The following is a 72,089-nucleotide window of genomic DNA, read 5'->3' as shown; positions in this document are numbered from 1 at the left end:
CGAGTTCTAATAGTGGTTAAAAATATTTAGAAATACTATAGAAATATTCTAGAGATTTTTAGAAATTTTTAGAGTATTTTTATGTAATTTTTGGAGGTCGTTTGGTATTTTTACTAAACGAAGGAAGTTTCGACAAAAAAATGTTCAAGTCGAGATTCGAACCGTGGACCTCGGACTTGAACCGAGCCTTAACCGAATTCAGCCAGCCAACTGTTCCAATGGGCGTTTCTCATTAAAGAAGGAGAAATATTCTATTTAAGCAGTAGTTAATGAATAGAGAATAAATAGGAAGAAAAATGGTTGCAGCCGAGAATCGAAACCCCGGCCTTTTGACTCGGTTAAAACCCAACTGACCAGGTGTTCAAGCCATCGGTTTTGTCTAAAAAGGGTAGCGAATTTTTTAAAGAAGTTAACAGAATATTGAGTTATAAGAGGAGAACTTAACTTAGGGCTTGATTACCCGTGACCTAATTTCTTACCTCTCCTTCTCTTCGCGCGGCGTCGACTCCTCTTCTCGGGCGAAACCACAGCGAGGAGCTAGGGCTTCTCCGGTGGCCAGCGAGGGTCCAATCCGAGTGCTTTTCGCCTCTTCACGATCCTCTCGGTGAGGTGGACGCATAGGCACAAGAAGAGGTCAGGAACTCAAGCATCTCAGCAACCCTAGAAGCCCTTTTCTCCTTCGGTAGAGAGTCTAAGAACGCGAGGTAAGTTGCTTACTCACCTGCAGAAGAGTAGTTTTGGATTTCCCGTTAGCCTTTTCTTTCTGATTTTGCAGCATGTTATTAAGAAGGTTTTCTTCCTTAAGTTGCTGCCGCGAATTGAGGATTTAAATCCTTGTATCTTCTTGATGTTTATTTTGAAACATGCTGTAAGGAATAGGTTGTAAAGGGTTAGTACACGGTTTGAGTTTCACAGAATTTGGATTTAAGCTATAAGATTTGTTTCTTAAGCTTTCTGCCGGGAGTTAAGTTCAATTCACCAAATGACTTAAGTCTTCTGCCGTGAGTTAAAAGGAAGAACAGGAAAGGATGAGTATGTGGGGAAATTTTGTTTCTTTTTGGTTTTCTGCCGTGCTACAGTTCCAGGAGGAATTTCTTACATGGCTTTCGGGTTTTAGGTTGTAGAGAATCTTGGTTGCTTATAAAAGTTTAAGCTGTGAATTTGCGTTAATGGGATCCTTAGATTTCAGAATCTGGTGCATCATTGTTTTCTTACAGCATTAGGATAGCTTGAAGTTTAAAGGGTAGCAAGTGCTTCATTGTTTTCCTTGGTTCAGATTTCTTCCTATGGTTTCCGGATCATGCTTTACATTTCCTTAGTTTAGCTTGATCTCAGATTAGTGCCAAATCCAGATTAGTTTTAGATCAGCGTTAATTCTGAGCATGAACAGCTTTAATTCAAGTGTGCAGTCCAGATTTCTTTTGTATCTCCATAAGCAAGAACCGGCCACAAATTGCATACTAGTTTTAGATCTTTTTCAGATTTAATATGAGCAGTTTTCTTGTTGTAGTAGAGCAGATTTTTGTTATGTAGCATGCAGATTTTTGTTAGTTATAGTATGCAAAATTATTTGTTTAAGTATTCACTCTTAGTGTATTCAAGTGTAAATTTCAGTTTATCTAAGCATTTCAAAGTTAGAATTTGTATGAGACATTATTTTAGAGGTATTAACAAGTATAAGAAAGATAAAGAAAAGAAAGAAAAAGGCCAAGGCCTTAAGTAGATCTCAAAGTCAAGACTTTAGGGATTTTGGCACACAAGGTGCTAAAGAAAATGCCGAGGCATTATATAGAAGTATTAAAAGATAACAAGTATTTTACTTTTATCAGTGGCACTGTGCTGGACTCTTAGTTGTCCTTGGGTTGGGCTCCCATAGTCGTCCCTAGGTTTAGATAACCTAGTAGTAACGGCACGGCCGACGGTCGACGGTCGACGGTCGACGGTCGACGGTCGACGGTCGACGGTCGACGACCCGAGGGTCGCCAAATGGGCCGCCAAATGGGTCGGGTCGTTACAAAAGTAAAAGCAAGTACAGTTGCCGGGCCCAAGAGAAGTTGATTAATTTTTTGAAGTATTATAAGTATAAGTTTTTGAACAAGTAAAGCAAGTTTTACATTAGTATAAAGTATTAAAGAATAAGTTTTAAACAAGTGAATTAAAGAGTAAGTTTAGAACAGATGAATTAAGTTTTACTTTATTTTAAAATCAGCAAGTTGAGTTTTCTTTTATGCTAGCATGTTATTTAGATTAGCTTACTGTTCTTTGCTATTTTCTGAGCATGAGTAGCTTTACATGTTTAGCATTTCAGCATGTCCTGTTCTTTAATTAGTAGATGAGCATGAGTAGTCTTCAGTAAGTAATCAGTTAGATCATGTTATAGATGTATGTAGATGCATATCGAGATTTTGTGAGTTAGATAGCGCTTACTAAGCATTTTGCTTATAGTTTGCATTTCCTCTTACTGCAGATATAGGAAAAGAAAAGTGATAGCAAAGGAAGGCGACAAGGAGGTGCGGATGGATGTGTGATGCCAGGACTATGGAGAGACCTGGGAAGTTTTGAGTTTTCATGTTTAGTGGATAGAAATAGTTGAGTTGTACCTTATGGTTTATGTCTTTTTAGATTGTATTTTCATTCCGCATTGTTAGTTTGGTTATTTTCCACTGTTGGAGTTTTATTCATTTGTTATTGCTAGAATAGTTATATTTTTTTTAATTGTTGTGTCTTATAAACTGCGTGGTTGTTTGATAAATGTTCCAGTCGCCTGTGGTTGTGTATATTATGTTATGTATTAATGATTATGGTCACCAGTACAGCGGAGACTCTGTCGAAATTTTTCGGTAGGGATTCCTCGTGGTTTTTAATTATACCGGTTAAGTAGAGTTAGTAGTTAAGTAACGGTCACTCCTATTAGAGAGTAGTAGTAGTAAGAAGAGTGGTCGTTACAAGTGGTGTATTAGATTCTTAGTTAGATTTATTAAACTTATGTTATCAATTGAAATTTATGTATTTTTGTTTTCTAACTGGTAGTCTTTTAAGGTATACATCATCGATAGCAGTTGAGATGCACATTCTCCCATGGCTATATATTTTTCTTCAGTAGTGGATAGAGCAACACAGTGTTACTTTCTGCTTGACCAGCTTACTAGGCACTGACCTAGAAATTGGCAGCTTCCACTCATACTTTTTCTCTCTAACTTACACCCAATATTGTCTGAGTCAGAGTATCCAACTAAGTTAAATGTACTAGTCCAAGGGTATCAAATTTCTATACTTAGGGTCCCCTTAATGTACCTTAGTATTCTTTTTACATTGGCTAAATATGATTCTTTTGCACAAGATTGGTATATAGCACATATACCTACTGCAAATAAAATATCATGTTGACTTACAGTTAGGTATAGTAGACTTCCTATTGCACTTCTATAATATTTTAGGTCTACTGATTTTCCTTCTAAGTCAAAGTCAATTTAAACATTAGTTGTCATTGGGATACTTATATTTTTGGAATTTTCCATTTCAAACTTTTTAATTAATTCCTTAGCATATTTGGTTTGAAAGATATGAGTTCCATCTTTTGTTTTTTTTTATTTGTAAACCTAAGAAGAAATTAAGTTCTCCTACTAGACTCATTTCAAATTCATTTTACATTAATTTGATAAACTCTTTTAAGAATTTTATATTTGTTGAACCAAAGATTATGTCATCTACGTAAATTTAAGATATAAAAATGTCATTTTCTAAGGTTTTAACAAATAGGGTTTGGTCTATTTGGCCTTGGTTAAATCCCTTAGATGTTAGATATGTTGATAGTAGTTCGCACCAAGCCCTAGGTGCTTATTTTAGTTCATATAAAGCTTTCTTTAACCTAAGAACATGGTTTGGGTGATCTAAGTCTTCAAATCTTGGGGGTTGATTTACATAAACCTCTTCTTTGATGAACCCATTCAGGAATATAGATTTTACATCTATTTGGTATAACTTAAATCCTTTATGTGCTACATAGGCTAGCAGCATCCTTATGGATTCAAGTCTGGCTACAAGTGCATAGGTTTCATCATAATCTAACCCTTCTACTTGGTTGAACCCCTTAGCTTCTAGTATAGACTTATTTCTTACTATTTCACCTTTATCATCAGTTTATTTCTGAATACCCACTTAGTGTTAATTATAGATTTATTTGTGGGTTTAGGTACTAGCTCCCAGACTTGATTTCTCTCAAATTGAGCTAACTCCCCTTCCATTGCGATTATCTAATTTAGGTCAGGTAGGGCTTCCTCTATCATTTTGGGTTCTATTTTAGAAATAAGAGCTATTTGACTTAGATTTCTATAGGATAATCTAGTTTGTACTCCTAGGATTGAGTCACCCAAAATTTGGTCAGATGGGTGGTTGGATCTTATCCTAGATGGTCTTGTGTTAAGGTCAACACTTGGTTCTTCTGATTCACTAGGTTTAGATCTAAATTGATTATCTTCTTCATCATCTATTTTTCTTATATTTTGATGATTTTCATTTATTGAATTAGGTAAGTTATTTTCTTCATCAAAAATAACGTTGGTTGTTTCTTCAATGTTTTGGGTATTTTTGTTATAGACTCTGTAGGCTCTACTAGTTGTGGAGTACCCTAAAAATATGTCAGTTGTAGATTTTGATATAAATTTACCTAAATAATCTTTAGTGTTTAATATGTGTACTTTACATCCTAACACTTTTAGATAAGATTGGATATTCTGTTATAGTATATTTCATAAGGGGGTTTATTGTAAAATTTATTAATTAATATTATGTTTTGAATATAACATGTTGTATTTATTGCTTCAACACAAAATTGGTTGCTTAGGTTATATTCATTTAATATGGTTCTAGCAGCCTCTTGTAACGTTCTATTTTTTTCGTTCTACTAGTCCATTTTATTGTGGAGTTCCAAAGCATGAAAACTCATAATTATATCCATTAATTTTATAAAATTTAGTAAATTTATGATTTTCAAATTCTCCTCCATGATCACTTCTAATTCTTTTAATTTTAGTATATTTTTCATTTTCTATTAACTTGTAAAACTTATTAAAGAATTCAAAAGTTTTATCTTTGGTTTCTAGAAATTTTACCCATGTAAATCTTGAGTAGTCATCAATTATAACTGAGTAGTATTAGTTTCTACTTAGTGACTTGGCTCTGTATGAATCAAATAGGTCTAAATATAGAATCTCAAGTATTGAGTTGGTTCGATTTAGGTTTGTTGGTTTATTAGTTGACTTAGTTTGTTTACATTGTTGGCAAGCATTATAAAAAGTTTTTTAATTTGGGTAAACCTCTAACTAAGCCATTTTGACTCATCTTTTAAATGAGCCTGATGTGAGTGTGACCTAGTCTTCTGTGCCACAACTTAGTTTTCTCTTGTTGTGTCAGTAAATACTTTAGTGAGGAGGTTGGTAAGTCAATTGTGTAAACATTATTTTTCCTAATTTCCTTAAGTGTAATTTCCGAGTATTCAACATTTCTAATTATAAACTCAGAATTGGAAAAGATAACTAAATAACCAAGTCACACAGTTGACTTATGTTAAGTAAGTTAAAGTTAAATATATCAACTAATAGGACTTTTCGAATAATAAAATCGGAACTCAGTTTGATATTATTTGTTCCAATTACCTTAAGTTTTCTGTCATTGTCGAACGCAACTGATCCTAAGTTCTTGAGTTGCCGCTTCAATTTGTCTCCAGTCATGTGTCTGGAGTAATCATTATCCAACATCCATTGATCCAAATTATTATGTTCCTACACATAAAGTATTTGATTTAGATCCAATTTTGATGGATTAAAAGATAGTTTAATTGAATTCAGCTCCTTAATTTTTCATCACCCAATCTAGATTGTCAATCATGTTATACCTATGGGTGATTATGAAATGGTTAATATTTTTTTATTTGATTTGAGTTTTTATTTAATTAAGTTTAAGTTATTTTAATTTTAATTTAAGTTTAATTTTATTTAAGTTTAAGTTAGTTTAATTTTATTAAATATAAGTTTAATTTAAGTAAGTTTAAGTTAGTTTAACTTCATTAAATATAAGTTTAAGTTAGTTTAATTTTATTAAATATAAGTAAGTTTAATTAAGTTTAATTTTATTTTAAGTTTAAGTTAGTTTAATTTAAGTAAGTTTAATTACGTTTAATTTTATTTTAAGTTTAAGTTAGTTTAATTTTATTTAAGTATAAGTAAGTTTAATTAAGTTTAATTAACTAATTTAAATTTAGATCCATCTCACCTTTTGTCTAGATTATCAGTCAGGAAACCTTATTTGTTTTGTGAGATGGTTAATTTTATCTTTACTTTAGATTAAAATCTAAGAATTGATTTACATTTGAGTTAGACTAAGGTTTAACAGTTAGTTAATTAAATATCCATTTCAATAATTGACTTCCAGGTTGTGGCGAGTCACTAGGCCTTCTTGGATATTGGATCATCCACCACTTCTAGAGAAAGCTTTTTATAAAAAATAAATATTAATTTCTTTTCTGAAAATCCTAGGTCTAACTAGTCAAGTGTGAATCAAGCTTAAATCCTTGTCTACCCTAATCTAAGCATGAATAATAGAAAGCAGTAAAACATACATCAAACAAATTTATCTAATGAATATGGTCTTTCTATTGGCTCCCCCTGGATCATAGTCTCGATAGGGTTATTAAGGTAGTGGATTTGATCCTTAGAGATCTAATATTGACCAAGTTCAACTTGATTAATCAAGTTAGACTTGGGGACCATGCTTAGACTGTTCTCCTATTTGTTTGATTAACTAGTGATAAATAAGATTTATATTTATATTTAGCCTTGTATCCAAGCTTGGATTGATTGTATACGCCTCTTTGTTTTCCAAGAATCATATCAAGATTCTTGGAACCCAAGGTGAACCATTCCAATGTATCCTTCAATTCCTTGACTTGACTTTTCAGATAGAAATTTTCTTCCTCAAGTTTTTGGACTTGATTTGAAGTTCCAGTCTGAATCGATTCTATCAAGGAGCTTGGGATAGTCACTTCCTTGAGGGCTTTAACCTCCTCTTGAAGTGACTTGACCCAGAGGTTGGACTTATCTAACTTTCTTGACAGATAAGAAATCAAGTTATGTGATCTAATTAAAGAGATACTTACAATGGTTTGGGAACCTTCTAAATCGGATATGGATCTGTGGCTTCGCTCGGACTCAGCTTCCGATTCTGTCTCGGACTCAGACACGACAACTTCCTCTCGGGCCGGAAGTACAAGGAAACTTGCTTGTTCGAGGTCTTCATTAAAGTCTTTCGATGATGATTCATCCCATGTTGCTTGTAGCGCCTTCTATCTTCGTTGCTTCTTCGCTTCCTTCTGATTTGGATAACTCGCCTTGATGTGGACCTTCTTGTTGCAGCCATAGCAGGTGACTTCAACCTTCATTTTGGAGCTTGGGCTTGGTTGTGTCGTCTTTGACTGGATTACCTTTTTGATTTCCTATTTTGTGAAGCCCTTCCTTTTCCTGTACAGTTTTCATACAAGGCTGATGAATTCAGCGGTGATGTCACGCCCCCAAAAGGAGACCGTACCGAAAAATTTCGGCAGCATCTCCCCTATACGGGTGACAATCTGAAACATACATAAATACAATATACATCAGCCACATACGGCTGGAATATATCTACACAACCACGCAGTTATATAACCAGCCCACTCGACTGGAACAGAAATAAACACAACCACGCAGTTATATAAACATATAAATCAGCCCTCACGGCTGTACTAAAAATCCACACGGCGGAAATCACAAACAACGGTCACAAAACACAAATCAACTGCGAGCCGGCTCGGCTTGACACAACAATATCAAACCAAATACAAGAGAGCACAAATACATAAACAAGTACAAAAACCCAAAATACAAATAGCGTAAGAAATACCAAAATCGTAAGGTCGTCCTCGAATGTGACGTGGAACTGGCGGACAGGATCTCCAGGCGACTCCATAAATCCTCTACCTGCTACCTGGTGAAATTACCAATACACGGGGTGGTGAGTATAAAGACTCAGCGGGTAATAGACAAATAGTGCATGAGTATGGTAAAGAACTAGAGATGCAAAGGTATACAGTCTCGTATGGTAATAGCAGATACTACAGTGATATCATAATAAGTGTCCATACCTGAAACCATATCCTAGGCTAGTAAGGGAAGGTAGATGTAGCAAAGTCCTGCTACAGTACTGCTCATAACTACATGGTATCATGTGAGGTATAAACAGGTCAATGGTAAGTAAGCCAGTGTCTAAACACATATCATGGGTATAAATCTCAACCTATGTAACCATAACAGCATAAATAAACAACAGCAGCATAATCTAGCAACAACAGCATAGATAAGCAACAACAGCATAAGTAACAATCGGTATAATAATAACAGGTATGCACGGATGGTCACTCCCCCACCCCTCAAGTCCATGACCCGGTATGGGCGAGGCGGGACAATGATGATCAGACACCACTCCAGCACTACTCGGTGGCCGAGGGCAGGTTGCATAGTAGTCGAATAGCTACGTCTGCGACGGGTCCCTGCCCGCGCGACTCCAAAACACTACCCATGGTGCGAGTGGGGGCATGACAAGCGCACGCTCCAGCTACCACTACCCATGAGTGGCCGAACGTGCGGCTCCAACCACAAGGGAGCCAAAGTCGTCGGCTATGCATGCAATGACATGATGCGAATAATGCATACATCATATATATATAACAATCAGGTATGCTACATGAATCCGCATGCTCAATCGAAGCATAAATAAGCAATAATAGCAGGTAAACATGGTATCAGGTGTCCATATATCCAATACCTACTATCTAATGTCTGGTATCTGGTATCCAATACCTAGTACTATAGTATCTGCTAAATATCATGGATAGCAACGAGAGACTGTATAGATACAGAACGAGTAGCTCAATGATTGAGTGGAAGTATCAAACGCAGGAAAAGTAAGAGTGGAGTCAAGATAGATACAGCAACTATCTGAACATAAAGCTCATGCACTAGGATCAAAATACTAAAGAGGTAAAGCAAGAAGTACCCGCCTTTATACGTAGTGCGTGTCAACCGTCTTCAACAACTCCAGATGATCACATCCAACTCGGATCCTACAAATACAGGATACGAGACAAAACTAAGGATCTATAATCAATGTATCAACCATCAACAAACCTAAACCGATTCAACCTCTTTATTCACATACTTCCATTTAATCCAGGAAAGCATAATCTACCCATCCAACTTATCTAGTCAAATTTAATTCCATCAACAACTAAACATCATGAATCGAACATGCATAATTCCTCCACATAATCCATTTCTAACTACCACAGCTAACAATCCAACCAACACAACTAATTATTCGTTAGTCAAGATACCACAGATTAAAATCTAAATTAGAAATGGATACATAACTATATCCACCCCACACCATCAACCAAGATCAACCAATCCATCACAAGACTACCAACCAATCTCCAAGCACAACTCACCTCATTCGAAGTGCTCCTTGTGAACGAAACAACCCACTGTTGAAAATCACGGGTGTGATGCTTACTGCTGCCCAGATCTCCATCACATACTAACCTAACAACCAAATCAAAGAAATCCATCAATTACCCTATAATAAAATACAAGATCAGTTCATAACCTTACCTTAATCTGATCCACAACGACTTAGTGAAAAATCCACAGGTTGCATCGATGCACATTGGATCCATACCCAAATCTACAACCACCTGATGAAGATCCCGGATGCTGTTGTGAGAAAATCAAGATCTCCTCTTGCGGGTTGCCCTCTTCTCTCAATCACGATCGGCATATGCGAAGGCCCAGCCGAGGGTGGTCGAACAACGATGACATCCGAAGAGGGGTGGCATGGCTCCAGCGTCTCGTGGGTCTAGGGATCGCAGCAGCACGAGAGGGAGAGGGAATCGGCGTGAACCGGCGATCTGGCGGTAGGCGGTGACATCCGACGTCAGGCAGTGGTGGCCGACAACAACACAAGGAGGTTGATCGGGAGAAGGCGGCGCGTGACAACTAGGCTCCGCCGATAAGGTGGAATCGAGTGTCCGGCTACCGGCGAGGCTGGGTGTCCACAGCTAGGTATGGGAAGGTGATGGCCAGATCTGCGCCGGTGACGAAGAGGAGGACTCGGCTCCGGTCGGTGCTGAGAGGCGACCCGCGAGAGTCGACGGCGATGCTAAGGAGTTGGAAGAAAACCCCGGCTGGCCGACGATCTGAGGATGCTCGGCATCAATCGGGCGGAAGAGGGGAAGGAGTCGGCGCAAGTGGGGAGAAGGGATCGGCGCTTTCATATGGTTAGGGAACAGTAACAATAAGGTTTATATACTTAGATTTGCTTAATTAAATCCTAAGTACATTCCTCAATCAACTCCCACATTTGGGTATTCTAAAGAGGCTTTCTCACAACCCATAGTTAATCCCCTTAAACTACGCCCAACGGACTTCGAAAAATTCTCAGAAAATTACCAAAAACTCCTGAAAAATCCAATAAGATTATTTGTCCAATAACCTTATTATTTAAATGTTATTTGGGTGCTGTATTTTACAGGTGATCTCATCGTCGTCCTCTGAGTCTAACTCGTCTTCAGGCTCAGGTTCAATTTGGAGCTTGACTTTTGGTTCCTTTGGTCTGTTTGTTCCTACAACAAGAGCAATACTTTTCTCGACCAAAGGTCTATTAGTTCTTCTCATGTAATTCAAATTCTGAGAACAATTCATCTAATCTAATTGAGAAAAGGTCCTTAGATACCTTGTAAGCATCTACCATTAATGCTCATAAGGTGTTCCTAGGAAATGCATTTAGTGCATTCCTGATGATGTCTCGATTCTCAACCTTCTGACCAATTGCGTAGAGGTCGTTGAGAAAGTCTTGGATGCGTGCGTGTAGTTGACTCGCTGATTTACCATCTTGTATTTTTATGTTATATAATTTATTTAAAATTAGATCTCTTTTACTTACCTTAGTATCAAAGGTCCATTCGTGCAACTCGATTAGCTTCTCTCACAAGTCATTAGCTCTTAAGAAAGGGCCTACTCGGCTTAGCTAAGCCACATTGGAGAGTCCATGTCGCTTTGGCGTCGACCTCAATTTTCTTCATCAAACTTGTGTCCTAGTTCTCACATGATATTGGTTTTCTAGTGCTGTGGAGTGGAAGCACGAGGTCGGTTTGGATGATCATTCACATCTCAACTTGTGTCTTGAGGTGGTACTACATTCGACCCTTCCAATAGCTGAAATCCTCGCCAGAGAAAAGAGACAGGTGTGCTATGTTGTAGCCTTCTTGGTGGGCCATTGAAAAAAATCTCGCACACAAGAAAATGAGAAAACTTGTTCCAAGACTTGGTCTTGGATTAGTAGCGCAGAAAGAGAGAAAATTAGAAAAAAAACTGCTCGACTGGTGTTGCACCACTTTCAAGAAGCGAAAACTCGATTGTGAAAAAAACTTGATCAGAAAGAGGCAACTACACTGATTCTGATTCAGTCCGAAAAATTTAAAACTAATACCACAAAAAGAAATTGCTTGAATGGTGGTTTCACCGATCCGAAGCAACCCTACTCTAATACTAATTATAGGATTGATGACGTGCTAGAGAGGGTGTGAATAGCACTCGTGTCCTTTTCACTCGTTTCAAAAAACATAGAATAACGCAACGGAAGATAGAAAGAAACAAGAGAACAATCGCTAACACTTTTGGTTACTTGGTTCGGAGCCTGTGGCGACTCCGACTACAAGGCCCGCAATCGTTGATCACTTTCGTTGGACAATCACTATAGATCTAAAAAGTCTTTACACAGAACAAGTACAAGTAAGAAGCTTTACAAATGTTGAAATACAACTTGTTACCGACGACTTGGTGAAATCAATCTTCTGGCTTGGTCGTCATCGGGGGTGTGCGCAAGGGCTCAACTTGTTCTCAATTGATCGTGTTAAATCTATTCTATCGAAGCTACAGGTTGACCTGTTGGAGCAATCCCAATGGTCCGCGGGACCATGTGTTTTGGTGTTTGGGCAAAGGGTTTAAGTTAGGTTCACCCTTGTTATTTGATATGTGTACTTGAGTTGTACAGGACTGCAGGATACACATGTGACTCAAGTTGACAGCTTCGGGTCCAGTGAAGGATGGAGCATCCGAGGGACCGTGGACAAGACAACAAGGACAAGAGCCGATGGAAGTGACCTCGAGGCATACGCGAAGGATGACATTGGGGAAGAGCCACGGGCTTGGATGCATCAGAGGGACGAGAGCCAAAGGAAGTAAGCTTGAAGGCAACAGGTCAAAGCTGCAAAGAAGAGTCAAGTGAGTCGTGAGGGTACGAGTGCATGAGAGATTGTATTCGGGAAAAAATCTCGTGGGGGGTACTATAGCAGGCAAACGGGTACTGTAGCAGTAGGCGGTACTGTAGCAGTCAATGTAGCAGTCGACTGATGCACTGTAGCAGTCGACTGGTGTACTATAGCGTCAACTGGTAAAGAGCCATTGGGCTGGCACCAGTCGACTAGTGCAAGGACCAGTCGACTGGTAACGGGCAAATCAGCTTACTGATTTCTTCCAAGCTCTATAAGAAGGAGCTTGGGATGGTCGGCCAAGGTGACGAAATTAGACTTGGTTAAAGCCTAATTAGTAGTCACCAAAGTGCTCAAGGTCTCTTGTGTCCAAGTGTTCTTGGTTGGTGTTGTGGTGAGGTTTCTCCGCCCACAAGGAGTTTCTTGAGTAGCCGGAGTTTGCCGGGGGCTAATCCATTGGTTTGCTTGTTCTTTTCTTTGTCATTAGCTTTTGTATTCATAATTAGTATTTGTATTTCCGCTTGCGCACTAACGAATACGTAGGAAGCGAGTATTTGGGAGTGTCGTCTATCCAACCCCCCTTCTAGCCGGCTGCAAGATCCCCTATAGACCCTCCTTTTATAGCTAAGCTAGACCTAATCCAAATCCACTGATCTCAGAATCAATCTTATACTCGAAGCTGATCTGTCGATCGAACCCTTTGAACCTGCTCAACTTCACGTTCACATGCTTCTACTCGGATAAGAGTCTTCATTTGGTTGACCGATCCCGCTGTTCAATTGACCGATCCCCAACTCATCTAGTCTGATCAACTCGACTTCGACCATGTTGATGCATATCCACTGTTCGGTAGACTGAACCCTAGGTTTGGTCAATCGATCCCTTGGTCAAACTCGATCATCTCGCTGGAAATCTGATCCTTCTATTTGAGTGTTCAATCGACTAATTTGAACGTTCGATCAACCGATCAAGTCTGAATCTAACCCTGCAAAAAGTGTTAGTCTCCTGCAAAACAGAGTTAGACAAATAGTAAATAATAGTAAAGCAATATATGACTTTTGATAGCCTTCGGATTGTTCGATTCTGACTTTCGGATTTCCTCAGGAAACCCTAGGTCGAACCGACGCCTATTGTTCCCTCTTCGGAGAGCGTGTCCTTACCTACTCCTCTTAGAAGAGTTTACCTTTTGCCAAACCGGTCCTCCAGACCAACTTGACTTTTGCTTAACTCCCGAGACTTCAAATCTTTATGCTGGACGTCCACTCCATGACCCATCCAAACATTCACCTAGTCCGCGACCACGAGGATTTTCACCTAGAGTCCCTGACTATAGGATTTCACTCAAATTGCTCGACCCACCAAGACTTTCCACCTAGGATTATCACCCCCTAGAACCTAAGGTTATCTCCCCCTAGGGTTTTCTTCCTGCCTAGTATATCGCTAAAACTTTTACCTAAGAACACTTAGGACTTTCCTGCAAACTCAATAACACTTGTTAGATAACAAGACAACTTAACTTTGAACCCTTTGCCATTATCAAAACACAAGTTTGATCATCTGATGCTTTTCGCACCAACATCATGAACTCTTATTTGGAGAGAAAACAACATTTGTTGTGCTAGCAACAACTAAAGGAAGTTTCGGCCAAGGTAAGAAGAAGGAGAAGACTAGAAAATGAATTGCTCAAAAGTCATCAAAAAAATCCTTTTGTACTCATCTAAAGAATACCTAAGGTTTTTTTTCCCTTTTAATCTTCCTTCTTCAATGCATGATTAATCCAAATTAATCACCACTATTCTTATTTAATGAATGGATTCAATTGAGTCTAACTCAATAAGTCTAATTCTAATTAGACTTAATCCAATGGTTGGATTCATTTGAATCTAACCCAATGAGTATAATTCGGATTAGACTTAATCAAATAGCTCAATGGTTCATCATATTTTAGTCAAACAAAAAATGAACCTATCTCCAAGTCAATATGTTCTTTTTGTGTAACCCATTAAGTTCTCATAATATTGTCAATGTATCTAAAATAATATTTTAGATACTTAAGCAATAAGTGACATCCAACAATGCATCATTGCTACCTAAGTGACGAGAATATCGAGATCCGACCTAACCTTTCTGTGTCTATTATATTGTATGACTTGGTCCTTCTATCTTCGATATTTAGATAATGAGGCATAGACTGTCATCCTCTTATCAATCTTTATGTCTCTTGATCTCCAAGTAGACTCACTTAACCAAATGAGCTCAATATATCATATTGACTTATTTGAGCATGGTCATGCATTTTAGTAGTACTATTTAATCAAGGGGTCCACAGATATCACTTTCGTCATATAGAAGGGATAGATCTCATCTATATCACTCACATCCCTCTGCATAACTTATTACATATCCAGTGATTGAATTTATAGTCCACCTTGTTACAAGTGACATTTGTCGATACCAAAGTAAGTAACTCCTTATATAGGGAATCGTGATGACTTCAGGTATAAGGACTATTCATACCAATAGTCACTATGAGAATGTTTATAACACTCATGTACAGATCCATGATACATTCTCATGGTACGTCAATTCAATATATATTCTCTAATATATATCCATGTATCAACTTGATATATTATATCCATGAATAATGGGACTAAGTCATCAATTGACTTACATGCTAGTCTCAACGCACTAATATTATCCTTGTATATTAATGTTTGATTAGTAATAGTTTAGAGTAGTATTCTATATATATCTACAACCTCCCAATATCAATTCAACTAATTGATATGCTATAGACTAAAACCTACTACCTTAGGACATTATTATACTTATTCATTTGGCACAGATCTGAAGTAATATAATAACAATAACCTTTTCTTTTTATTAATGAAATATGATACAATATGTCTAAAGTCAATCGACTCTTGATTGGTTCTTAGGGCTTACACTAACACATATGACCAAATTGGACTTCTCCTAACCTAACTAAACTTCCAACCAATTATCTAGCTCTCCTGACCTAACTGGACTTCCTATCAATTATCTGGTCCTCTTCATCTAACTAGACTTCAGTTTGGTGTATTCTCCCATCAATTTGGTTAATTTACACACTTGTTTAACTACATTAGAAAATATTGTAAGAAACTAGGGCGCTAAACATGCAAAAGTGCAGCGGAAAACATCTAGTTCCTCCAGAAGATCCATGCGAAAGGAAAACCATATACTAATATTTACATGAGAGGGAGTTATATCTTTGTTGTGTGCCCTTCGCAATCCCGACATCAATGTTTCTTTAAATATGGATCTTAGCATGATCAAGTGGTTGCGCCTCTATGGTATCCACATGAACAAGCCTTCTTTGTCTCACAAACTCACAAAGTGGAGAATGAAACAACCAATGGTTGTGCTGGCAACCCTTCTTGGAAGTTTCGACCAAGTGGAAGACAGGAGGAGGAAGAAGAGCAAGAACACCAAAAACTCTTGATGAAAATGAATCCAAAAACCCCCTTTTATAGATTCATGAAATTGCCTTATGCCTCAATGTCAATTTCCTTAATTGACATTAATATTTGTCTTCATCAAATGCATCCAATGCATGAGCAATTCAAATTATTCATTCTTCATCCAATGCATCCAATGCATGAGTAATTCAAGTTGTACACTCCTCTTTCTTCATGAATTCAAATTCATGAAATCACTTAATGAGTCCAACTCATTAATCATCAATCTAATTGGCTCAATAAGTCTAATTTAAATTGGACTCAATCCAATAGTTGGATCCAATTGAGTCTAACTCAATGAGTCTAATTTGAATTAGATTTAATCCAATGATCTATCATATGAATCTATCTCCATTGACTTGTTCTTTGTGTGTAACCCAATAGGTTCTCATAATGTGGGCAATGTATCTAAATCAGTATTTAGATACATAAGCAATGAGTGGCATCTAGCAAGGCATCATTGCTACCCAAGTGACAAGAATGTCGAGATCTGACTTAACCTTTTCGTGGCTATTATCTTGTATGACTCAATCCTTCATATCTAGATTGATCAATGAGGCATAGATAGTGTCACCTCTTATCAATCTTTGTGTTTCTTGATCTCTAAGTAGACACACTCAATCAAATAAGTTCAATATCGCATATTAACTCATTTAAGCATGGTCATACATTCTTGTGTCCTACTAATCAAGGGGCCCACAGATATCACTTCTGTTATATGGAAGGGATAGATTTCATCTACATCACTCACATCCCTCTACATAACTTATTACATACCCAGTTATCAACTTTATGGTCCACCCTGTTATGGGTGTCGTTTGTCGATACCAAAGTATACAACTCCTTACGTAGGGAACCGTAGTGACTTCAGGTCTAAGGACTATTCATACTAATAGTCACATGAGAATATTTATGACACTCATATAATAATCCATGAAACATTCTCATGGTGGGTCATTCAGTATATATTCTCTAATATATACTCATTTGTTAACCTGATATCTCATATCCATGACTTGTGAGATTAAATCATCCGTTGACCTGCATGCTAGTCTCAATGAATTAATATTATCCTTGTATATTAATGCTTGACTAGGAATAGTTAAGAGTAGTGTTCTATGTATATCTACAATATCTCACTATCAATTTATCCAATTGATATGTTGTAGATTAGAACCTCCTACTCTAGGACATTATTATACTTATTCATTTGGCACTGAATTGAAGTAAATATAATAATCAACTTTTCCTTTATTAATAATGAAATATGATACAAAATGAACCCTTTACAATCATCTCATAATTGGTACTAAGGCTAATACTAACAAACATATGATCTAACTTTATCCTTTGTCATACATCAAAATCTGAATTTGATTCTTAGTGCAAATTTCACTAACAATCTCCTCCTTTTGGATGTGATGATAACTTAGGTTAAAGTTAAGAAAATAAAGACCTTTCTGGCTAAGTAAAAGAGTAAGCATTAAGACCAAAAAATATGTAATATGTATTATGTTAATTAGGAATTTTTAATTTTCTTAACTTAATATGACTTGACGGATCTAGAAGACCATACACTAAGCTAAAGTCTAGATAGGATATGAGAATTAGATAATTGGTAGAAAGTCTAGTTAGGTTAGGAGGAGCAGATAATTAGCAGGAAGTCCAGTCGAGTCGACATGATCAAACGACTAACTAAAGTCCAAATAGAAATCTGGCAAGAAGTCCTAGTGAGTCAAGAGATCAAATGTCAAGGAGACAAGTTTACACACTTGTTTAACCATGTTAGAAAGCATATGATCTAACTTTAACATTTGTCATACATCAAAATATGAGTTTGATTATTATTATAAAATTACACTAACAATCCCCTCCTTTTTGATGTAATGATAGTCTAGGTTAAAGTTAGGAAAATAAAGCCCTTTCTGGCTAAGTAAAAGAGTATGAATTAAGTCCAAAAATATGCAATATGTATTATGTTGATTGGGAAGTTTTGATTTTCTTAACTTAACCCTTACTCTCCCCCTTTGTCATATATCAAAAATATTTATGTGAAGCTCAAGCATAATATGCAAAAAAGCAATAAGAGAGTTAAGTGTAATCTATAGTTTTGCAAATAAATTTAAAACTTTTTGCAAATAGTGTTGAAAATATAAATTTTGTAAATAAGTTTTCAAATAAAGTTTTTCACCATTTTTCAAATAAGTTTCAACCAAATTTTTAATGTTTTAACTTTTCAAAAAGGATTTTAGAGTTAAAAAGTTTTCATCATCTCTCGAAGGGAAACAATTTTCAAAAAATTTCTTGATTTTTTTTCAAATAATAGTCAAGGATTTTTCAAGGATATAAATCATTGTTACAATAATTTTCAAAGTTTTCAAAAATATCTTCAATACATTTTTCAAAATTTTCAAAGATATTTTCAAAGATAGTTTCAAAATATTTTTAAACACATTTTGCAATGGATTTTCAAAATAAGTAAATTAATTTAAGATTAAGTATCAGGTCTAGACAAGATTTAGATTTAAATATTTTTATAGTAAAAAAAATATTTTTAACAATTTTTAAGAATTGATAGTTCTTTAACGAATACTCTTTTCCACGGATTTAAAAAGAATTTCAAACATATTTTTCAAAGATTTCCCACATAACTAATTTTCAACCTTATTTCAAACCATAATTTTAATCCATAATTTTGAGAATCTAATAACTTTAAATATATATTCTTTCCCCTAATTTGACACCCCCCCCCGGCCCCCCAACCCTCTTATCCTGACACTAGGGTTTTGACTACCTGTTTCATGAATTTATTAAATTTTGAAGATTTTTATAGATTTTATGATATATATATATATATATATATATATATATGTTAATTTATGTGTGATAATTTTTGTAAGATACAATAATTAAATAATAAGTATTATTAGAGAAAATAACCTTACAGAATTTTTTAAATTTTTAGAAATTTTTGAGGATTTAAACGGAGACCATATAACTCGTTTTAAGGAGATTGGTCGATTGAGCTAAGAGAAAACTCATTTGGAATATCCCTTGAGTTGATTGAGGAATTAACTTAGTGTTTAATTAATTAGACCTAAGTATATATAATCTAATATTACTTTATTGTGCCCTACTCCTATTCATCCCGATTCCTTTTCTTTCTCTCTCCACCACTGATCCCCTCTCCCTCGTCTTACCATCGGCGACCCCTCTCGTTCGATCGCTTTCCAACACCCTCGGCTGAGACCAGACCGATAACGCCGATGCAATTGGCCATTACGAGAGCCATTGTTTTCCTCCTTTTGACTGTTGAATCGACGTCACCATCGCGTGTCCTGCTCACCGAGGGTTCCCGCCCAAATACCGGCTCTTGCTTGCAAGGAACCAAAGCCGGTGCTACCTCCTTTTCCCTTTGTGTTGGTCACCGGTGCCACAACTTGACCCTCATGAGACACTGTCGAAGAAGAAGTCGATGCCACCCCCTTCATGCATGATGTCGCCACCATCACTTCGCCAGCTACTGCGAATGCCACTACCGACATCGCGTGTCCTCCCCACCATGGGTTCATTTTGGGATGCCATCTCTCATCCCTTATTGATCTGCAGTCTCCCCTCTCTGACTATGTCGAGTCCTCTTTTTCCGATCCAGATGCCAGCCATGTGAGAGCCTCCCATCACTACCTCACCTCTGCTCTAGCCATCATAGTTGTGGCCACCATAGCCCTCTACTCTACTCCGGCCACCACAGTAGGCTATGGACCTTGGAGCCATGAGTTTTTTCGAGTGGCCAACTCACCTTCATTGGTCATTGCTCCAATGGCAGAATTGGCACCGCTGAATCTTCGATCGTGCCACCACCACCGGCCATCATCGGATAGGGTAAACCTTGACAAAACTTGACTTCCTTGATTCAATGAAATGCGTGATTAAAGTTAAATTTGTTAGTACCACAAGATAGTTTTGATGTGATCAACCAAGTTAGGTTAGGTCCTGTTAGTTTTTAACCCCTGTGTCTAAGTGTGCAGGAACTCAGGAGCATAGGAAGTTGAGTGAAAGACACAACTAATGAGAAGGACAACACGAGAGAGAACCGACAGGCTCGATGTGTCTATGGGATGAAATGTTGCAGAAGAGTACGCTGACGGATGAGAAGGAGGCACGCGGCGTTTTCCGAGGAATGAGAAGCCAGAGCGGAAGACTGCTCAAAGGCTAGAAAATGGGTTCGGGCAAGCTCTATTCCGGATGGTTAAAATCACCCAAGCAAGCGGAGCTAGAGCTAGAGCGGAAGACCCGGACCCAAGCGAGCAGAGCTGAAGCAAGAACCCGGACTAAACAAGTTAACATAAGGTTAACTTTGGTCCGGGCGCCTAGAGCAGGTTTTTATCTGAAACACAACATGGTACATTCCGTTGTGATGGGGATAAAAGTTATCCCCCCCCCCCCTCCCAGGCACCTGGAACCCTTCCAGGTGCCCCGACCAGAGCTATAAATACAGCTCTGGTCCCTAAATCTTAGACAGAACACCTGTAAACAATTTCCTTTGTCTAACTTTGCATATTGAGTGCTATAAGAGGGTTCTCTGCCTAAAGGAGACTTTGATAGTGAGCTTCAACTTTCTTGAATTAACAAGCTCCCCGGTTGTAACCAAGTAAATCTCATTGTGCCTCTTCTTTCTAGTTTCTTATTTAATTTATGCAAGTGCTAGTTTAATTAAGCTATAACATTCAAGGAAGGTTCGTGTTATTTTTGTAGGGCTATTCACCCGCCTCTAGTCAATCGTCAAGGGTCCTACAATTAGTATCAGAGCTGGTTCACTTCAGGAGGACTAACCGTCGAACGAAGCACATGAGATGGCTGAACTGAGTATCAACCCACTAAAGTTTGAGAGGGAATTTGCAAGCTAGAAGAAAAAGATGGAGATATTTTTTTAAAATAGATTTTGAATTATTAATAATTATGAAATATAGTTTTATAGCCCCGAAAGACAAAGAAAAATATTAGTGGATGAAGAAGGAGCGAGTCTACTTCATGGCAAACAGCAAAGTAGAGTTTCATCTGCTTAGCATTTTACCACCTCAAGAAGTCAACCATATCGGAGCCTAAGAACCAACCAAAGAGCTCTGGGAGAAATTCCTAGAACTACACAAAGTGACCTTGGAAGCAAAACTAGCGAAACGGGGCCTACTCCAAAACCATATCAGCAACCTCCAGTTAGAAGAAGGTGAAGCCGTCACACACCTCTACTCAAGAATCAAGGAACTCATCATCGGACTCACGAATCTTAGAGAAAATGTAAGCAACCGAGATTTGCTAAGGTACGCGCTTAACGTATTTCCTAGAACTACTAAATGGGTATCATTAGTAGATGCTTATTATATATCTAAGGATCTAGAATCAAGTACTTTAGAAGAAATGTTTTCAACTTTTGAAGTCCATGAACCGAGATGTGCAGATTTGAAGAATGAGCCAAAGCACAATATTGCCTTAAAGGCAAACATGGGCAAACAAGATTTTGAATCTTCTCTAGAGGATGATGAAATGACATTCATGGTCGGTAGATTTAAAAAATTATGTAAATCTAAAAGATTTAATCAAGTGCAGGGTACAAAAAGAAAAAGAAAGGTAAAGTGCTACCACTGCAATGAAGAATGTCACATGAAAGATAACTGCCCAAAATTAAAGAACAAGGACAAGGATAAGGAAAAAAATAAGAAGGCAGCCTAGAACAAGAAGCGAGCCGACTTCGTGGCAAACGACAAAGCAAAGTTTCATCTGCTTAGCATTTTACCACCTTAAGAAGTCAACCATATCGGAGCCTAAGAACCAACCAAAGAGCTCTGGGAGAAATTCCTAGAACTACACAAAGGGACCTTGGAAGCAAAACTAGCGAAACAAGACATACTCCAAACCCATATAAGCAACCTCCGGTTAGAAGAAGGTGAAGCCGTCACACACCTCCACTCAAGAATCAAGGAACTCATTACCGGACTCACGAATCTCAGAGAAAAGGTAAGCAACCGAGATTCACTAAGGTATGCGCTTAACGCATTTCCTAGAACTACTAAATGGGCATCATTAGTAGATGTTTATTATATATCTAAGGATCTAGAATCAAGTACTTTAGAAGAAATGTTTTCAACTTTTGAAGTCCATGAATCGAGATGTGCAGATTTGAAGAATGAGCCAAAGCACAATTGCCTTAAAGGCAAACATGGGCAAACAAGATTTTGAATCTTCTCTCGAGGATGATGAAATGACATTCATGGTCAGTAGATTTAAAAAATTATGTAAATCTAAAAGATTTAATCAAGTGCAGGGTACAAAAAGAAAAAGAAAGGTAAAGTGCTACCACTGTAATGAAGAATATCACATGAAAGATAACTGCCCAAAATTAAAGAACAAGGACAAGGATAAGGAAAAAAAATAAGAAGGCAGCCTAGAACAAGAAGCGAGTCGACTTCGTGGCAAACGACAAAGCAAAGTTTCATCTGCTTAGCATTTTACCACCTTAAGAAGTCAACCATATCGAAGCCTACGAACCAACCAAAGAGCTCTGGGAGAAATTCCTAGAACTACACGAAGGGACCTTGGAAAAAAAACTAGCGAAACGGGACCTACTCCAAACCCATATCAGCAACCTCCGGTTAGAAGAAGGTGAAGCCGTCACACACCTCCACTCAAGAATCAAGGATCTCATCACCGGACTCACGAATCTCATAGAAAAGGGTAAGCAACCGAGATTCGCTAAGGTATGCGCTTAACGCATTTCCTAGAACTACTAAATGGTCATCATTAGTAGATGCTTATTATATATCTAAGGATCTAGAATCAAGTACTTTAGAAAAATGTTTTCAACTTTTGAAGTCCATGAACTGAGATGTGCAGATTTGAAGAATGAGCCAAAGCACAATATTGCCTTAAAGGCAAACATGGACAAACAAGATTTTGAATCTTCTCTCGAGGATGATGAAATGGCATTCATGGTCAGTAGATTTAAAAAATTATGTAAATCTAAAAGATTTAATCAAGTGCAGGGTACAAAAAGAAAAATAAAGGTAAAGTGCTACCACTGCAATGAAGAATGGCACGTGAAAGATAACTGCCCAAAATTAAAGAACAAGAACAAGGATAAGGAAAAAAACAAGAAGGCAGCCTAAAACAAGTATAAAACTCTAAAGGTGATATGGGAGAAAATGTCGTATGGATCAGAGATCGAAGCAATCACCGGACTTGCACTAGTGGCAAGTCACCAAGAAGACGAAGACGAAGCAAACTCATCTGAAATGAACATCGAGAGCATCAATGAAGGGGGAGCGACATCGAAAGAAAGCAGCACTTTAAGGGGAGCTTTAGATTATGGGATCAACAAGGTAAGTCAGGTACAGTTCCTTCCTCCTGACAAGTCATTTCAGTTTATAAAACTATTATCAAAAAATTACTATAAATTAGAAAAAGAAAATAAAGAGTTAAAATCAACCTTAGCTATATCTTGTCGATTAAAAGATCTCGACAAGATTAAAATTGAAAATGAAAAATGACAAATTAAAAATTGAGAATACAAATTTAAAGGATCAAATAGAAAATTTAAAAAATTCTACATGTTTAAATTTGTCTACTTCAACTTTCAAGAACTATAAAGGATTAAATTGGTAATTTAGATATTACAAGGGGGAAATTAGAAAATTATCTAGAAAATATATTCCTCAGAAATTTTTAATTGACCTAGTAGGAAGGAACCTACATTAGGTTCCGAAAATATACTTAAGTTTATTATTTTTGTTTTTGGGCTTTCAGAGAGATAGTTAAATATTATATTTCTTTAAAAGACTTTTTCTAGAAAGTAGTTGTTATTTCAATATCCAAGAAGGCCTAGTGTCTCATCATAGTCTGGAAGTCAATTACTGAAATAAAATATTTAATTGACTAACTATGAAACATTTAATCGATTTAACTTATGCTTTAAATAGTTTCTCAAAATTTCTGTTAGAAAAATTTTGATCGTTAAAATTTATTAACAAAAATCATATTTGTTAGAGTTATTTTAGCAAATTTATTTTTTTAGACTTTATCCAAACAATTTGTTAGAAAATTTTCTATGAATTAGTTATCCAAATACAAAACTTTTAAAAATCTGTTTAAAATTCAACTTTTTGTGAATATTTGTGTGATTTTTTCCTTAGACTTCAAGTTTAGATCTTCCAAAGTCATTTTAAAAGTATCCTATTTAATGTGATCAAAGGGGAAGAAAGAAAGATTAAGTCTAGGAGGAGGGTAAATTTAATTTTTTGCAAATTATTGATGTAAGATACAGCAAATTCAATAATAAGTATTATTAGAGGAATAACCTTATTGAATTTTTCAAGAACTTTTAGAAATTTTTTGGAACTTAAATGGAGTCTGTATGATACATTTAAGGGGATGGATTAATTGGGTTAAAACAAAGTCTATTTTAGATATATATATATATATAGTAAGCGATTTCCTCTATCCCTAATTTCCTCACCGTCACTCCCTCTTCTCCCGACTCTGAGCCACGCAGCCTCGCCACACAACAACGGCGCAGACACCAAGCATCCGCGTGAGATCCGCTGACAACACAACAACCATTGCCGGTATGGGAGCGATGCTGTTGGCCGGTGATGTCGCCCCATCTTTCGATCGCGCCAGTTTCTTTCGACACTGAGCGTCATTCGTGCGACACCCCTCCTCGCCAGAGCAAGCTACAACCGCGACCAGTACCGCATCGCTTATCGTCCAACTCTCGACTGTGCCGGCGCTGTATGATGTTGTTGCCGCGCCATGGTGATCCTAGATCGCTCTGACTCCCCAGTCCCGGCGAAGATTGATGATGGCCATTATCAACAACTCACGAGCCTTCATCCGGTTGTGAGCCACCTTCTCTGTGGATTTTGTTTTGTGACTTCCAACTAGAACCTCCAGAGGGTATGATCACTGGAGTATCCTGTTGCCGACGATCACGTTGGAGGTAACTGCTCATTATTAGTAGATGATTGAATATAGATCTATGGTTGATGCTGATTTGGGGTATTTGGATTGGATGACAGTAGCTCCACCAGGTCACCCTTTCCGGCAATAAGGTCCACCGACAGTGAATCAACAAGGGATCATCTAAGATTCGGGTGAGTTGTTGGGATTGATTCAAGTTAGCTTAACCTAATTTGATTATGGAATACTTAATTAAGTGTAGTTGTGATTCTTTATGGATGGGTTGATTGATTGGTAATGAATTAAGTGAGTTTTGGATTGATTATGTTTGTAGTAAATCCTAATTGGAAGGTGAAATGGTTACGGGTGCTTAATCTATTTGGTTATGGATTGGAGATTCATTTATGAGTTGATTTCTCTAGTTGGATTAATTCACAAGAAGATTAGCTATGAAGGAAGTATTAGATTATTAAATGGAATTGAAACATAGTTCCTAATTGAACTAGGATTATATTTAAATATTTGGTTTATGATAAAACTTAGTTATACTGTGCATATTATGATGCAAGACTTTGATTTGAGAAGAGCGTCTCGACGTGGGAGTTATATTGGCACGATCTACATTTAAGGTGGGTATTCCTTCCTTAGCCTTTTTAGTTCTTTAAACTTAGTGCATGATTGCTTTTATTTGATGGATTAGGTTACTTTACCTTAAATCTATCCATATTGTTATCCTGGTTGATAATTATGCTTGACCTTTAAGATAATCTATTTATTTCATATACAGTCTTAAGCTTTGAATATCTATAATCTGTTATGTATTCATATGTAGAGTATGTATGGTAGGATACATCTTGTTGACTAAGTTAATATGCTGATTATGCAAATGGTGGTATGTGTACACATGTTTGGTATGTGCCATAAGAGTTATCATGTTGATCGTGCATTTATATGTTGTATGTGTACACATGTCTGGTGTTATCTATTGGAGGTTTCATGTTGATTGTATCTATGTTGTGTGTATATGTGTCTGATATGTACTATTGGATGATCATGTAGATAATACCTATGTTAGTGATTGTATGTGTTTGGTGTGATATTGGAGGTATCATGATTATACCTATGTGGCTGTGTGCATATATATCTAGTATGACTATTGGAGATTTTTATTGATTATACCTACGTGGTAGGGTGCGTACATATGTAGTGTGTACGTGTTTGGTGTGATTACTTATTGTACTTGTTATTTAGAGGACACCTGTTGGATCTACCCTTACCTATAGATATAGGTGATTGATGGATCATGTATTGGAGATACTTATGATGGATTGAGGTGTTACATTGATGATGACTATGTCTGTATCATGATTATTTACATCATGCTCATCATTGCAATGCATGCTGACAACCAAAGTCTCTCTTGTGGTGTGAGAGAGTTGTGAGTCATATTTATAGCTGCCCATTCAGCCACTATAGAAGAGTGGTAGCTAGGAGTGGAGCTAGTCCTGTCGTGCTCACTTGGCCGCTCAATGTTATACTCTGTCAACCTCGGTCACTCATGAGTAGTGGTATCTGGAGGGTACAGTGGTCAGGGAGCTAGAGATGTGAGTACTCAGGGACCCTGATGCTATGTAGTTAGATAACTACTTAGCAAACTGTCCGCCTTAGTCTCTCTATTGTGGTATCTGGAGGGTAGTACAGTTGTCACGGACCCAAGCCTCTTGGCCATACAGGAGTTGTGGTGTCTAGAGAGGTGCCGGAGGTGACTATGTGGCATGCATGCGTATTTTTTTGCATATGATGCACAGTATATCTGTGGAGATATATCTGCATACATATCTTGTAGTTACTAGCTACATGTGATTGTGATATGTTGCACTTGTTTGAGCTATGATTATTGCATATGGTTGTCATGCTGCATACATGTCATTTATTATACACGTATATACTGTCGGTTATATTACTCAAGTGTTACGAGCAGGTTTGTTGATGATCTCTGGTGAGTTTACTATTTATTATACCATGTGTAATCTACTGATTCGGGTATGTACATATATTATGTCATTTATGATCTTGACCTTATATGTTAGTTCCAGTTTGGATAGGTTTACTTACTATAATATTATGATCATGATATTATGTGTTGGATCCAGATTAGGTATGTACATTCATTATGTCAGTTATGATCATGTTCTTATTTCCCTGATGAGACGGTATACTTTGATCTCCATGTTTTATATAGACCATGCACTATCTTATCTATTACCCGCTGAATGATCCGCACTCACCACCACATTTGTGTATTGTCTTTTTCCTCAGGTAGCAGGTAGATGATTGTGGAGTCACTTGGAGTATTCTATATGTCGGTCCCACGTCACATTCGAGGATGGTTTTGGGTTTTACTTCTTACTTTACTTGCTTTACGAATTTGTGAGCTTGGCATTGTATTACTTCAATTTTATTTTAGAGTTTTGTTATGTTAGTATCTTGTATTTGTCTTGTTGTGGTTGTGTGTAAGGCCTAGCAGGCTAGTAGTTTGTTGTTCTTGATTTATGGCTTTCCTTTTGTTTTTCGTTGTGTTTTTAGTACAGTCGTGTGGGTTGTTTATGATATAATTGCGTGACTATGATCATTTTGTTCCAGTCGAGTGGGTTGTGTGTATAACTGCGTGGTTGTTATGTTCTAGCCATGTGGGTTGTTGATTATAGCTTGTGAGTAGCCGCGTGGCATTATATATATGATTCATATTGTCACAGTTATAGGGGAGATGATGTCCATTTGTCGGGCAGGGACTCCTCTAGGGCGTGACAATTGAGTTGTAAATTTATTACCTTGTTATTATTTCTTTATGTTTGTTTACCCTAACTTAACTTGAGGTGTTCACATCAAAAAGAGGGAGATCGTTAGTACCCCCAAAGTAGTTTTGATGTGATCAACCAAGTCAGGTTAAGTCCTGTTGGTTTTTAACCCCTGTGTCTAAGTGTGCAAGAACTTAGGAGCACAAGAAGTCGAACGAAAGACGCAGCTAGCGAGAAGGACGACATGGGAGAGAGTTGATGGGCTCGATGCTTCAGAGGGACAAAATACTGAAGAAAAGTACGCTGGCGGATGAGAAGAAGGCATGCGGCATTTTTCGAGGAACAAGAAGTCGGAGCGAAAGACTGCTCGAAGGCCATGGGTTTGTGTGAGCCCTATTCTGGATGGCCAAAATTACCCAAGCAAGCCAAGCCTGAGCTGGAGTGGAAGACCCAGACCCAAGCGAGAGAAGTCAGAGCAAGAACCCGGATCAAACAAGTTAACATAAGGTTAACTTTGGTCCGGGATGGTCCAAGCGCCCGGAACCCTTCCGGGTGCCCAGAGCAGATCTTTATCTGGAACACGACGTGGCGCATTTCATTGCGACAGGGATAAAAGTTTATCCCCCCAAGCACCTAGAACCCTTCCAACCACCCCAACCAAGGCTATAAATACAATTCTAGTCTCAGAAGCTTAGACAAAACACTTGTAAATAATTTTTTTTGTCTAACTTTGCATATTGAGTGTTGTAACTGTTGTACGAGTCTTCTGCGCCTAAAGGAGGCTTTGACACTAGCTTCAATTTCCTTGAATTAACAACCTCCCCGATTGTAACCAAATAAACCTTATTGTGCCTCTTCTTTCTAGTTTCTTATTTAATTTATGCATGTGCCACTTTAATTAAGCTATAACGTTCGAGGAAGGTTAGTGTTATTTTTGTAGGGTTATTCACCCCCCTCTAGCCGGCCGCCAAAGGTCCTACAAAATTTAATTACTATTTGAGAGATTATGCTATGGCTAAATCTAATCTAATCATTGAGATGGATTGATTAGGGTTAATGGTGAATTAGAGCAATTTGATAAAGACAGTGGGATCCATTGAAGTAGAGTATTAATTAAGGTTAATTAATGATCATGTTGATTAAGGTTTTCCCTAATTAATTGGGATGTAGTTTAGCTAGTTGTGATGTATGTGATTAGCTAAATTGTACATTATGTGATTGTAGGTCTTGATTCAAGACGAACATATTGATGTGAGATTAATTCAGCATGAGCTACAGATAAAGGCAGGTACTTCTTCCTTGGCTTCTATATTTCATTGAACTTACTACATGAATTATTTGATGGATTAAGTTACTTTATCTTGACTCCACTCATATTTTATCTGTGTTTGATACATACTGATCTTGAGATGATCTCTTTATTATCTATACAGTCTCACTGTTTGATATTCCTATTCTGTAGGGTATACACGTGTATAGTGTGTATGATAGGAATTTGCATTAAGATTGTTTATATGTGTTGGTACAAGTTACACCAGAATCAAACCTAAGTTTTGATATTGTCAAAGGTTCAAGTTAAGTCATGTTGTGATCTAACAAGTTAATTAAGTGTGCAGGCTGTTTACTCAATCGGGAAAGACCTAGTTGAAGGCTAGGCAGGAAAAGTCTTAGCAGATCATGGAACCCAGGTGGAAAGACCAAGTTGGTTGAGAGGACCCGACACTTGGTAGTGAGATTGAGAGGTCTAGAGGACCGAAGATCGAGAGAAAGTCCTGACGAGCCAATCAATACTAAGTGAAAAGTCCAAATAGATTTGGAGGATCAATGTTTGGCAAGTAGGTTGAGGTAAACAACTAGAGGAGCGGCAGTGAGGTCGGGTTCCTGAAGGGAACAACCTAAGGTCGCTGATCCAGCTAAAGAAACCGGGAAGGTTTCCAAGCTGAGATCAAGACAGTTCTACTGTCTAATATTACTCATGCATTATATATAACTGTGCTAATCTTTGTGTTGTAGGAATATTCTATCTAACACTGTTTTGCAGGTTCGTCCTGATCGGTCAACCGAGCCATATGATCAGTCGACCGAACCCTGATAACTCAGCACATTTCATAATGATCAGAAGCAAAAGGAAAGCATGCTAATTGGTCGACCGAACAATCATCTCATCAATGTGGCATTAAGTGCAGATCTAGGCAAATCTCGACGAATAGGGAAGGATATTGTTCGTTCGACCAAAAAGAATGATCGATCGACCGAACCCTTAATGATCAACTAATGTAGAAGATCGAATCAACATCAGATCTCAGCAAAGATGGAAGGGAGCTGGTTCGATCGACCAAACCTAGGGATTGATCGATCGAACGTCGACGATTCTTATAAAAGAGAGCTCGAGGTCCAAGGCTGAGTAACCCTGTTTGGTTCGAAATTAACCACTGTGCAAGATTCTGCTGATCGTGCTACTGCTCTATAACTCGCAAGCTACTCCATCCAAAAGTGCTAACCAAGATTTGTCTTTTATTGTTGTTGATATATTTATTTAAATCTTGCATTGTACTTAAACTATTACAAGATAGTAGGGTGTTACTATCTTGCATATTGTACGCACTACTTCTTTCCGAGGTTTTCGGAAAGAAGGGTTTTAGTGGATTGTCCATCGGTGCGGTCAAGGATCGTGGGCCTTGGAGTAGGAGTCGACCTAGGCTTCGAACCAAGTAACCGAACTGACTATTTTATTTCTGCTGCATATTCTGATTGTTTCTAAAATATGATAAGAAAACTTTTAAGTGCGATATTCACACCCCCCCCCTTCTATCGCATTATTTCGATCCAACAATTGGTATCAGAGCCTCATAGCTCTGAAAATACTTAACCATTTTTCAAAGCACTTTTAAAACTTTTTCTTTTTACTTATTTCTTTTCTTTTAAAGCCTCGTAGCTCTGATGAGTCCAAGGTAAGTAAAAGAGATCTTTTATTAAACAATTTATTTAACATTAAAATGCTCCCCGGAGAGACGATTTCGCAACTACACACTAGACTAAAAGACATCCTCAACGGCCTCCATTTGATCGGACACAACCTGGAAAATCGCGACACTATAAGGTATGCACTAAATGCTTTTTTGCGGAATGCTTTGTGGGTATCAATAGTGGATACTTACAAAGTTTCTAAGGATCTTTCAATTCATAAACTAGATGAGTTATTTTGCGAATTAGAACTACATGAACAAGCTAACTTAAGTCAAGTCGAGAAAGGAGTTGCTGTTGGGTTTTTCGGACCGCGAAAACCGCTTTTCGCGTCGCGGAAACCCCGAATCACCCAAAGTCGTAGATCCGTGCAAGGAAAAAACCGAATGAAATACAAGTACGAGTTTCAAAAACTTTAGATCTACTCCTAGATCTATGTGTTGAGAGCTTTTACCTTTGAAGCGTGCCCTCGCAAAATTCCAGCTCGTCCAAGGTACGTGTCGGATCTCCAAAGTATCAAGGTAGATACTTCTCTAGTGATATCCACACGAACAAGGAGTGCTCTCTAGCACTCAAGGATGGAGAAGAGAGCCCCAAGTGTGCTAGCACTTTCTAGAGCTCTCGGATGGGATTGGAAAGGAAGAAAAGAAGAAGATACAAAAAGGAAATCTTATACACTCACTAGTAGTATCATCCTTTGTGCTCTTCACTTTCCTTTATTCTCTTGGAACACAACTCATACATCCTCTCCTCACCATGGAAGTCACGGCAACAGCAAGAGGGAGAGGAGGAAGAAGCATGGAGGAAGAAGAATGAAGTGAATGCACCATAATACCACACAACCAAAACCTCCACCACTAATGTGTGGCCGGCCACATCTTGTAACCTCCCCATTGGCCACATTAAAGCCAAGGGGAGGGTGTAACCCCCATGAGGTGGCATGCCTCATGAGGTGGAGGTGATGTGGCAAGGATGAGTCATCCTTATGATGTGGCAATACATCAAGTCAAACTTGATGTATCAACTTCTATTTGGTCAAGTCAAAATTGACCAATTTCTTCCTTGTTGAGTTAAATCCAACCTTTGATTCAAGTCAATTTCAATTTAATGAATCTCAATTCATTAATATAAATTGACACAATGAATCAAATTTAAATTAGACTCATTCAACAATTGAATCTAATTGAGTCTAACTCAATAAGTCTAATTTGAATCCAATCTTTGGTGCATCATATGAACCTAATCCAATTGGTTCATCATATGAACCAAATCTCCATCCACTTATTCTTTGTGTGTGACCCAATAGGTTCTTGTAACGTTGGCAATGTTTCTAAACTCCTTTAGAAACATAAGCAATGAGCGACATCTAGCAATACATCATTGCTACCCAAGTTACAAGAATGTTGAGATCCAACATCACCTTGTGACAACTAATTGTGACTCCTCACAATATGTGACATTGTCCTTCTATCCTAGACATCTAGATTGATCAATATGAGGCATAGACCGTGTCATCCTCTAATCAATCTAAATCTTGAACTCCAAGTAGACTCACTCGATCAAATGAGCTCAACATCTCATGTTGACTTATTTGGGCATGGCCATACACTTAGTGGTCTCACTCTATCAAGAATATTGATGTCGCTCCCGTCATATGGGAGAGATAGATCCCATCTACATCACTCACATCCCTCTGCATAATTTGTTACATACCCGGTAATCGCCTTTATAGTCCACCCAGTTACGGGAGACGTTTGACGAAACCAAAGTACATAACTCCTTATGTAGGGATCCATGGTGACTTCAGGTCCAAGGACTAATAGTAGCCACATGAGAAAGTATATGACACTCATATAACGATCCATGATACTTTCTCATGGCGGGTCATTCAGTATACATTCTCTAATGCATACCCATGTTTCAACTTGATATCTCTATATCCATGACTTGTGAGATCAAGTCATCGAGTTGACCTACATGCTAGTCTTATTGCATTAACATTGGCCCTGAATGTTAACACTCGACTAGGAATGATTTAGAGTAGTGTTCCCTATATCATCTCACTATCGGTTCAACTGACCGATTGATATAGGTGAGAACCATCTACTTAAGGACATTATTATACTTAGTTTATTTGGCACCAATACAAGTAAGTATAATAACCAAAATCCAAATGCCTTTATTTATATAGAATATGATACAATAAGTCCAAAATACAATCATCAAATGATTGGCTCTAGGGCTCTAGCTAACAACCTCCCACTAGCACTAGTGCCAATCAGTGTAGGCTCTAAGCCCAAATGACCTAGTGTGACCATCATGCTGTCCAAAGCCTTGGTCAAGGGATCCGTGATGTTAGCCTCGGGTACTCGCAAATCTTCACATCTCCTCTCGATGATCTCTCGAATGAGATGGAAGCGTCGTAGTATGTTGGTCCTCTGGTGTGAGCGAGGTTCCTTCGCAGGCTATAGCTCCATTGTTGTCACAATAGAGCTCAATGGGGTCAATGCTAGGAACCACCCCAAGTTCGATGATGAACTTGCGGATCCAAACCGCCTCCGCCTCCGATGCGAATGTACTAGAATCACTCGTATCTGCTTGAACTCTTCCACCGACACCATTAATGCAAAATATGAACCCCGATTGCGATCTATAGTCATCTGGTCTGGAAGCTAGCATCATTGTAACCCTTTACAGCTAGCTCATCATTGCCTCCATATATCAAGAAATATTCTTTAGTCCTTCTTAAGTACTTAAGAATATTCTTGACCGCTATCCGATGACTTTCAGTATCTGCTCGTCATGCTCAAAGCATACAAGACATCAGGTTGAGTACATAGCATGGCGTACATGATCCTATGGCTGAGGCATAAGGGATCTGATCCATGCGGTCTCTCTCTCTCTAGAAGGGGACCTTGAGTCTTGAAAGACTCACGTCATGTGACATCGGCAGAAATTCTTGGAGTTACGCATGGCAAACCGAAGGAGTACCTTGTCAATATATGTACTCTGACTTAGGCCAAGCAATCTCTTAGATCTATCTCTATAGATCTGTATCCCTAGAATGCGGGATGCCTCACCTAAGTCCTTCATTGAGAAGCAACTCCCTAGCCAAGTCTTGACAGACTGAAGCATAGGGATGTCCTTCCCAATGAGTAGTATGTCATCCACATACAATATGAGGAAGACAACTGTGTTTTCTACAATCTTCTTGTAGACACAAGGCTCATCTTCGTTCTTGATGAAATCAAACTGTTTGATCGCATCATCGAATCGAAGATTCCAGCTCCAAGAAGCTTGCTTTAGTCCATAAATGGACCTATGCAGCTTGCATACTCTGCTAGTATGCTGTGGATCTACAAAACCCTCAGGTTGTGTCATGTACACATCCTAGAGTAGGTTTTCATTCAGAAACGCGGTTTTAACATCCATCTTCCATATCTCATAGTCATGGTAGGCTGCAATAGCAAGCATGATCCGAATGGACTTAAACATCGCTACTGGAGAAAAAGTCTCATCATAGTCAATACCATGAATCTGCTTGAAACCTTTAGCTACCAAGCGACCCTTATAAATAAGTCCATCCATGTCAGTCTTTCTCTTAAAGACCCACTTGCACCCTATGGGTTTTACCCCTTCAGGTGGATCAACCAAAGTCCAAACTTGGTTGGTGTACATGGATTCCATCTCGGATCTCATGGCCTCTAGCCATTTCTCGGAATCTAGTCTCATCACAGCTTCCTGATAGGTGGTAGGCTCATCCTCTATGAGCATAACGTCATCATGGTCAGACAAGAGAAATGAGTATCTCTCAGGTTGACGACGTACCCTATCAGACCTGCGAAGAGGTATGTCTACTTGAACCGGTTGTTGTTCCTCAACTCCTTGTGGAACAACATCATCCACAACACTTTGTGGTTCCAGTTCAATTTCCATCGAGGCATCAGTGCTATTGTTCGCATCTTGAACTTCTTCAAGATCGAACGCGCTCCCACTAGTCTTTCTAGAAACAAAGTCCCTTTCTAGAAAGACCATAGTCTTTGCCACAACTACCTTGTGCTGACTGGGAATGTAGAAGTAATATCCCTTAGTTTCCTTGGGATATCCAATGAAATATCACTTGTCGGATTTGGATCCTAATTTGTCTGAGACTTGACGTCGTACGTAAGCATCACAGCCCCAAATCCTCATGAAAGACACCTGGGCATCTCTCCCAGTCCATATCCTATATGGTGTCTTTATCACAGCCTTGGATGGAACTCGGTTGAGAATGAAAGCTGCCGTGTCTAGAGCATATCCCCATAGATATGTCGGAAGATCTGTGTGACTCATCATAGATCGTACCATATCTAATAAGGTACGATTCCTCCTTTCGGATACACCATTCCACTGTGGTGTTCCAGGAGGAGTGAGTTGAGATAAAATCCCACACTCAGCTAAGTAGTCACGAAACTCATGGCTTAAGTATTCACCACCTCGATCTGATCGAAGTACCTTAATACTCTGGTTCTGTACTTCATTCTTGAATTCTTTGAACTTTTCAAAGGATTCAGATTTATGTGTCATCAAATACACAACCATATCTACTGAAGTCATCAATAAATGTGATGAAGTACCTATAACCGCCTCTGACATTGAAAGGGCCACATACATCACTATGTATGAATCCTAACAAATCAGTCGCTGCGCCCACTAAAGGGAGTCTTGGTCATCTTGCCTCGAGGCATGACTCGCATATCTCATATGATTCAAAATCAAATGAGTCCAGAAAACCATGGGATAACGCTTGTCATTTATATGACCTAAGCGACAGATAGGTGTGGTTCATATCGTTCGATTTGAACCTCTTGGTACTAACGTTATAGATAGAGCTCTCAAGGTCTAGAATATAGAGTCCGTTCATCAGAGGTGCACTACAATAGAACATATCGTTTAAACAGACAGAACAACATTTGTTCTTTATTTTAAACGAGAATCCTTTCTTGTCCAAACAAGAAACTGATATAATATTCTTAGTTAATGCAGAAACATAACAACAATCATCTAACTCTAGTATAAGCCCAGAGGGCAGAGATAGAAAATAAGTCCCTACAGCAACAGCAGCAACCCGTGCTCCATTGCCTACTCGTAGGTCTATCTCGCCCTTTGTCAATGCTCTGCTATTTCTCAGTGCTTGTACATTAGTACAAATGTGCGAAGCACATCCGGTATCTAATACCCACGACGAAGAAATAGAGAGGTTGACTTCTATAACATTTATACCTAAAGTAGAAATCTTATTTCTCTTCTTGTTAAGATCTTCCAGGTATCCTGTGAAGTTCCTCTTCCAGTGCCCTGCTTGTCCTTGATATAGTTGACGAAGATGTTCAACCATATCGTAAGCACACATCAACTCATGTTGCTTCTGAAGCTCAGAGTTCATGGTTGCGAGCATAAGACAAGACACATCTAATGCGTCATCTTGATGCTTCTTGTAAGCATCTCGGTCTGCTTGCGTGGCAATGGCAGGAGGAGCCTCTGGAATGGGCTGCTCCAGAACGTAAAGTTTTTGCTCCGTTGAGCTTGTCCTTCTTAAGGACAGAACGCAGGGAGAAAGAGTTCGTATTCGACGTCATGGTTATCTACAACAGAAAATTTGCAGAAATAAATATCATATTCTTTTAAAATCATTTAGTTAGGCCTTTAATTAAATGATGCTCCCACTGAATTCTATAATTCTTGTGGGACAAGATCCACATCATACTAACCTTGAGTTAGCCTTGGCTAATACGCCCAAGGCTTAGTATGATCGGTAGGTAACGATTACCAATTACATCTCTATGCAACTCTTGTTTATAAAATCAATATCCGCATTTATATTAAAACTCGAGTTAGCTTTGGCTAATACGCCCGAGAGTTAATATAGATGTGATTTTGACCTATCTTTTCCAACCGTTGGAAGAATGCCTATAGTTGACTCGATCTAACCGAGCAACTAGGAATACTCAATCTAATTGAGTTTATATTCACCCATGCGTTGATAGGCGGGACCAATATTGTCCCTCCGTACCCTACCAAGATAATATGTATTGCTCTGCTTTGGCAGATTCAACAATACATGTGATCGAGGTAGTGATAGGTATCACGGCACGGTTAGGTATTTAGAGTTGGTTCGATCGAGATCTAATCTAATTGAAAAGGATGCATCTTGTGCACGACTTAGATCTAATCTAATCGCAAGGGTGCATCATGTGCACGACTTAGATCTAATCTAATCGTAAGGCACTAATTAATTAATTACTTATTAAACATGCATCATATACATAAGCAATTAACTAATTAATCTATTTGTGATTTAGTCATGGCCCTACTACGATATTCTCAAGCCAATGAGAAGATTGAATGGTCAACCTAGGGTCAACAGCTTCTCCAAGCTCCTCCCTTTGACCACCTTGTGTTGCTCGTGCCCGCCTCGGAACTCCATCTCGTGTGGACCCTCCACCGCTCCAATTTGTACATTACAATTTGAAACTTGAGTTACATTCGAGTCTAAATCTAATTTACAACCAGAATATATGAGAAAGGCACGACACGCAGGTCGCGGAAAAATAAAAACATACAACACGCGCAAACTCATAACGGCACGCAGGCCGTATTATGAATTACAACACAATCCAATCCTATTGGGTTTTTGGGCCATGACTATCACAAAATTAATATATAATTCAAAATTATATATTTTCATAATTTTCTATAATTTTAAAAATTAATTTTTACAATTTTTACGAGTAAAATTCCCCGGCGGTCCCGTTTAGCGGTTTCGGGCGCAATCGCGGAACGGCGCCCCTACCCGCGATATAACCATCGCGAGGGTTCCTTTGCAATCCAACAGCGCCCAAACTCGCTGTCCCAAAATGATTTGGGTCGAGACATTGCCGTTTCGGAAAAATCTTCCCGGCAGGTTCGTTTTTAGCGATTTCTGGTGCAATCGCGGAGCAAATCCCCTTGCGGGGTTAGGGGCAGTACCCCTACCCACGATCTAACCATCGTGAGTTTCTCCTTTACGATCTAATGGCACCCAAGCCCGCTGTCCCAAACGAATTTGGGGCAAAACGAAGCCGTTTAAGGAAAAACTTCCCGGTAGCCGAAGCCTACAAGTGCCGAGATACTTGTGCTTCGCTTCTACGGAAAAATTACTCATAAAAACATAAAAAACTAAATTTTTACAGAAAATCACAGAAGATTTAGTTTTCATAAAACAAAAAATTAAACTCGTACAAGCCTTGCACGTGGCTCAGATACCAATCGGCCAAAGCGACACTTGAATGAGCAAATTGAATTCCCATTCCAAACCAAAAGTGGCCGGCCACATCTTGTAACCTCCCCATTAATGTGGCCGGCCACATTAAAGTCAAGGGGAGGGTGTAACCCCCATGAGGTGGCATGCCTCATGAGGTGGAGGTGATGTGGCAAGGATGAGTCATAGTGACATAAATAAATCTTAGATTTTTTAAGGAATTAAATAATAATAGTATAAAATTGAAACAGAAGGAAAAAGTCTATCAATTTTAATTATTTTAGGAAAAAAGGCAGCGACATGAATAAATCTTATATTATTTAAGGAATTAAATAATGATAGCATGGAAAAGGGAACAGAAAGAAAATGTCTACTTTCTCTTTATAAAAGATGGTCCTTTTCAATTTCTAAGGTACGCAGATAGATACGCACTACTACATAGACAAAACCCTAATATTCATCTTATTCATCCTCTAACTTGAGCGTAGGAGTGGCTATGCCAAGGAAGCCCTTGGCTGTCATCCTAACCCTCTCCTATTGCTTGTCTCCATCCAGGCTCCCAACCAGGCCATCATCCTCCTTGTCGTTCGGTGATTAGTGATTAGATTGGAAACAAATCAAATTCACCAGCGATTCATCCATCGACGCTCATGGACAAGATCAATCATCTTTACTTGTCTGAGTTAAAACACTAGTCGTCGAGCATCAATGGTCTGCAGTTTCACTTGAATGGTTATGGATTCTCTATTAATCTCACATTAATACATCTATTATTCGCTTGAGAAACATCAAAAAGAGGAATCATATGGTAAAATGTTGGTTCATTTGCTTAGATAAATTTGTCCCTAACCGCTCTAGCATTCAACTTGCCCAGATCGTGCTCGTACATGAGTCAACTTAGTTCAGTAAAATCAGGGCCCTAGATTTGCACCTCCTATAAGCTCACTCATGAGAGAGAGCTTCACCCCATTCATATGTTCACAACCTCAATGCTTATAAGACATTATGCCATGAAACTAACAATGTGGGACTAAAGTCTCATTCATAATGTAGTCTCCTTTCTTTCCACCTCCCTTGTTTCCATTCATATTTCCAACATGTTGTTTGCATATGACATTATTTTGGCTAATGAGACACGTAAAGAAGTAAATACTAAGCTTGAATCATGGTAGAGAATATTGTAAGTAAAAGGATTTAGTCTTAGTAGAGTAAAGACTAAATATATGAAATTTAAGTTTAGTAGTATTAGACGTCGCAAGAAAATTATTAGGATAAGAGATGACGAGTTACCTATGATTGAGAGCTTTAAGTATCTAGGATCATTTTTATAAAATGATAGAGGGGTTGATAGAGATGTTTTGCATAGAATACAAGTAGGATGGTTGAAATGGAGAAAAGTAGTAAGTGTTCTTCGTGATCGTAAAGTATATCTAAAGTTTAAAGGAAAGTTTTACAAAATAATGATTAATCTACTATGTTATATAGAGCTAAATGTTGGGATATGAAGTGAGTACATCTGTAGAAGATAAGAATCGCAGAGATGAGGATGTTAAGGTAGATGTGCGGATATGCAAGAATGGGCACAATAAGAAATAAGAACACTAGAGAGAAATCACAGTGGTGCCTATTAAGAGAAAACTCCAAGAAACGTATTTAAGATAGTATGACCATGTAGTAACCAATAAATACCCTAGTTAGCTGATGTTAGACAATAAATACACACATTAATTAGAAAGAGAAAGATCAAAAAAGACTTGATTAACAACAATAAAATAGGATAAAATTCATTTAAATGTAAATGAATATATAGTAGGAGATAAAGCTCAATAACGTAGGAGAATCTATATAGTTAACTTCGCTTAGTGGGATAAAAGATTAGTATGTTGTTATTGTTGTATTTGGTTGATTTTTGTCCAACTTTTACTCAGGTGTACCAAAATTAGGATGATTTATGCTTAGGCTGAAGTCAATTCTTACTTGGTCAAGGTTGTTCCTATATAACTAGGGTTAGATTTAACTTTTAGGCTTGGGCTAATTCCTTCTTCTTATTTAACATTTTCTTAAGTTGATGTATTTGGATTTGTACCATAATGAACCTTTTAGATTTGGCTAAATTAAGGTTGATTAAAGTTGGCTTGGTCAAAATGATAAATTTGACTTAATCAAAATCAGGAGTTTACTTTGGCTGATTTAGATTTCTTAATTAGATCATATGGGACAAATTCAATAGTAAACAATCAATTACCTGATTCTTTAACATTATTCCATAATGTAATCATGTAAATATGTAGAAAGTATTTCCAATTAAGATAGTAAAAGCATATTCATTGATCTTATCAACCAATGCAACTATATTGAAAATAAATGTTCCTTTTTATGCTTCATCAGTGGTCACATTTTGCTCATAATTTTGAAGATTATTGTCATTATTATCATCTTGAGATCTCACTGGATCTTCCTGCTTCTGTTCTCCTTGAATGACTTCCTTTTCTTCTCCCCCAAGTTCCTGAATTTCTCCACCAGTTTCAGGATCTTGTGAAGTTCCATCGGAAGAGTTCTCTATGACGTCTAAGTTTATCCTACTTGAAACTTCAATGCCATCTTCCTTATTGTTTTCTTTGGTTTCTGAAGTTTTTGAAGCCTCATTCTCGTGAAATGTTTCATCACTAGGATGAATTGTTTGATCTTTACCAGCATCTTTGATGCTTCCAGCGTTGGTACTTGAATCTTCTCGTAACTGAACATATATTTTGGGTTGATCACTAGCTGCACCTTCCACTATTCCAGTGTCGTCAGTTTCAGTTTTTGGTACTGTAGGATTTTCTACATCTTGGGAAATTGTGTTGTGCTCTGAATCATGATTTAGTTTGATATCTCTTTGAAGGGCTCCTACTCTTCTTCTTTTAGTCCTTTTACTGTGTCGACGTTTACTTTTGGGTTGCTCAATGGTAAAATCCACACCATTTTTACCTGTATTCGGTTGAATGATGAACTGAGAATTCTCAATATCTTTTGAATCACCATGTCGTTCTGTTGCCTCAATTTCTTCCAAAATTGTTTCTGCACCGTCGGGTTTGTTGTTGCCATTTGGGATGGTAATCTCATTGTCCTTCGGTTTCTCTGGTTGTTCTTCGGCATCCTTTGGGTTTGCTAGACTTGTTTCACTACCTTGAGAAACTTCAATCCTTTCTGACCTAACTTGTGAATCTTCTTCTGTCACACTTTGGCTACCATCAATTCCACTTTTGTCCAAGTCTTCATCCTCGATGTTGGTCTCAAGCTTCACCCATGTTTCATTTCCAAAGTTCACTTCATGACTAATTGATGGATCATTTGCATTGATACCTTGTGTCTCATCTCCCGTAGCATTAGTTTCACTAGCATTTGCACTTGTTAACGATGTAGTATCTTCCAGATCCTCATTTTCCTTAGTGTTGTCAAGCGCCGTGACATTCTTGATGGTGTGGCTATCTTCTGCCAGGATGTTCTCAGGCTGGTGTACTTCTGAAAGCTGATGTTTCAGTTCTTCAATTTCAGCATTCTTTTGATTCAAAAGATCAGTTAGAGCAGAAAGTTGTCGGCTTGAATCCACTGATCCTTCAGCTTTCGCTGTTATTAGATTGATCTGGGTTTCCTTCTCCTGAAGAGATAGTTGCAGCTCATTTTGCATCCTTTCAAGATCAGCAACTGTTGCTTGTTTCTCCATGAGCTTATTGTAAAGCTCTTTTTTCTGGTGTCTCAAAGAGATTGTCTTGTCTCTTAAGCCTTGCAGTCTGGTTCGCAATTCTTTAGCCTTGATTCTTTCTTTCTGTGCATATATATATAAATGGAAAAATTAATGTCTTTCTGTGAATTCGTAAATTTTGATGTCTAAGTGAGCTAGTAACTTGCAATCAAGCTGCTTGATTGTACCACAACTTAATGATGCTAAAGTGTGGTTAGCTTGTGTAAAATACGACACTCAAATAATAATTAAATAATAAGTGTTATTGGACAAATAACTTTATGAGATTTTTCAAAAAATTTTAGAAATTTTTTAGGATTTAATTGGAGCCTTTATGACGCATTTAAGGGGGATGAATCTATTGGGATAGGAGAAAGTCTATTTAGATAACTCAATTACAAGTGGGTGGATCGGTGGGTTTTGGTTTAAGCACAACGAAACAAGAACAACTCAAATAAGAAAATAAGGAGAGATATAGAAAACTCACAAATTTCTTATTAGAATTGCAGAGATTACAAGCCTCTCAAGGTAAGACTCAAGGGTTTGCTTCATGCCTTGCGATGAGTTATAAGGCTCCTTTATAGGAGCGAGAGCCTAGAGAGAACAGGATGCTCTCTGTGGCTTGCTGGCTAAGGGATAAGGTTCCCATCACACTTTACATACTTTACATAAAGCTAGATAAGGGATAATAAGATTCCTTGCCACGATAATCTAGTTTACATAAAGATAGATAGCTAGGAGCTGATTGGATTAATAAACCTAAATTTGCTATTTAAACCTAGATTTTATATCTTATCTTTCCCTTTCCATCTTCGATTCCTTCTTCGTTGATCTCCCTTCTCCTCTCCCGATCCCCTTCCCCTTACGCGCCACTGTCGAGCGTCGACGCCGACAACAATGAATGGTTGAACCTTCGGCATAGCCTACACGGCCTCCAACACCGGATGCGGCTTCAACGGGAATGGAGACTAGCCCTTTTCCGACTTCCTTGGGCTAAGCAGCATCGACATTGTGCCCTAGCTCTTGATCCGTTATCGCCTCACCTGATTGTCAGACTCCTGTGCGCCACCGGCCCCACTTTGACCACAAGCAGGAAGCTATGCAACTGACCCCGTGTGCCATCTCCTGATTCTCTCCCTTGTTGCCCGAGCCCAACTCATCAACGCCTGCCCTCTTCTCCCGATCTCTTTGACCCCGATCACCATCGCCACCTGCAACGCTGGCACCACCTCTTCCGTACCCTAGCCTGGATAAGCGCTGCCTTGCCCTCTTCCTCTCTATCATCGGCCAATCACTAGGTGACCAGAAGATTTGGTCATGGAGAGGAATCCACTGGCATTAGATTGAGGTAAGACATGTTACATATTCGAATAGTGAAGACCTAATTCCATTCTCTGTATTAAAATGTTGAGATTTGATGCTTGCTGATCATTGTAGCTCTGACCATCACTCTACAGTGCTCTTGTGGTACTGTTCGCCGATGATCTAGAGCTCTAGCCATTTTCTCCGACTGTGCATCACCTCCAGCTCAGCCACTAGTGATCATTATTAGATTTGGTGAGTATCAGGATGAATTCTGGTTAACACTAATCGAATTAGGGGAATGAATTAGATTAGGATTAATGATGAGATTATTGGATGAATTGGAGTAATCAGAATTAAGGTGAAGGTAATTGTGAGACATTAGTGTTTTTAATTAGGTTTGGGGTTTGTTTGTGTTATCCTATGTACATTTCATCTAAGTGTAGATATCTATTCTCTGATACAGGACTTTGTTACGAGACGAGCGTCTTGACGTGGGCATTGTTTAGAATGATCTACGAAAAGGGCGAGTACTTCTTCCTTGGCCTTTATAGTTCTTTGAACTTAGTGCATGGATTATCTGATGAATTAGGTTACTTTACCTTGACTCCACTCGTATTTTATTTGTGTTTGATACTTATATGATTGATCTTTGAGATGATCTGCTTATTATCTGTACAGTCTCATCAATAGTTATTCCTACTCTGTAGTGTACACACGTATATGGTGTGTACTGTGGTGTTATTATGATGATTATGCATATATTAGTGTACACACGTGTATAGGTGTTGCTACGTATTGTAGATATTGTTGGCAGACACATTTTGGATCTTTTCAAGCATATAGGTATATATATGATTGATAGATCATGTTTTTAGATATATATATGTTTAGTGTGCACACATATCTAATATGCTTTATTGGAGGATTATGTTGATTATACTTGGGTTGTATATACGTACATGTATGGTGAGTATTACTGGAGGTATCTTGTTGATTAAACCTGTGGTGTGGAGTGTGTACAAATGTCTGATGTATTATTAGAGGTATCTTGTTGATTATATCTATTTTGTGTGTGCACTTGTGTCTATTATGTTTTATTGGAAGTATTATATTGATTATACTCATGGTGTATATGCATATATATCAGGTGAGTATTATTGGAGGTGTATTGTCGATTATACCTACGTTGTTGTATGCACATGTGTCTAGTGTGTACTGTTGGAGGTATCATGTGGATTATACCTATGTTGTGTGTGTACCGGGTGTGTACTATTAGAGATATCATGTTGATTATACCCGTGTGGTGTGACGTGTCTGGTGTGTACTATTGGGCGATCATGTCGATCATACTTATGTTGTGTGTGCTCACGTGCCTGTTATGTGTGCACGTGTGTTGGGAGTATTATTGGTAGTATCATGATGATTCTACCTATGTTGAGTGTATACATTGTGTCATTGACTATATATCCTGTCAATTAAGTCTCCTACGAGTGGGTGACCGACTATGATGTTGAGAGAATTGATAGTGACCTGTCAACTAAGTCTCATACTGGTGAGTGACCCATTATGATGTTGAGAGAATTGACAGTGATCGTGAGATGTATACCCTATCAATTAAGTCTCCTATGAATGGGTGGTCGACTATGATGTTGAAAGAGTTGACATTGACTTGTCAACTAAGTCTCCTACTACTAAGTGACCCACTATGATGTTGACAGTGGTGGTGAAATACTTGTTGGGTTGTTATACCCTAGGTTGCCCATGGATTATCTGTGGTAGAGTGTTCTCGCGCAGCTGGTAGCTAGATAGCTACATCTTGTCTGCCACGGGTTATCTGTAGTAGAGTGTTCTGCGCAAACAGAGATCCTGACATTTTAGGCTGCACACTGGTTATCTGTGATAGAGTGTTCTCACGCAGCCGTAGCTAGATAGCTACATCTTGTCTGCCCACGGGTTATCTGTGGTAGAGTCTCGTGCAGATAGGGACCCTAACATTTTGGACTACCCACCGGTTATCTGTGATAGAGTGTTCTCGTGCAATCCCTAGATAGATAGCTAGATGTCCTAGTCATTTGTATTTGCTTATGGTGAAGTGTTGCTCTCACATATGTTGTATTGTCATACGATGGATTGCTTGTGGTTGAGCATTGCTCCAACATATGACGTATTCTTGTGATGGAGCGATGCTCTTACGTTTGATGATCTGTTACTGTTTTATTATGCATGGTTATACTGTCACATATATTGCTCAGGTGTTATGAGCAGATCTATTGCTGATCCCTAGTGATTTACTGATCGTTATACCATATGTGTTAGACCGGTATGGGTATGTATATTTGTTATGTCATATATATATGATCATGTTCGTATTTCCCTACTGAGACTGTATATCTTTTATCCCTTACACTTTTGCCCATGCACTACCATGTTCTTATTACCCGCTGAGTGATCTGCACTCACCACCCCTTGTACTGATTTTGGTAACAGGTAGATGATGGAGGAGTTGCTTGGAGGATCCTGGTTGCTAGTCCCATGTCACATCTGAGATCAGTTGTCCATGCTATTTCGTATTACGCTATTGGTACTTTGTATTTGGTTTTAGTATTGTGTTATGTGTTTTGTATATAGTTTTGAGCTTGTGGCCATTTTTATTCTGTTTGGGTTTTATTGTGGTGTTAGCCATGTCGACATGCAGTCAGTCTATTTTGTTGTGTTATTTTTTATGTTTTGCTTATGTCTTCCGTTGTGTTTTGTTTCAGCCATATGGGTTGTTTATCAACTGCGTGGTTGTGTTTACTTCCAGCCGTGTGGGCTGATTATAAACTGCGTAGCTGTGTTTACGTCCATCTGTGTGGGCTGTTGATAGCTTGTGAGTAGCCTTGTGGCATTGTATACATGTTCCATTTGTCACTGCTATAGGGGAGGTGTTGTCAGATTTTCATCAAACAACCTTACCCTCGGGGTGTGACAATTTATTGGTATCATAGCCACAGGTTTACGAGGCATATTTTTTCATGTTTCGGATTTTGTGATTTATTTTCTCGATGTAACTTTTCGAGTTTTGGGACCAAACAGCGGTAGGACATCTCCAAGATATAGAAAAATAAGGTATATTCTAACTGTTATCATTCTTGTTTAGGTTCATTATCTTGTTTAATTATGTTGGAATGTATAGTTATTTCTATACCTATCTGTTAAGTATTCATTGACTTGGTGTTAGTATTGTTAGTATGATGACACTTAGTGAGTCAGCCTTATTTGTAGTCATGGTCGAGGATGACCACGGATGTGACTAGTTGACAGTTTGGGACTCGAACCTGATGTAGAGAATGTAGAATTTTTTATAGCACCAACTGATATCGAGTTGGGAAACAGGGGTCGGGTCCGTCAACAAATTATTGGAGATCAAAGTTTACAGTCTCGGGAAATACTACTAGTTATACTAACCCCGGCTATTACCTGCTGGGAGGAAGATAGAGCATGTATACCCTTGTTGTCTCGGTCAGTAGAGGACCGACGTACTCTTATTGGTTAAGTTAGTAGAATACTGATTTATTTTTGTTGGATCGATCAGTAGAGGACCGACTTATACTATTTCATAGAGATTCTTACTTTTAGGTTACTTGTAAGTATGTTTGAGTACATGATTTGTACCAACTTAAAAAAGACTGAATTACATATATACCATTGTTAGCTTGACCGGTCTATAGAAGATCGATGTATCCTATTCCATGGGGATTTTGACCATGGATTGTGATTCGGTGATAAGGAGAGACCCCGGTCAGCAGGGTAGTCAACGACATGGTGAAGGTTAAAGTCCGATCGGGCAACCCCCTCTCCCGCTCGGGAGGAAGAGGGTCCAGGCGGATACCAGTACAGCTCGGCTCCATACCGAGCTTCCAACGCTCAGAACAGACGAAGTAGGCGCCGAGCGGCCAGACCACTCGAACGTGTTGGGGCAATCTAGGTGCCCTAGGTTTTGATGTTTGGGCAAAGGTTTAAGTTAGGTTTATTGTTGTATTTGATATGCATTGTGAGTGTGCAGGATACAGGTACAATAAGGAAAGTCCAAGTGTAATCTTGGCAGATGAGAAAAGTCTAAGGATGAATCTTGGCGGTGTAAGTCCAAGGATGAGTCTTGGCGGTGTAAGTCCAAGTATGTAGCCTTGGCAACGTAAGTCCAAGTGTGACTTGGCAATGGATGAAGTCCCGGAGGTGAGGAGCCTCTTGGCAAAGGAAGACCCGACAATAAGGACAAGGCCGAAAGAAACTCCAGAAGGCAAGATATGAAGGATGGGGAGACATCCGAGGGATGCGAGGCTGATGAAGGAGGCTAGAAGGCTAGGTCTAGGTTGGTCGGGCGAGGACGAGTGCTTAGTGATTGTACTCGGGGCGAAATCTTATGGTTTTAGATTTCACTGTAGCAGTAATGTAGCGACACTGTAGCAGCACTGTTGTGACACTGTAGCAGCATTGTAGCAGTCGACTGGTTACTGTAGCAGTCGACTGGTACACTGTAGCAGTCGACTGGTAGAGGGGAAACAGCTTAGTGTTTTCCTCTCGAGCTCTATTTAATAGAGCTCGGGGTGCTTGGGCATGGTTGACGAAATAGACTTGGTTAAAGCCTATTAGAGTCTCCCAAGCCCTCGTGTGATCGGTGTGCTTGTATTCAAGTATTTGTGGCAAGGTTTCTCCACCGACAAGGAGCTTGAGCTAGCCGGAGGTTTTCCGGGGAGTCATCCACCGACGGATCGGGATCGTTCATCTTACGGACAGCCGTGGAGTAGAAGCTTTATCTCTGAACCACGTTAAATCAACGTGTTAGGTTTGCTTTCTCTTATTAGTATTCGTTTTTGTATTTCCGCTGTGAACTAACATTATAGGAAGCAATCGATTTGGGTGAGATGCTATTCACCCCCCCCTCTAGCGACGTCAAGATCCCAACAAGTGGTATCAGAGCTAGGTGAGCTCTTATTGAACTAATCGCCAAGAGAGCGGCTAGAGGAAGAAGATGGAGTCGGAGAGACCTCTCGGATGGGACATCTAAATCCCACCTCCATACGAGCGCGAGGACTTCGACTATTGGAGGAAGCGCATGGAGATGTGGTTCCAAATGAATTGGAACCAATGGATTGCATTGGAGGAACCGTTTAAAGCTCCAACGGACAAGAAGGGAAAGCCTCTCCGACGTCGATATTAGACAGATGAGCAAAGGGAGCAATCGGAGACGGACAAGGAGGTAACTAGAATTTTAATTAATTTATTACCTCCTAATGCGATATTGAATGTAGGTGAATACGAGAATGCAAGTGACCTTTGGAAAAAGGTAATTGCGCTTCATGAGAGTCCTACACAAATCCAAGAAAAGGAGGAACCCAAGGAGAAGGACTCATTGGTCCAAGAAGAGAAGGACCAATCGAATGTTGACACGAGCTCAACATCCGAGGAGGAGAAGGAAGATGAGGAAGTATCATCCACATCTTCAAGGGAAGAAGAAGTGGAATCGTTCACATCTTCAAGTGAAGAGGAAGAAGAGCAATCCAAGGAAGAGGAGATCTTGGAAGCTCAACCCTCCACCTCAACTACCAAGAGGAGCACAAAGGATCACATCAAATGTTTGAGTGTGGTAAGATGGGGCACTACAAGAGTAGGTGTCCTTCGCTCAAGAAGGTAAAGGAGGTAAACCCTAAACTCACTAAAGTTAATTTAGAAACTAATGTGAGTTGTAGGAAGAAGAAGGAGAAGAAGCACATTAGGTGCTTTACATGTGGTGAGTGGGGTCACTACCACACAAAGTGCCAAAGGAGAGGAGAGCTCAAGAAATTGGCGCACTTGAAGAAATGGGAAAAAAAGAGGAGCACAATTCAAGGGGGAGCTTCAAAGGTAAAAGGGAAGGTAATCCCTATTTTGAAGCTTGATCCAAGCTCTAATTCTTATATGCTTGTTAGAAATAATGTAGATTATTTACCCAAGCATAATCATGGATTTAGGTATAATGATAGGAATAGGGTTAAAACGGTAGATAACCCTACGAAATCATACACTAAGGGTAGACCTATTAAGACTCAAACCACTTTGCCTAAGGGAAGGAAAGTGGGTGAAAATCTAAGCATTAATCCCAAGAAAGGGAGACATATGCCTAGGAAGATGGGTAGGTCTAGGCATGTCCAAGGTGGACATGTTGACTTTAGGGTTAGAACCCTAGAATTAGAAAATCAAGTCTTGAAGGCAAAGCTTGAGGAAATGGAGAAACCCCTAGAGAGGTTCATTATTGGACCTAAAGGACTTGACATGTATTTGGGTAGTCAAAGACCTAAAAATGTCAAATTAGGTCCATCCAAGACCAAAAGTAGGTCAAGTGCTAAGGTAGCACATGATATTGGTAAGGGAGGTGTGACCAAGGACAAGGGAGAGTCATCCAATGCCAATAAAAAGGAGTATGCTAGGGTGGCATATAATTATGGCAAGGATGAGGTGTCCAAGGTTAAGGACAAGAAGAAATTAACCAAAGACAAGGTGTCTAAGGTTAAGAAGGTGAGTTTAGTAGGCCAAGTGTCACCCGAGGTGCACCGAAGTGGCCTAGCCATAGTGGATGAGTCACCAAGGGAGGTGACTAAGGTTAAGATTCCTAAAGTTAGGAAGAGCCTCTGGAACCCATGGTAGATGGGTTATCAAATGTGTCAAGTGGTTAGGAGACAGACTTAAGCCTCTAACCTAGTGGGTTGACACAATTGGGATGTGTTTCGTGCATGGAAATATGAATTGGGTTAATATTACATAAAAATTAGTTTTTGATGTATAGATATTATATAAACTCATGCTAGGGAAGTATTGTGGTTTAGTATGGGCAGATACATCAAGAGGAAGCCAAAACTAAGACTTTAGGTCAATGTTCAATTGAACTATTTAGCTAGTTTTGAACTTTGTGTCAATCTTGGGATCTGTGATAAATATATTTTTATATATATTTTTCCCAAGTAGACAAGGATAAAATAGACCTCTCCACAAAATTTGGGATTTTTTGGAGGTTTGTGGAATTTTTGGCGCATTTCTGAAAGTAAGTAAAAAAGGCTGATTTTTGCCCAAAAAAAGTACCAGTCGACTGGTAACAATGTTTTTGAGCACAGAATATCTCTATAAGCTCATTTTGATGAGGTCAGTCGACTGGTTCCTATACCAGTCGACTGGTAACAGTGTATTTCGAACACAGAAGGTTCTGTGAGTGGAAATCGAAGGAGGCAGTCGACTGGTACCTAGTTCAGTCGACTGATACGAGCTTAAAAGTATTTTTCAACGTTGTTCTTGACCGTGTCAACTCGTTTAAATGTATGAGATCCATGGGAGATAAATACATGAGTTTAGAGTCAATTTGGATGACATGTTTTCAACAATTGGGATATTGTTGGAGCTCTTTTTGATATATGGCAAAGGGGGAGAAGTTTAGGTTTAAGTGGGAAACATATACACCTTTGCAAGAAATCCTAGCTCAAGGGAGAGCTTAGGTGAAGGGGGAGCCTAGGGATTTAGGTTCCATTATTTATGCATGAGTTGATTTGCATATTTATTTGCATATGTATTGCATTTATATTTCCCTAACTTAAACAGGTTGTCAAACATCAAAAAGGGGGAGATTGTTGGAGCAATCTAGGTGCCCTAGATTTTGATGTTTGGGCAAAGGTTTAAGTTAGATTTATTGTTGTATTTGATATGCATTGTGAGTGTGCAGGATACAGGTACAATAAGGAAAGTTCAAGTGTAATCTTGGCAGAGGAGAAAAGTCCAAGGATGAGTCTTGGCGGTGTAAGTCCAAGGATGAGTCTTGGCGGTGTAAATCCAAGTATGTAGTCTTGGCAACGTAAGTCCAAGTGTGACTTGGCAATGGATGAAGTCCCGGAGGTGAGGAGCCTCTTGGCAAAGGAAGACCCGACAATAAGGACAAGGCCGAAGGAAGCTCCAGAAGGCAAGACATGAAGGATGGGGAGACATCCGAGGGATGCGAGGTTGATGGAGGAAGCTAGAAGGCTAGGCCTAGGTTGGTCAAGCGAGGACGAGTGCTAAGTGATTATACTCGGGGCGAAATCTTATGGTTTTAGGTTTCACTGTAGCAGTAATGTAGCGACACTGTAGCAGTCGGCTGGTTACTGTAGCAGCCGACTGATACACTGTAGCAGTCGACTGGTACACTGTAGCAATCAACTGGTAGTCGACCGTTGGGTAACGGTCTTCACTTAAAGGACCAGTCGACTGGTGTATACACCAATCGATTGGTAGCGGGGAAACAGCTTAGTATTTTCCTCTCGAGCTCTATTAAATAGAGCTCGGGGTGCTTGGGCATGGTTAACGAAATAGACTTGGTTAAAGCCTATTAGAGTCTCTCAAGCCCTCGTGTGATCGGTGTGCTTGTATTCAAGTGTTTGTGACAAGGTTTTTCCACCGACAAGGAGCTTCAGCTAGCCGGAGGTTTTCCGGGGAGTCATCCACCGACGGATCGGGATCGTCCACCTTACGGACAGCCGTGGAGTAGGAGCTTTATCTCCGAACCACGTTAAATTAACGTGTTAGGTTTGCTTTCTCTTATTAGTATTTGTTTTTGTATTTTCGCTGTGAACTAACATTATAGGAAGCGATCGATTTGGGTGAGACGTTATTCACCCCCCCTCTAGCGACGTCAAGGTCCCAACAGAACGCACATCACCAAAACATTGACGACCGAGCAGGCTACATTCGGACACAGCTCCGGCCTACATAACGTGGAACCAGGACAGTGGGATGTTGGCCGAGCGGCCATTCCGCTCAGCCCGAGGACAAGGCCCGCCAAACGACCAAGGGTTGGCCGAGCGTCCATCCCACTCGGTCCACTAACAGACAAAAGGAGGATCAGCTGATATCCTCTTAGAGACTCACACCATCGACAGACAGCATGGTTGACGACATGGGCAGACAGAGGATCGTACGGTGGAAGCTTCCACTGTCTTGTCAGAGTTATGCTCGGGTCGTTAAGGTATGGTGTCAGGGACATTTTTCTAACACGTCTCTTCAGGGTATGCTTTGAGGGGTGTGCACACATCAGGGAGTGTGCATGCGTTCCCAAGGAGTCCTATATAAAGACCCCCCAAGCTTCAGCGGAGGTATCCATAATCTCTACTGTAGCCACAGTTACTCTGTCATTTTGCTTCCTCGTTTCTTCTACATCGCCGGTGTTTGACTTGAGCGTCGGAGGGTCATCGCCGGGGAACTCCTCCCTGGCTCGGCACTGACGTTGTTGTGGTTGCAGGCTTCATTGACAAGAAGTTCACCACTAGTCATCAGGAGCGCCACGTCCCCAGTATCCATTGCCTCGACTCTCGGACAGGATCAAATTGTATATACTTGATTGAAGAACTTAGAAGGTACATTTGGATAAATGCCCCCATTGATATGGAAAAGTGTAGCGCTAGTTGCTTAACACTTACGAGATACAACTGTTATAGGATGTAGAAATTGAAGAGTACATTCAGATATATGATTTGTACTCATGCGAAAAAGATAAAGATTGCTGCTTATCCTTTAAGTGACCAGGCACTATTGGTGCAATATCCCTAGGTCAAGGTTGACCTGGTTGACTAAGCTTGAGTTGACTCAAGCTTGAGTGTTGATAATAAAGAACCTTGTAAATGGATCGCCTTGAAATTCAGCTTGGGGAAAGGTATTGATGCCACACTCAAGCAAGATGAGAAGGTTAGTGATAAGTCATGGGGTTTGATCGCCACAAGTTGCCTTGATAAGATCGGAATTAGTTCTTTGTCTAAGAACTAGAAGGAAGCTCTCACCAAAGAGAAACTAAAATTTTCATTCAAATTTACTTGATTTTCCATACAAGAGTTCTCCTATTTAATATCCCTTAAGATTCACTATGCACTAATTATGCAATAAATATCATGCTTGCATGCATGGTATTTATTATCCACTAATGCAACCACTAATCCCTAATACTAGCTTAATGCAACCATGCATGCATGGTATTTATTATACTAGCTTAGGAACTCTCAAAAATATATTAAAAACCCACAAAGGACATCAAAAGTCACTTTAGAAAAACCCCCCTAAAAATGCATATGAAAATGATCCTCATGTTGGTCCAATTTCACTTTCAATTTGAAGGAATGTGATCCATTTAGTTGTTGCCTCCATTGTGCATTGATCCTCCTTTTCCTTGAGCCTCATTATTAAGCCTTCCAAAGTTTGTTTCATTCTCTTAGTCTTGGACCTCGTCATGGGTCCCCCAATTCCCTTCATTGCCTCTTCTTGGCTCACATCATTCCCTCCTTCTTTAGGTGAATTCGTCCTCGAATTTAGGTCGTCATCACCTACATAAAAAAGACTCAAATCAGCCACATTAAACGTTGCACTAACACCATACTCATCGGGCAAATCAATTTTGTAAGCATTGTCATTAATTCTTTCCAACACTTGGAATGGTCCATCTCCTCTTGGTTGAAGCTTTGATTTCCTTTGGGTAGGAAACCGTTCCTTCCTCATATGAACCCACATCCAATCATCGGGTTCAAGGACAACTCTTGTTCTCCCTTTATTGGCTCGATTTGCATATTGCTCCATTTTCTTCTCAATTTGAGCTTTAACTTGCTCATGAAGCTTCTTCACATATTCTGCCTTTGTTTCGTCATCCTTGTGAACTAAAGAAGAAGTGTTAAGTAAAGGAAGCAAATCAAGAGGTGTTAGTGGATTGAACCCATAAACAATCTCAAAAGGAGAAAATTGAGTAGTAGAATGGACCGCCCTATTATAAGCAAATTCAACATGAGGTAAACATTCTTCCCAAGATTTAATGTTCTTCTTAATAATTGCTCTAAGAAGAGTGGAAAGTGTCCTATTTACCACCTCAGTTAGGCTGTCAGTTTGTGGATGGCATATGGTAGAGAAAAGAAGTTTTGTTCCCAGCTTGTTCCATAAGGTCCTCCAAAAATGACTTAAAAATTTGATGTCACGATCTAAAACAATGCTCCTAGGCATGCCATGAAGTATTACCACCTCTTTGAAAAACAAATCTGCCACATGAGTTGCACCATCCACTTTGTGGCAAGGTATGAAGTGTGCCATTTTGGATAATCTATCAATTATCACAAAAATGAAGTCCTTACCTTTTTGAGTACGTGGTAACCCTAAAACAAAATCCATAGACAAGTCAGTCCAAGGGAAATTATGAATAGGCAAAGGCGTGTAAAGTCCATGAGGTAATGTCTTAGATTTTGCTTTTCTACACACAATGCACTGTGCACAAAATTTCTGCACATCGTGTTTCATGTGTGGCCAATGAAAATGTTCAAGAAGCATTTCTAAGATCTTTTGAACCCCAAAGTGTCCCATTAAATCCCCCCCCCCCCCCCTCATGTGCTTACCTAACTAGCAATTTACGTATAGATCCTCTAGGCACACAAAGTTTGTTATTTTTAAACAAGTAGTTGTCATGCCTAACAAACCCATTTTGTGATTTCTTTTCACACACAGCATATAATTAGAAAAACTCATTATCATGTACATACAATTCCTTAATATGTTCAAAGCCAAGCAATTTAGTTTCAAGTGTAGCTAACAAGTTATACCTTCTTGAAAGTGCATTTGCTACAACATTTACCTTTCCTTGCTTATGCTTAATCACATAAGGAAATTGTTCAAGAAATTCGACCCATTTGGCATGCCTTTTGTTGAGCTTCCCTTGCCCTTTCAAATACTTCAAAGATTCATAATCACTATAAATAAAAAATTCTTTAGGCAAAAGATAATGCTGACATGTTTGCAATGCTCTAAGAAGTGCATACAATTCTATATCATAAGTGGAATAGTTGAGAGTGGCGTCACTTAGTTTCTCACTAAAATATGCAATGGGATGACCATCTTGAAGTAAAACAACCCCAATACCCACATAAGATGCATCACATTCAATTTCAAATGATTTGGAAAAATCAGGTAAAGCAAGAATGGGTGCATGTGTGAGTTTATCCTTAAGTGTCTGAAATGCATTTTCTTGATTCTCTCCACATCTAAAACCCATGTTTTTCTTAACAATTTCATTTAGGAGTGTTGTCACTGTGCTGAAGTCCTTCACAAACCTCCTATAGAAACTTGCCAACCCATGGAAGCTCCTAACCTCACTCACAGTTTTAGGAGTTGGCCAATCTCTAATGGCCTTAACTTTCCCTTCATCAACCTGCACTCCTTTAGAACTTATGACAAAACCAAGAAAAACAACATGATTAGTGCAAAAAGAACACTTTTCCAAGTTAGCATATAGTTTTTCCTTTCTAAGGACATGCAAGACAGATTGGAGATGTGCAATATGCTCAACAAAACTCTTGGAATATACTAAAATATCATCAAAGTATACTACCACAAATTTTTCAAGAAATTCTCGTAAGACATGGATCATAAGCCTCATAAAAGTGCTTGGTGCATTAGTTAACCCAAAAGGCATTACCAACCATTCATACAATCCATATTTGATTTTGAAAACTGTTTTCCATTCATCCCCTTCCCTTATCCTAATTTGATGGTACTCACTTTTCAAATCAATTTTAGAAAAGAAGCAAGCACCATGCAATTCATCAAGCAAATCATCAAGTCTAGGGATAGGATGTCTATACCGAATTGTGATGTTGTTGATGGCTCTACAGTCAGTGCACATCCTCCATGATCCATCCTTTTTAGGCACCAAAATTACGGGTACAGCACAAGGACTTAAACTTTCTCTAACCCATCTTTTTTGTAATAACTCCTCCACTTGATTTTGTATCTCCTTTGTTTCTTGAGGGTTGCTCCTATAAGCTGGCCTATTGGGCAGAGAAGCGCCAGGAATAAGATCTATTTGGTGTTCAATCCCCCTCATTGGAGGCAAACCGTGAGGTTCTTCCTTGGGAAACACATCCTCAAAATCCTGCAAAATAACAACAACATCACTAGGCAAGGAGTTAGTATTAGATTCCAAGCAAGTTTCCTTACACAAAAGAAGAAATATAGGTTGCCTTGTTAAATAAGCTTTCTTCGCCTCACTTCCTCTTGTAAACAAATTTTCTATTTTTCTCTCTTTCTTTTCCCCATTCTCTCTTTTCTTTTGAATTTTGTCCTCAAAATCAAGTATTTTCTTTTTCACACACTTTTTCTTTTTCTTAAGCTCTTGCTCTTCTTTTTCTCTTTTCTCTCTTATTTTTATTTGATCCTTACAAACCTCCCTAGGTGATAACGGTACAAGTGTGACTTTGCGAGAATTGTGGACAAAAGAGAACTTGTTGGAGAATCCATCATGGTGAGCTCGCCTATCAAACTGCCAAGGTCTTCCAAGAAGAATATGACTTGCCTCCATAGGCACAATATCACATAGAGCTTGGTCTTCATATTTGCCAATGGAGAAATTAATCAACACTTGCTGGTTCACTACCAATTCACCACTATTACTTAGCCATTGGAGTTTATATGGTCTTGCATGGGGTGTAGTCTTGAGGTTGAGTTTGGTGACCAACTTAGTGCCTGCCACATTGGTACCTTCCACCATCAATGATCATAGAGCATGTCTTACCTTGAATAAGGCGGCGGGTATGAAAAATATTTTCTCTTTGGTCCTCCTCATGCTCCTTGGCTTGGCTTCCTAATAATCTCCTAACCACCAAGAGATCTCCATCTTATGCATAGGCTGCTCCATCATTTTCCTCATCGCTTGAGGAAGAGGAATGAGAAGAAATTTCTTCACTAGAGATACTCTCATTATCCCTCACCACCATAGTCTTCTTATTCGGGCATTCGGATGCAATATGACCTTTTCCCAAACACCTAAAACACTTGATATCCCTACTCTTAGAAGTGGAAGAAGAGGTAGTAGGAATAGGCTTCTTAGTGCTTGCTGCCTCCTTAGAATTTGAAGAACCCTCCTTCTTTGGCTTGTCCTTCCAACTTGAAAAGTAGTTTGGAGAAGAGGATTTCTTCATAACGCTCTTTCTCTTTAATTGTTGCTTTATTTTCATTGCTTGATGCACTAAGTCGTCAAGCTCCACATAATGTTGTAACTCCACAATGTCTCCAATATCTCGATTTAGGCCATGGAGAAACCGAGCCATGGTAGCTTCCCTATCCTCCACAATATTGGCTCTAATCAAAGCCACCTCCATCTCCTTGTAATAATCATCCACACTCCTACTCCCTTGGGTGAGTCTTTGCAATTTGTTGTGCAATTCCCTGTGGTAGTGGGAAGGCACAAATCTCCTTCTCATCAAAGTCTTCATTTCGTCCCAAGTGTTGATAAGATGCTCTTCATATCTTCTTCTCTCCTTTCGCAATTGATCCCACCAAATTAAGGCATAATCGGTGAACTCAAGGGGAGCCACCTTTACTTTCTTTGCATCATTGTAATTGTGGCATGAGAAGATTTGCTCTATTTTCATCTCCCACTCAAGATATGTTTCGGGGTCATTCCTCCCTTGGAAGGAAGGTATCTGGACTTTCACACCTCCTAGATCATCTTCTCGTCTATGGTCTCTACCTCCTCTCTCACGTCTTCTTCTCCCTTCATGTCTCCTTCTTTCTCTTGGTGAATCATAGAATGAGTCATTTTGACGAGATTCTTCATGATTAGAATTGCCCCCACGGTTGGAAACTTTTTCTCCTTCAAGTTGGTCCATCCTTTCGTGTATTTCTTCAAGTTGTCTTTGAAACATTCTCTCAAATTGTTGAGTAAGTGCCTCCATTTGAAGCCTATTAAGATCTCGCCTAGGGGAATGAGGTGATTTTTCCCCACTCATGCTTGAAAAAAAAAAGAAGAAGATGACAAGGAAAATTACAAAAGAAATGTTAGACGGACCTCACCACTCTACTCACGTGGTTGCACTCAAATTTATCCACTCAGCTTCCTTTATAAACTCTTAAGGAAAGAACCTTATCAATGTCTTTCTCAAGACAACAAGTAGACAATCAAGTGAACAAGAAACCAACAAGAGAAATATGAGTAGAACAAAAGAAATATGAGTAGAACAAGAGAAATAAACGGATAAAATGAGAAATTCAGCAACGATCAAGAGCAATGAAAGGAATATCTTTGAATTCAGATTTCACAAAGAAAGAATATTGAGTCCTTTCAATTCACAAATCCTCCTCCTTTTTTTTTCTTTTCTTTTTTTTTCAATAAGAAACCAATGACTCTAATGATTCCTTTTTTCTTTTTTTTTTCCGAATTTTTCTTTGTTTTTTTTTTTTTTTGGAGTTGAGGACCCAAATAGTGAACAGAAATTTACGACAAATAGGGACGGAGAGATCAACAAAGATAGACAAGAACAAAGATGAAAAACAAGACACAAACTTGAAAATCAAGGAGCCAAGGCTCTGATACCAAATGATAAAGAACCTTATAAATGGATCGCCTTGAAATTCAGCTTGGGGAAGGGTATTGACGTCACACTCAAGCAAGATGAGAAGGTGAGTGATAAGTCATGGGGTTTGATCGCCACAAGTTGTCTTGATAAGATCGGAATTAGTTCTTTGCCTAAGAACTAGAAGGAAGCTCTCACCAAAGAGAAACTAAAATTTTCATTCAAACTTACTTGATTTTCCATACAAGAGTTCTCCTATTTAAGATCCCTTAAGATCCACTATGCACTAATTATGCAATAAATATCATGCTTGCATGCATGGTATTTATTATCCACTAATGCAACCACTAATCCCTAATACTAGCTTAATGCAACCATGCATGCATGGTATTTATTATACTAGCTTAGGAACTCTCAAAAATGCAATAAAAACTCACAAAGGACATCAAAAGTCACTTTAGAAAAAACCCCCTAAAAATGCATACGAAAATGATCCTCATATTGGTCCAATTTCACTTTCAATTTGAAGGAATGTGATCCATTTAGTTGTTGCCTCCATTGTGCATTGATCCTCCTTTTCCTTGAGCCCCATTATTAAGCCTTCCAAAGCTTGCTTCATTCTCTTAGTCTTGGACCTCGTCATGGGTCCCCCAATTCCCTTCAATGCCTCTTCTTGGCTCACATCAATTGATGTTTGAGTTTCGATGTTTAACAATACATGGAGATTGCAAATGCAATCATCCGATTGGGGAGATTGTTGATATAATTCCCCTCTGGTCAAGGACTGGCCAGTTAGATGTGAAGAAGAGTCAAGTAGGTCAAAGGGTTGACCGGATACTTGACTGGAAAAGTCCTAAATAGAAGTAAGCAGTTGGAAATCCTGGTGAGTGAAACCAGGTGAAAGACCTAGTGAGTGAAGCTAGGCAATTGGAAAATCCTAGTGAGTGAAGTCAGGTGAAAGACCTAGTGAGTGAAGCTAGGCAGTTGGAAAATCCTAGTGAGTGAAGTCAGGTGAAAGACCTAGTGAGTGAAGCTAGGCAGGTGAAAGTCCCGGTGAGTGAAGTCGGGCAATGGGAAAATCCCGGTGAGTAAAGTCATGTGAAAGTCCTAGTGAGTGAAGTTAGGCAATTGGAAAATCCTAGTGAGTGAAGCCAGGTGAAAGACCTAGTGAGTGAAGCTAGGCAGGTGAAAGTCCCGGTGAGTGAAGCCGGACAATGGGAAAATCCTGGTGAGTAAAGCTAGGTGAAAATCCTAGTGAGTGAAGCTAGGTGAAAATCCTAGTGAGTGAAGACAGACAGATAGAAAGTCCTAGTGAGTAAAGCTAAGCAGATGGAAAGACCTAGTGAGTGAAGTCAGGCACGTGGAGATCCAATTGGGTCAAGGTTGACCAGAAACCTGGTGTTGAAAAATCCAAGTGGCCAAAGGATTGACCGGACACTTGGTTAAGAAGTCCCAGCAAGTTAAGGTTAACCGGATGCTAGGCATGAGCAGTTCCAACAAGTCACAATTGACTGGATGTTGGAATTGGGGGCCCTAAACTTGAGTTAAGCAAGTCGAAGAGAAGTCAATCGATCAACCGATCAATTGAACTGTGGTTCAATCGATCAGCCGATCAATTGAAGGTGTGCTGCGAAGAAGGCTAGCCCAATAGATTGACCGATCGATTGGGAAGTGAAATCACAAGCACAGAATGCTCCCCAATCGATCGGTCAATCGTCCAATTGATTGGTCAATCGATTGGGCTCTCCAATTGATTGGTGAATCGATTGGGCTCTCCAATCGATTGGTCAATCGATTGGGGCAAGTTTTCTCCCGCAAACGCGAGAGCACAAAAGAAGGCTGAATCGATCAGCCCATCAGCCGATCGATTTAGCCTCCCCAATCGATCAGCCGATCAATTGGGAGACGGTTGTTGCGCAGGATAAAGCCGTTGGCGTGCGTCTTCCTCCGCATCTCTTCCTCTCCACTTCTTACGACGATTTCTCACAGGTTCACGCCAGATCTTGAAGCTTCTTGGAGTAAAGTGTTACTGCACTTCTAAGGTCAAGAGGCGTTCCACACAAGGAGAAGCAAGCTAGGGTTTTGTAAATCTTGTAAGATTTGTATTGTATAAATTTGTTTTTCTTTCTTCTTGTATTGAGAGGTTGTACAAGGCTTCTCTGCCTTCGGTAGTTATCGAAAAGAAGTGTTTTATTAGTGAATGAGTGAATGACGGTCGGATCCTTGGATTAGTCACCTCTTCTTGAGGTGGATACCAAGTAAATCCTAGTGTTAGCGTTGTGAGTGTCCTTTGTGTGTATTTCTGCTGCATATCATCATCATCAAAGTAAGACAACAAAGCGCGACGACCTATTCCCCCCCCCCCCCCCTTTAGCTACAAATCGACCCTAACAGGCACCACGTGAAGGAAAATGCAGAAGATGACTTTTGGGAACAGAGCATCTCTTGTTGATGATTCTGAGATGCTTTAGAGAGATAGTATTTCTCTACCTCTTCCTGTATAGCTCGCATCAGGAGTTCTTGAAACAAGGCGAGGATTGGACTCACCTACGTTGTTCCGTGGGAGATCCTAACTCATGGACCGATCGGATATGGTTAGATATCCTCGATAGTACCTAGAGATATACGACCCGTAATCATGTATAGAGGTGGTGTTAGTTAATTAACACCTATGAAGTTCCACCCTCACCGAGTGAAAATATCATATGATGATCTTTGAGGGGCAAAGGGTCGAATGACAGTTTGTTTTGACCAGTCATTAGTGATAGTGCTCCTCTACCCTTGTGTTCATGACTCGTCGCTAGAGGTTGCTGAACCTTAAGTTGAGCAATTGTAGTATGATCGGTTACAAGACAATGGTTAGTCAGCCTAACTAACTTTATCTCCGTCAAGTAGCTCAAGACCTTGACCACATGATTATTTACTAAAGGTCTTGAAGTTTATATATCAAATCAGAGTGCTCGACCTTTTGTTGACAGTTGTCGGAGGACATTTACGGGAGAGTTGTGGAGATACCCTTTTAATGGGTAGACTCTCAGTCAAGATGTTAGGTGACTATTTGGACTTTGTTGTGGAATTAGCTAGGACACAGAGAGGACATGATGCGATTTGGATAATCGATGATCGGTTAATCAAATATGCTCACTTTATACTAATTCGTAGGATAGATTCTTTGGATCAAATAACATCTCTAGACTTCATGGTATACCTCTGAGTATTATGCCGGATAGAGATCCATAATTCATATCATAGTTTTGGCAGAGTTTACAGCAGGTCATGAGTATCGAGCTCTGTTTTAGTACAATTTTCCACCCTCAAATAGATAGACAGTCTAAGCGCACTATACAAACGTTAAGAGATCTATTGATAGTGTTCATTATTGATTTCGGAGGTAATTAATTTACCCACAGTTGGCTAGGCAACAATGTGGGAGTAGCTGAAGCATAGTAAGCTCATGACCTATAAAGTAGTATAATCTACTTAAAGGTAGATCATTACATGGTTACATAAGGGAACTTTAATCTTTTATGGTTGGAGATTTGTTAATGAAACTAGGATGGAGTAGTATATGGGTATGTTGCTTAGTCATTACCTGTATATGAGGATCCCTGAGTGTGAGTAGTAAATTTAGGTACCAAATTTTTATTAGTGTGGGAGAATGTAAAATACGACACCCAAATAATAATTAATTAATAAGTGTTATTGGAGAAATAACCTTATGGGATTTTTTAAAATTTTTAGAATTTTTCCAGATTTAATTGGAGCTCGTATGACTTGTTTAAGGGGGATGAATCTATTGGAATAGGAGAAAGTCTGTTTACATAACCCAATTAAGCTGAGAGTTGATTGGATTAATAAACCTAAGTTTCATATTTAAACCTAGGTTTTATATCTTATCTTTCCCTTTCCATTTTCGATTCCTTCTTCGCTGATCTCCCTTCTCCTCTCCCGATCCCCTTCCCCTTGCACGTCGATGTCGAGCGTCGACGCCAACAACAACAAATGGTTGAACCTCCGGCATAGCCTACACGACCTACAGCATCAGATGCGGCTTTGACGAGAAGAGAGACTAGCCCTTTTTCGACTTCCTTGGGCTAAGCAGCATCGACATCGTGCCCTAACTCTTGATCCGCCATCTCGTATCACTTGTTTAAGGGGGATGAATCTATTGGGATAGGAGAAAGTCTGTTTACATAACCCAATTAAGCTGAGAGTTGATTGGATTAATAAACCTAAGTTTCCTATTTAAACCTAGGTTTTATATCTTATCTTTCCATTTCCATTTTCGATTCCTTCTTCGCTGATCTCCCTTCTCCTCTCCCGATCCCCTTCCCCTTGCGCGTCGATGTCGAGCGTCGACGCCAACAACAACAAATGGTTGAACCTCCGGCATAGCCTACACGGCCTACAGCATCAGATGCGGCTTTGACGAGAAGAGAGACTAGCCCTTTTTCAACTTCCTTGGGTTAAACAGCATCGACGCTGGCACCACCTCTTCCGTACCCTAGCCTGGATAAGCGCCGCCTTGCCCTCTTCCTCTCTATCATCGGCTAATCACTAGGTGACCGGAAGATTTAGCCATGGAGAGGAATCCGCTGGCACTAGATTGAGGTAAGACATGCTACGTATTCGAATAGTGAAGACCTAATTCCATTCTCTATATTAAAATGTTGAGATTTGATGCTTGCCGATCATTGTAGCTCCGACCATCACTCTACAGTGCTCCTGTGGTACTGTTCGCCGATGATCTAGAGCTCTGGCCATTTTCTCCGGTCGTGCATCACCTCCAGCTTAGCCACCAGTGATCATTATTAGATTTGGTGAGTATCAGGATGAATTCTGATTAACACTAATCTAATTAGGGGAATGAATTATATTAGGATTAATGATGAGATTATTAGATGAATTGGAGTCATCAAAATTAAGGTGAAAGTAATTGTGAGACATTAGTGTTTCTAATTAGGTTTGGGGTTTATTTGTGTTATCTGATGTACATTAGATCAAAGTGTAGATATATATTCTGTGATACAGGACTTTGTTATGAGACGAGCGTCTTGGCGTGGGCATTGTTTAGAATGATCTACGAAAAAAGCGGGTACTTCTTCCTTGGCCTCTATAGTTCTTTGAACATAGTGCATGGATTATCTAATGAATTAGGTTACTTTACCTTGACTCCACTCATATTTTATCTGCGCTTGATACTTATATGCTTGATCTTTGAGATGATCTGCTTATTATCTGTACAGTCTCATCTATGGTTATTCCTACTCTGTAGTGTACACACGTGTATGGTGTATACTGTCGGTGTTATCATGTTGATTATGCATATATTAGTGTGCACACGTGTATAGGTGTTGCTACGTATTGTAGATGTTATTAGCAGACACATTTTGGATCTTTTCATATGTATAGGTATATATATGATTAATGGATCATGTTTCTGGATATATGTATGCTTAGTGTGCACACATATCTGATATGTTTTATTGGAGGATTATGTTGATTATACTTGGGTTGTATGTACATACATGTATGGTGAGTATTATTGGAAGTATCTTGTTGATTAAACCTGTGTTGTGGAGTGTGTACACGTGTCTAGTGTATTATTGGAGGTATCTTGTTGATTTTATCTATTTTATGTGTGCACTCGTGTCTATTATGTTTTATTGGAAGTATTATGTTAATTATACTCATGGTGTATGTGCATATATGTCAGGCAGTATTATTGGAGGTGTATTGTCGATTATACCTACGTTGTTATGTGCACACATGTCCAGTGTGTACTGTTGGAGGTATCATGTGGATTATACCTATGTTGTGTGTGCGTCGGGTGTGTACTATTGGAGGTATCATGTTGATTATACCCGTGTGGTGTGTGTACACATGTCTGGTATGTACTATTGGACGATCATGTCAATCATTCCTATGTTGTGTATGCTCACGTGCCTGTTGTGTGTGCACGTGTGTTAGGTGTATTATTGTTAGTATCATGATGATTCTACTTATGTTAAGTGTATATATTATGTCATTAACTATATATCCTGTCAATTAAGTGTCCTACGAGTGGGTGACCGACTATGATGTTGAGAGAATTGACAGTGACCTGTCAACTAAGTCTCCTACTGGTGAGTGACCCACTACGATGTTGAGAGAGTTGACAGTGATCGTGATATGTATACCCTATCAATTAAGTCTCCTACGAGTGGGTGACCGACTATGATGTTGAGAGAGTTGACATTGACTTGTCAACTAAGTCTCCTACTAGTGAGTGACCCACTATGATGTTGAGAGAGTTGATAGTGGTGGTGATATGCTTGTTGGGTTGTTATACGCTAGGCTGCCCACGGGTTATCTATGGTAGAGCGTTCTCACGCAGCTCGTAGCTGGATAGCTATATCCTATCTGCCCACGGGTTATCTGTGGTAGAGTGTTCTTGCGCAAACATGGAACCTGACATTTAGACTGCACACGGGTTATCTGTAGTAAAATGTTCTCGCACAGACATGGACCCTGACATTTTAGACTACACACGAGTTATTTGTGGTAGAGTGTTCTCGCGCAGCCATAGCTAGATAGCTGCATCCTATCTGGGCACGGGTTATCTGTGGTAGAGTGTTCTCGTACAGACAGGGACCCTGACATTTCAGACTGTCCACGGATTATCTATGGTAGAGTGTTCTCGCGCAGTCCCTAGCTAGATAGCTAGATGTCTTGGTCATTTGAATTTGCTTGTGGTGGAGCATTGCTCCCACATATATTGTATTGCTTGTGGTAAAGCGTTGCTCCTACATACGATGAATTGGTTATAGTGGAGCATTGCTCCCACATATGACGTATTCTTGTGATGGAGTGATGCTCTTACATTTGATGATCTGTTACTGTTTTATTATACATGGTTATAGTATCACATATATTGCCCAGGTGTTATGAGCAAGTCTATTGCTGATTCCTAGTGATTTACTGATCGTTATACCATATGTGTTAAATCGGTACGAGTATGTATATATATAATCATGTTCTTATTTCCCTACTAAGACTATATATCTTTGATCTCCTTACACTTTTGTCAATGCACTACCATATTTTTATTACCCGCTGAGTGATTCGCACTCACCACCGCTTGTACTAGTTTTTCTTTCACCAGATAATAGGTAGTTGATGGAGGAGTTGCTTGGAGGATCATGGCTGCTAGTCCCACGTCACATCTGAGATCAGTTTTCCATGCTATTTCGTATTGCGCTATTGGTACTTTGTATTTGGTTTTGGTATTGTGTTATATGCTTTGTATATGATTTTGAGCCTTATGACCACTTTTATTTGATTTGGATTTTATTATGGTGTTAGTTATGTCGGCATGCAGTTAATTTATTTTGTTGTGTTATTTTTTATGTTTTGCTTATATCTTACGCTGTGCTTTGTTTCAACCGTGTGGGTTGTTTATCAACTACGTAGTTGTGTTTACTTCTAGCCGTATAGGCTGATTATAAATTACGTGATTGTGTTTACATCCAACCGTGTGGCCTATTGATAGCTTGTGAGTAGTCTTATGGCATTGTATATATGTTCCATTTGTCACTGCTACAGGGGAGGTGCTGTCCGATTTTCGTCAGACAACCTTACCCTCGAGGCATGACAGCTTGCATCAGATTACACTGTAGTAAAAGGTAATTATGCTCACACCATGTGTCCCTCATTCCTCATCCTCAGGTTACGTGAAAGGAGGTAAATCACAGGGTCAGTTTATAACCGGCCGCCAAGTTGGCTAAGAGGTGGGAGGAGATTGTTTTCCTGAGGACATGCACCCATGGAGAATTGATCCCTTTAACAAATCTATCACCCTCTAACCAACTAAACATCTCATAAGGACTCCATCAAATTTCACAATTAGAAGTAACAGAAAAAGTATGAAGAGAAAAGAATATACAACAACAATAACCAAGTTTGATGATGACTAGTTAGATAAAAATTAGGAATTAAATTTAATCTCAAATAAAAAATTACTAACTAAAATAATTAAAATTCGTAGTGTTGTGATATGTTGCTCTTGGACAAACAACAAACAATACTGTCGTTTCCTCGTCTCACACACATGCAAACCATGTGATCAGACACAACAAGAACCACACTACTATGTTTTGGTGCCCATGCGCTCGCATCTAACTCTACAAAAGTCTCCCCAATGCATGCATGTGCGTCCATATCTTAGAGAAATCACATGCCTATCTTAGAGTCAAGATTGGAGCACTTACGCATTGCCTTAATGCTCATGTTGTGCATGCTCGAAGAGGTATAACAACTTCCCTATCTAGCATGTTGCGCATGTCCTAAAACAACAAGAACCACGCTACAATGCTTTGGTGCCCATGGGTTCGCGTCTAACTCTACAAAAATCTCCCCAATGCATGCATGTGCATCCACATCTTAGAGAAATCACACGCCTATTTTAGAGTCAAGATTGGAGCACTTACGCATTGCCTTAATGCTCATGTTGTGCATGCTCGAAGAGGTATAACAACTTCCCTATCTAGCATGTTGTGCATGTCCTAAAACAGGAGACTAACTTCCCTAGCAAATACGAAGCAGAACCCTCGAAGAGGTATAACAACTATCAGAGTCTACATCAATATCAAATCCTATAATGGTTGATATTGTGCTTCCTTATGAATTTTGCATAAAAAGAACTCTAAAATTGCCTTTTTCACATTTTGGAGCTTCCCTTCACCCCTATAAATAGATCCTCTCACTATTTTGTTTAAATCATTCCAACTCAAGTTGTGGTATTCTCCTCGTCTACTCCTCTTTAAAGAGTTTTAAAGTTTCAAAACTGAACTAGTACTCTAAATTTAGAATACTTTTTTTCGAGTCAAAAGTATCCAACCCTTGCCTCAACCTTAATGACTTTTTATCCAAAAGGATAAGCCTACCTAAAAGGGTGTGTTGACACCCAAATATTGACTTGACAACTAATGATACAACATTAAGTCAGTGACAACAATATTCATATATGTCCGTCTACTATACCATGGAGTGTGATGACTAACAAGTTGTAACCCATGTCTTCATACCAACACACCACCAGTTTGGGCTGTTGAATTACGAACAAGCTGACTAATCAAATTCGAACTAGTTGGATCAATTTTGATAGATCTCATCTAGCAAAAAAATTGATTTGTTTTGTTGCTAATGTAAATATTTGTGTTTACGATATTTGAAAATTTATGTACACTTGGAATCTAGAGAAGAAATTTTCTCTTTAATCCAAATAAGAGTCATTAGAGCATTTCAATCCCAACAAGTGATATTGGTCAAAAGTTGTAAGAATGTTGTCCGAACAGCTGCATCTAAAAGGAAGGACAAAAGCTTTAATTTACTTTGCTGCCAACAGTTGTCGCACTTCTATTTTGGTGATTCTATGTTATGTGTGGTTAAGAGCAATCAATTTAACAAGTACACAGGAAATATTTGAGCATCAGCATATCACAAGTTATTGTCACAATCAATATCAGAACAACAACAACGACTAAGTCTATATATCTCACTAAATGAAGTCAACTATATGAATTTTTTTTATATCATTGGATTCAATCCCCTATTCGATATTTAAACAAATTTTATCCTAATTTATTACTTTTTTATATCCTTTCCTTTCATCCTCTTCCTCTTATTAATGTGTGACATTGAACATATCTAGAAGAAAAAAAAATCCTACTGGGTAGAATAATCTAAAAGTGCGATCTCAGTCAAAAATGAAAATTTGCGTTATGATTGAGAAGCATGTGAATTATTCGGAGGAAGTTGCGGTGCTTATCGTAGAGAAAGAAGAGCATAAGTTATTGACTCAGCCACTTTCTACTGGAACATTTTTTCGAACGAATTGGTGGGCGTCAGTCAGTTACCTGCAAGAGGAACTGGAAGGCGAGCAGCTCGCGCTCGTGGTCCCGGACGAGGAGGCCGAGCACGCGCCTCTCTCTGAGCTTGTGCAGGACGACGGTGCTCAACGCGGCGCCGAGCGCGAGGAATAGCAGAAGCAGCCCGCACGGCCTCGCCCTGCCACCGCCGGCGCCGGCGCCGGCCATCTTGGTGTTGCCGAGGGACCTGGAGGAGGATCGCAGTCCCATTAGGGCTCCCTAGCAATTTGGTATATTATATAGAGGGGCGGACGGTGGTGCTGGCGGCGGCTTCACCTGGCCGTCGCCGTTGCTTGCATGCGGTGCATTCACAGGGAAGATGATGTTTGCTTGGAGTTGAAAAAGAAGGAGAGGGTTGAAAGATGCAGCTTTGGGGAGCTCATTCCGGGATTCCTCTGCTGCGCTGCCATGCGATGGTTGGCCAGCTGTGCTGTGCGTGCCGTACTATATCATTCGATCGGGGGAAAATGAAAAGGCCGTCTTTATTTATTGTTTAAAAAAAACTACTTTTTTTACAAAAATAAAAAGATCACTTGCGAAGTATTAGAGAAAAGTGATATCGTGTTTATTTCAAATAGTCAATATTACATTTTATTCTATGCAACTACCTTTTACATGAAAGGTCAGATACCAATAAGCTATTTTACTCCGATTAAGAACATTCCAAAATCTATTTAAAAAAATATTCATGTATCTACAATTATGTGAATCTATAGGGGCTTATAACATGGGTGAAAAATAACACCTAAATATATGAAAGTTGAGTGACTGACTACTTGACACGACGTAAAGTTGAGAATAGCTAAGAGCATCCGTAATACTAATTCGTTATAACATCCATCATCTTATCAAAAAAATATGGGGTTCATTGTCACATATTCATTATAACAATATATCTCTTTCACTCACATCTCTTTTAACATTAACATTCATTATTTATGGATTTCACCGTCCATTCACTCATCTCTTTTACTATTGTTTTAAATAATATTAAAAAATTTATAATTTAAAAAAAATTAAGAGAGAGTTTTGAACACCCTCTCTCCTCTCTCTTGTGAATAGGTATTATAATGTCCACTCACAATAGAAAGGAGGTGTTAAATGGACATCATCCCATTGAGGATGCTTAAAATATGAGAGTAGAGAGGGAAGTATTAGTGGATTAGGTCTATTGTAATAGATGAAGTTTAATGGACTCTACCTACAAAATAGGTAAGGGTCAATTCATCTATCACTGTCTCACCTATAGGTCTTTATCAGAACAAAAGGAGGAATCAAATATTAAACGAGTTAATCCAATGTCAACATATCTTCATTATTACTAACCAAAATGTATTGATTTTTTTAATATATTTTTTATCATACAAACATAAAGAACCCCTATGGAGTCAAACGTTAATGCAACTGATAACAATTCTATTCATTTACAGCCATTAGGCCCTTTAAAATTGCAAACTAAAATCCACAAAAGCCTGTGACATCATCGTCATATTTATCCTTTGGGTTCGATTAAAAAAATTAATTAAATAGGATAATTTACTATCTTAAATAATAATAATAATAATAATAATAATAATAATAATAATGATTAATAGTTGAAGAAGAAAGTGGGGTAGTGTGTGGTTCACCCATTAAATTATATTGGAAAGACAAGATATTGGTGGATAGTTGCACCCCATCACTTTGGAGTTTTCATTGGTGGAAAAAAATAATTAGCTCGAGCAATTTTTTATTTCATTTTATTATTATTATTATTATTATTATTATTAGAAAAATGAAACTCCAATCTATTTTGAGCACTAAGTTGCACGATTTCTTATACCATAAATTATAAGTTATCAAATTGTTATTATAATGATGCTTAGCTTGTTGTTCATCGAAGAGTGGAAAATATTTAAATCCGAATATGGAACCCAATTGATGTATCATGTATACTTAATTGATTATAAACTTTATTTTTAATCTTTTTTTAAAGAGTTATAACTTTATCATTTTAGATAAATAAAGATATTATTAGATTCATGAAAGCCATATATAGTTGAAATTTTTAAACTTTAAATAATTAATTTTCAATCGTCATGGTTTGTGTTAAAATATTTTAATGATCTGAGTTGATCATGCTTTTGAATTCTAACATGTTTAGTAGGTCCATCAAGATGGTTCGAGTAAAGACACTTTAAAAGTCTTTGTATATATCTGATATGCAAAAGTAAAAGTGTTAACTCATTCCAAAGATTTTATTAATTCCAATTATGTTGTTAATCGTTTATTGTTTCGATGTATGAAGGTGATTTAAGTAAGTTAAATTCACTTTAATGACTCCTATACAGGTTGAACTAAGTATTTGGAAGATTACAAAAGCTTTCAAAAGGGAAAGTGCATGGTTTGGTTGAAGAAATAACACTTAGGGTGTCTTATGAATTTTATTTTAAACTTAAAATGTGCCCTTTAGTAAATTAACTTACTCTCAGGGTTACAATGCAGCAAAAGAGTATCAAGTTGTCACTCAGATATCCACTACGATATATTTATAAAGTTTTTTCCTCCAAATGGAATGAGCAACCACCGAATGTTATACTTCTGAGTCGTCTGTCACAAGCACTCTCCAATTTATCCTAGTGATCGGTGAAAATTTTTCATGAAATCGGACTGATCCTTCAAATTCGGTGTTATTTAGTCAATTAACTTGGTAAACATTTATAACATGCAACCAATGAAGTGTTTTTAAAAATTTGAATCTTCATATAGTACTAAAATCTCCATCAAAAGAACCATTATCATAGTGAGGGCAATTTCGAAATCAGCCCTTTTGTCACGACCTTAATTAGAACACACATAGTACAAATTCTCAATGACATCATTGTCTTATTAATAGTTGTGCATAATGCCTTGTTTTTTTCTTTATATACGCTTATATAATAGTGGCTATCAATGATAAGTATAGAGTCATAGTTCACCATTGCACCTGTTTATTTCTCTTAAATAATTTACTAAAACCTATCATTTCTCGTCGCACAAGAGTAACTACATTCGGTCAGGTCAAATGGATCAATGAAATTTACCTTTATTCACAATCAATATGGAATTGATAGCCGAAGAAAGGTGATTTACCTCTCTTCAACAATTGGCAGAGGCCAGGAATAGGTGCTACTTGCTATACAGAGTGTGGGCTCGACAGTAGATGCTATAAATCTCATCACAAGCTGAAGCAAGCGCAACTGAAATGTGCATTGGCCTAACTTTTGAGTTATTCAAACCTAAACAACGAGTACCATGGGCCATGAAGTTGATTTGGAGCTCTTACAACTTGCCACGAAAATATGTTTGTTGGTGCAATCGATTTCTGGTCAAGGTTGACCAAGTTCAAATTGACTCAAGTTAAATTTTGACATTTGATTAATATATTTGACCAGAGTGAAGAGTCGTATAGATCAAGATTGATCAGATATTTAACGGTAAAGTTGGTAAGAGAAAAATTCAAGTGGACCATGGTTGACCGAATATTTGATGGTCGAAAGTCAAATAAAAAATTGACAAGAGAAAAATCCAAATGAATCACGGTTGATCAAAAACTTAACGATTAAAAGTCTAACATGAAATTAGCATGAGACATGAAGTCCCGACAAGTTGAGGTAGATTGACCAAATGTTGGAAAAAAAAAATCTTAATAGATTAAGGTCGACAAAATACTAGGCAAAGCGAGAATCTAACTTTGGTAAGGTTGAAATAGGAATGTCAATTAATCGATAAGGTGTATCAATCGACTGATAGACGCCAAACCCCAAAAATAGGATTTGATATAGTAATTAGGATTTGCTACTGTTTTAAACAATTGATAAACCGTACAATCAATTATTAGAAATTTAATTGTGATTCGACTGATTAAAGCAACAATCATCTAATCAGTTGATAATGGACAATCAACTGATACTAAGATTGATGGAGTCGTTGAGCTAACAA

The 72,089-nt window shown here is 38.7% G+C and overlaps 1 protein-coding gene across 1 annotated transcript; it reads right to left on the bottom strand.

Moving 5' to 3' along the window:
• Nucleotides 1-40,199: 40,199 nt before the first annotated feature.
• LOC122033511 (putative uncharacterized protein DDB_G0290989) lies at nucleotides 40,200-68,574 on the bottom strand. Its single transcript, XM_042592549.1, has 3 exons — nucleotides 68,406-68,574; nucleotides 68,118-68,316; nucleotides 40,200-41,653 (listed from the first exon to the last, which is right to left on the bottom strand). Exons 1-3 carry the CDS (start codon nucleotides 68,435-68,437, stop codon nucleotides 40,220-40,222), a joined length of 1,665 nt encoding a protein of 554 aa, XP_042448483.1. The 5' UTR covers nucleotides 68,438-68,574; the 3' UTR covers nucleotides 40,200-40,219.
• Between the last annotated feature and the right edge of the window lie 3,515 nt (nucleotides 68,575-72,089).

This window comes from Zingiber officinale, chromosome 11B (assembly GCF_018446385.1).
Source record: "Zingiber officinale cultivar Zhangliang chromosome 11B, Zo_v1.1, whole genome shotgun sequence".
Taxonomy (NCBI): domain Eukaryota; kingdom Viridiplantae; phylum Streptophyta; class Magnoliopsida; order Zingiberales; family Zingiberaceae; genus Zingiber; species Zingiber officinale.
This window is presented reverse-complemented; position numbering and strand designations above follow the sequence as displayed.

What these genes read in the sequence shown, in the direction of transcription:
- LOC122033511 (XM_042592549.1), bottom strand. Translation starts at nt 68,437, where the DNA reads ATGCACCGCATGCAAGCAACGGCGACGGCCAG. An exon ending in CAAGCAACGGCGACGGCCAG is followed by an intron (nt 68,317 to 68,405) that starts GTGAAGCCGCCG and finishes ATCCTCCTCCAG; the next exon opens with GTCCCTCGGCAACACCAAGA. An exon ending in CCTTCCAGTTCCTCTTGCAG is followed by an intron (nt 41,654 to 68,117) that starts GTAACTGACTGA and finishes ATATATGCACAG; the next exon opens with AAAGAAAGAATCAAGGCTAA.